The sequence below is a fragment of the Nicotiana tabacum genome, chromosome 11 (genome assembly GCF_000715075.1).
Source record: "Nicotiana tabacum cultivar K326 chromosome 11, ASM71507v2, whole genome shotgun sequence".
Taxonomy (NCBI): Eukaryota; Viridiplantae; Streptophyta; class Magnoliopsida; order Solanales; family Solanaceae; genus Nicotiana; species Nicotiana tabacum.
The window spans coordinates 14,981,821-15,053,909 of NC_134090.1; the positions used below are offsets into that span (position 1 = coordinate 14,981,821).

Sequence of the window (72,089 nt, forward strand, 5' to 3'; positions counted from 1 at the left end):
AAGTGTGTCGACGACCACGGGTACATTGATTGTAACGTAGTTCGAGATACATTTTCACAACGTTGCAATTCTTGATAAAAATAACAGTAAATGATAAAAGCGGTTAAAAGATAAAATTTGCACATAAGTTCATATTTGTATAAAATCAGATAATCAAGCCGAATATAACAGTTGAGCGACCGTGCTAGAACCACGGAACTCGGGAATGCCTAACACCTTCTCCCGGGTTAACAGAATTCCTTATCCGGATTTCTGGTACGCAGACTGTAATATAGAGTCATTCTTTTCCTCGATTCGGGATTTAAATTGGTGACTTGGGACACCCTAAATCTCCCAAGTGGCGACTCTGAAATAAATAAACCAATCACGTTTCGATTGTCCTTTAATTGGAAAAAACTCCCTTGCACCCCTCGCGGGTGCGGAAAAAGGAGGAGTGACACACTATAAAGGGCACGACCCTTCTGCACTTTTGAGGACTTCCAATTCAATACTCTTTAAGACCTTGAGTTCAACACTTACACAACACTTATTGAAAACTTTCAATTTCAATACTCCTATATTCTCAATTCAACACTCTACTCTCTTCTGAAATCTTCTGGCTGTGTGTTTGCAATTTGGATTTACTACAACTCTTCTCTTCTTATTTCCCTAAAACTGGTATGTTCTAATTTAACTTTTGGCTTCATCCCTATGTGTTTGCTTTACAGTTTCAACAATCTTGTCTACTTTGCTGTTTATGTTCTGTACTGAATATGCTGTTCTCTTTGCACCTGTTGCTGTGTGAATTCCCCATACCCTTATTCCCTTATATGTTTTGAGTTAAGGTTCGGGCATGGCAATATCCAAATTGCTGCTCATGTCTGGACCTGATCCTTTAATGGATCCTAACTCCCAAACAATGTGGCTAACAGGGTGGTTAGGGGTGTGCCAGCACTCCTAATTACTGGGTATGACCACCAGCCTGTATTGGCCTTCCCCAAAATCCCCTCTATGCACTTGCACTCTCTCTTAGATTCTAAGTTCTGCCCCTTCATATGAGCCTTGCTTTGGGACTTTGAACTCCCTCTGAACCTGGACATTTGAGGGCCGGACTTTCCACACTGCACTATAATCCAATTCTGTAATATATTTGGGTGTAAGCACTGCCCGGAGTCCACTTGAGACTCTTAGGGAACTCTGACACATCCCAAATAGGAGAAAGGCTTTGGAATTTGATCTTTGGAGTTGGTTTACTTCATGCTTCAGACAGAAGTCTGAATCAAGCTCTATTTGGTTGGGATTTTAGCTTTCTGGTGTAATTTTTACTTTCTTTTCTTCATTCTGGGCTATAATAATTTGTAATAACTCATGGGGGCTTATAGTGAAAAGGGATGGGTACTAATGTATGCATAAGGGTAGATATCATGCTCATTAGTTCTTTATTTCTGCAAATCATGGCAAGTTTTGCATTTCGACATCTTTGAAATCCTGTTTTAGGTTCTGCACTTCTACATTTCATATAGAAATCCTATTTTAGGTTCTGCACTTCTATATTTTCATATAGAAATCCTGTCTATAAACTTCTGCATGGTGACACCATTATCAAACGTTTGGGGTTCGAAGTTTTGAGGTCTGACCTCAATGGTATCCGTTCAGATCCTCTCATATCCATGATTTTGAGACCTTTCCGGCCTTGCTCCGGCACATCCAAAGCATTTCGAGCCTGGTTCTAACCTCTCCGACTCAAGATCGGACTTTTCCAAGCCTTTCTCATTCTAGGGTTTCTCTGAAACCCCAGCTACTCGAGGTTCTCTCTGATTATTTTTTAAAAATTTATGCTATGTCTGTGCTCTACTTGAGTTCTTAAACGTTTTCCCTAATTTTCTTTCAAAAATTACTTCTCTTCGATTTAGGGTTTATGAAAAAGTTTCAAAATGTCTTTCTTATTCTTCCTTTTCTTTTCTTTATGTGTATTTGTCTATACTATGTTCGTATGTTTCTTTTCTACCAAGCAAGTGTTTTTCTTCTGCTTTCTTTCTACTATACATGATTCTTCCGTGCTTTGTGTTCTACTGTGCTTCTACACCATGTTCACATGTTCATCTCGCTGTGTTTTCCTATATGTTCTTTTGTTATCCTTTTCCAGTATTTTGTGTTCTTCTACTATATGCGTCTTCTACTGAGTCTTTAAGTTTTTGTTTGCTTTTACTGAACCTTGTTTGAGTTCTCTCTACACACGTTCCCTCTACTGTTTTCCTAAGTTTATACTACCTCTTTTCTCTTTTGAACTTGTTTAGGTCCCAAGCCTTTCTTAAAATGTGTTCTCTATGCTTCAAATCAGTTCTTCATTCTATTTTCCTTGAACCTACTAGTTTATCTGTTTGTTTTCACATGAATCCCTGAAAGAAGACCTCTGAGCTTGTTTCCGTTATTTGTCTTCTTTTCTCTGTATATGACTCGAATTGAAAACCCTAGGTTTTGGGGTTTTTGGCGAGTTTCGATCTTGTGTTTGAGACTACGGTTCTATTTTGGAACTCTAGGTTTCTCAGACTCGTTTTGAGTCTTTGTACTGAACTCGAACTTCTTTGACTCTGAACTTTTCTATGCTAGGCTTTTCTAATTAGCATGACAACTCTTTCTTGATTCACATGTCTGTGCACTTTATATATGATGAATTCTTCCTTCAAAAAAGGTTTTGCCAATTTGTGATTGATTCAGAATTCCTTTTAATAAGGATCGATTGATTGTTACTGATTTTTCTTTAATTAAACCTTTCTTCACCTTTTCTGGTTGGATTCATTCATACCAAAACTCAATTTCTGATTTTTTTTACTGGCTGTTGATTGATTGTCTTTCCTTATTTGCACAAGCTGTGTTGCTATCAAACTCTTTCCTTAAATAACTTCTTTGTATTTACCCTTCTTGTGCTACTTTGGAAAAGATCTTGATCAAACTCTTTCCTTAATTATCCTTTACCCGTTTAAAATAAGAATCCCTTAATTGAAGGGGAACTTGTGTAATTGATTTATGAATTATTCTCTTACCTATTTCTACTTGCTTTCTGCACTATAAAGGGCACGACCCTTCTGCACTTTTGAGGGCTTCCAATTCAATACTCTTTAAGACCTTGAGTTCAACACTTACACAACACTTATTGAAAACTTTCAATTTCAATACTCCTATATTCTCAATTCAACACTCTACTCTCTTTTGAAATCTTCTGGCTGTGTGTTTGCAATTTGGCTTTACTACAACTCTTCTCTTCTTATTTCCCTAAAACTGGTATGTTCTAATTTAACTTTTGGCTTCATCCCTATGTGTTTGCTTTACAGTTTCAACAATCTTGTCTACTTTGCTGTTTATGTTCTGTATTGAATATGCTGTTCTCTTTGCACCTGTTGCTGTGTGAATTCCCCATACCCTTATTCCCTTATATGTTTTGAGTTAAGGTTCGGGCATGGCAATATCCAAATTGCTGCTCATGTCTGGACCTGATCCTTTAATGGATCCTAACTCCTAAACAATGTGGCTAACAGGGTGGTTAGGGGTGTGCCAGCACTCCTAATTGCTGGGTATGACCACCAGCCTGTCTTGGCCTTCCCCAAAATCCCCTCTATGCACTTTCACTCTCTCTTAGATTCTAAGTTCTGCCCCTTCCTATGAGCCTTGCTTTGGGACTTTGAACTCCCTCTGAACCTGGACATTTGAGGGCCGGACTTTCCACACTGCACTATAATCCAATTCTGCAATATATTTGGGTGTAAGCACTGCCCGGAGTCCACTTGAGACTCTTAGGGAACTCTGACACATCCCAAATAGGAGAAAGGCTTTGGAATTTGATCTTTGGAGTTGGTTTACTTCATGCTTCAGACAGAAGTCTGAATCAGGCTCTCCTTGGTTGGGATTTTAGCTTTCTGATATAATTTTTACTTTCTTTTCTTCATTCTGGGCTGTAATAATTTGTCATAACTCATGGGGGCTTATAGTGAAAAGGGAGGGGTACTCATGTATGCATAAGGGTAGATATCATGCTCATTAGGTCTTTATTTCTGCAAATCATGGCAAGTTCTGCATTTCGGCATCTTTGAAATCCTGTTTTAGGTTCTGCACTTCTACATTTTCATATAGAAATCATGTCTATAAACTTCTGCACTTTTGCATCTTAGAAATCCTGCCTATAAGTTCTGCATATATATCATATCAATAGCTTTTGCATTTCTACATCTCATATAGAGAACATGACTATAGGATTCTGCATTTTGCATATCATATAGAAAGCATGTCTATAGGGTTTCTGAATACTGTCTATCAAATAGAAAGCATGTCTATTGGGTTTCTGAATACTGCATATGTATCCATCACTAGGCAAACGATATATAGGCTTAAATAATAAAATCAGCGTTTTAGACGCCATGCCTATATGATTTCTGCATTTTCGTAAAGGTTAAAATCAGTCACACTTAGAAAGCATGCCTATAGGAATAAGCAACTAATCTGAATCCCTCAACTTGCTTATAAGTTAAAATCAGTAATACGTTGCTTAAACGCTTGCAGAACTTATGTTCCTGCTGTTAATAAATCTGCTTCAAAAATCAATATCTTTCTCTCATATTTAGATATCATGCCTATAGGTTTCACCTAAGTAAGCTGTAAGGTAAATTAGCTAATTGAATCAGACTCTGTTAATTCCAACTAGCAGGCAGGTCTGATTCCGGTTTCTTATCTGAAATGTGTAATAGACCAGTTTGCCTTCTTAACGTTTAAGTTTAATTCAGACCATAATCAGTATCTGCAAGACATGCTAAACAATCTGTCTTTAAGTGAGGAGGCTTGTCTGAGCCTTTTAAATTGTTATGTGTTTCCCATATCTGCCTTATGTGTTTTTGTTTGTCGCTTTAGAATTTTATCCTTTTAAACCATACAAAGACCAAATCTCCCTTCCCTTTAGGACTAGTAATTCCAAATGCCTCCGGACTAATAAGATTGGGGTGGGTACTAGCATGCAATAAGTAAACAAAACCATTCCGCGTTTAATACCTCAATGGGGTGGGAAAGGGTAGATATGGATATGATGACCGGTGCGCTAATACCACGTGTAACCCCTCTTCTGAGGAGTGATTACCGGGTATTGCATTGATGTGATCCATATTATTTATAAACCTAGGACCCACTTCCCTTTACTTGTTTATTTTATTACTTTCAAAATTTCAGCTTCTTTGTTTCTTCAAACTTTAACTTATTTGCAATCACAATGTGACAACCCCTCATATTTGAAACCCTTATTTGCTTATTTATTGTTTGTACTTAAGTCACAATTGTAGCATGGCCGGGAACCACACTAGTGGATCTTGAGGGGTGCCTAACACCTTCCCCTCGAGATAATTTCTAGCCCTTACCCAAACTCTGGTTTTTCTAAACAAATTCTTCCTGGTGTCCTAATGCACTTAATCATTAGGTGGAGACTCTTCAAATCAAAAAACCCAATTCCCAAAAGGGAACGAGTTGTCCTCCCAAATGTCATAAATCCAATTTCGCAAGAAAAAGGGGGCGCGACAGCCCAGGTCCCATAGTTTCCTACGGACCCTCTGGAACCGTCAAAATACGAATCTGGGTCCGTTTGCTCAAAATGTTGACCAAAGTCAAACTTAGCCTTTTAAGAAAATCCTAAGGAATCAAATGAGTATATTTCAACCCAAACTCTTCCAAATTCCGAACCAACCATTCCCGTAAGTCGTAAATTAGTTAAAACAAGTGCGGGAAGTTTTATTTAAAGGAACGGAGTTCTAAAAAGCAAAATGACCAGTTGGGTCGTTACAGGCTCAACAAAGAAATGCCTATATCACTTCCAAGACTGAACAAAACTACGATTTCGCTTTGCAAACACACGGGGCAAGTTCTAGGCATCAAATGCAATGCATAAAATAACACCCAAACCTCACACACACATGACACATGACTCGCTCAAAATTGGATTCATTAAGACACTCTAGTTAAAACAGTTAAGAAAATTTAAAATCATATAATTTAAGGTACTTCTACAAGAGAAAAAAAAACTGAGTCTAAGCGTCACAACCAAAGTACTCAATATTCTCAAGGCATAACAAAGTCAAGAGATATTTCTTCAATTCAAAACACAACACAATGGCTCATATTCCTAAAAAATAAAACTAACTACACCCGGTTCAAATAAAACCCTTGGAAAAGAATCACGACACAAAGAAAAACCAAGGAGGAATTATTACACTACCTAAAAAGAAAATTTATTTGTTTTTTTTCTTTAGACTTAAATCCCTCAAGAAAATTGTCTAATAGATCCATCGTCGGGTAAAGTCCAATCTTTTCTATTTAAAAAAAATCAATTAAACTAACATAACTAAAATAGCATAGAAAGTCACCCAAACAATCTCCTCACCCACACTTAAAATTGTGCATTGTCTCTAATGCACACCCATACATACAAGAGGGTAAAAGAAACTCTCTGGTAGGCCAAAGGCCGAAGCACAAGCATCTCATGGGGTACTCAGACTTCTCCCAAGCCTAGTTCTTAGTGCGGGTACCTCACACTTTGTTCCAACCATCTGGTTTGCAGTTGCATCCTTCCAATAGCTTTGCTTTCCATGCTCCTAGAAAATCAAAAATCGACACTACAAAAATAATATAATAAAAAATAATAATTAAAAAAAAGAAAGCAGTAAAGTTGGGTTACCTCCCGACAAGCGCTTGAGTTAACATCGCGGCACAACGTGAATCACTTTCTGCCTCCACTTAGAACTTATGAATTGGACCCCAATTTTAGATTTTGCTGTGCGATCATGCTCCTGGGGTGGTAGAACGAATCTGACTGGCCCAATAATATAATGTAGTATTCTACACTTCTTGGCCTTTGGATGAGACGTGTATTCCCTACTTTCTAACACGAAGAATTCCAGAATGTACGCATCTTGTTCCTTACTCCTTGACTCCTCAAGTGGCTCGGACAACTCTATTTTCATATTATCATTCATACATAATGTGGAAAAATACTTGGAGTGTGGACCAATGCGCTCAACTACATGAACATTAGGACTGTCTACATTTTCAACCCTAATGACAATAGAGTCAACTAAATATATATCCTCAATATCCTTGGTTGACTCTAGTATCTCTTCTACAACATTGGCATCCTTAAAATCTAGTTCGATTGATTGTTGGTGTTCTACTTTGTCCTTCTCCTCTAGCTCATCCTCGTATTTTTTAAATCCTCCAGTATACTGGCAATTTCTGTAGCTAAATCATACTCATATTAGCTACTATCCACAATGTCAACTTGTTGCTCTTTACAAGGTTCAATTAATTTATTTGCTTGAGCCTCCAAGTTGTGAATAGTTGCCCGTTGCCTTTGTACCCGCAGTTGTATCTCATCATATTGTTCCATAAGGCACTTTAGCATATCCTCGATCTCTTTCAGGTCCTCATACTTGGGTTCTTTATTCCTATTAACTTCACAAGAAAAAGAAGAACCATCAAAGTAAGGAGTTGGGGGAAGATAAGAAATGTAAGCACAACCATGAAAGTGACAATCTTGACCACCACACATATCACACACATTCCATACATAAGATTGAGTTAGTGCACATAACTCGCTCTCGAAAATATTTTGATAATTTTGCCCTGTGTGGTTTCCTCTACAATATGCATAATGAGGATCAAAAGTAGAATTACCAATATCAAAACTCTCATAATTTCAAGATTTCGTGTCTCTCAGATCAAAAATAAAAAAATTAAAATAATAAATAATCAAATGCACGAAAACAAAAATATCAGTTCAAACTTGCAACCTAGAATATGTACACCTACAGCTACACCGTTAATTCCCCGGCAACGACGCCAAAATTTGATTACGTGCAACTATGCCTTATAAAAAGGACAAAGCGGTCGTTGCAAATATAATCCAATTTACAAGTCGGAGTCGAATCCTACAGAGAACTAAGGCTTAGCTACAGTTGTTCACTATCACCAAAAATACAAGCTTGAACAATTCCTAATTTATAGATATTAAGATTCTTGTGTTTAACTAACTAACTAACAAATTAAAATAATAAATTAACACTAAAGATACTACAGGTTGGAGAAAAGATTAAGGAGGTCTAGAGTTATGATTTCCCCAATTGTCGAAATCTTTCCCGCTATGTCTTCTATAATTTCACCTAAGTATTCTCTACCGAACATGAACGCTCTGTGTGTTGTAATTCTCTCCCGAGTAATTACGATAATTTACTAGACATACTCTCTCGAGTTACGCTAGCTGGTGTGAGCATGTGATTTTTGCCCTATATGAATTACTCCTACAAAATCCCAAAGAAATAGATTTTTCTTTTAATTATTTGTCATTTTAGGAAATTTTGTGGAATTTTCTTAATTATTTGTATTTTTCTGTGCATGCTTAATTTTTATTTAAATCATGAAAATACAAAAATACTCTGCATTTGCATTTAGGATTTATTTTTACACTTTTAGGTTAATTAGTAAATTAGTTGTTGTATAAAAATGAAAAAAATCACAAAAAATGACTCACTTTGCATTTTAACCTTTTAATTTTAAATTTTATAAATTTTCTTTTAATTTAGGGGTTTGTCTAATTTTGTAAATGTTAGGATAAGTAATTAGTTTAGTTTTTGTAAATTACTTTAATTTAAGAGTTTAATTTTTGTTTTAATTAATTAAAGAACAAAAGAAGAAAAAAAATTGAAAATTGAAAACAAAAGAGGTTGAAATCAGAAAAAGGGCTACTTGGGCCAAAAATTCAATCTAGGCCAAATATTTTTTCGCACCAACCCGTTCAGATCCGGCCCAAAACCCCCGCCTTTACCTGGTCCAAACCCCCAGCCTAATCAAACGACCTCGTTTTCGACCCTCTCATCTGAGCCATCGATCTCACTCAATCAGACGGTCCGGAACTAACTATTGTTTATTATATAAGTGTCCTAACCTAGTTCATCCCCCGTTTCATCTCCTTCACTCATCGTCTCTACTCAGAGACATGAAGAACCCTAATGCCGCCCTAAAATGCCTCACCACCTCCGGTGGCGGCGCCGCCCCAAACTACCTCCAAATTAACATCACACCACCCCTTCATCCTCTCATACCAAATATACCACCCGTTTCTTTCAAATCGTCTCAGAACTCTTCGAATCTGAGATCAAAGTTTGGATTCTCGAACCCTAGCCTCCTCATATTGGCCTAGATTTGCATCTTACGATCCTTATGTATCTCCAAACCTAGAACTCCTGATAACTTTTCCAATTGTACCCTAGAAATTGTCGAGTTTGGGATTTGGAGTTAACCTAATTTTGGGGTTTGGGTTTGTAGAAGTTTTTGTTCATCAGGCGTGAAACTTGCCTTGACAGAGTATCCTTGACAAAAGGTGCTCGTTAGGGTGAGTTTCAGGCTTTGGTGGAACAATTCAAGTGGCCACATTGTTTGTCCGAGATTTGGCTAATGCTTCAGTCTTGGTCAGTCGGCCTGTTCTCTTTCTCTTCTTTTGATTAATTAGTTGCATATTTCTGCTTCTTCTTGTTTCTTTCTTCTTCTTCTTCTTTGTTAGTTCAAGTCGTTCCCCTGTTTGCATGATTAGATTTACGTCATATTAATTTATGGTGATGTTAGCATAAATAGTGTAGTTCACAGTTTCTTTAGTACTTTTAGTTTCATGTTCTGCATGTTGCTCCATTTTTATTTTTTATTTTTCTCTTTTAGAATTCTGATGCCCGGAGTTTTCTGAACTCTTTTGGTCTGATTGTTTGTGATCTATGGACCATAAATTAGGCTTCATAGTTCGGAAGCCCAAATGAAAAGGGGAGAGGTTCAAATGTGTTAGGGTCTAGCCCAGCTAGTGGTGTTTTTTGAGGGTAAATAACAAGGGATTAAAGGGTATTTGGGGGATTTTAATTGAGAGAATCTTTAAAAAACTGAATGGGAAGCTTCCAGGAAAGAGAGGGTTGGGTAGTTTCAGAAATTGGTTTTAAAATAAGGGTTTAAAATGCAAGAATGAAAAATCAAAGAAAGGGTAATTGGTAAAATCTGAAACCATTTTTAATGCCCCAGAGACTTTCTATAAAAGGCATGTTCCTTCATAGCCAAGGCAGATTTTAGAGAATTACAACACTGAAAAACTTAAAAAACGGCTGAGCTTATTTTAAACTCCAAAATACTGAAAATTACTTGCATTCTAATGTTGAAACTTTCTGGTTTTAATCTGTGATTTCCACTACTAGTCAAAATTGTTTTCGAAAACTTGAGATAACTGTGTTTCATCTGGGTCAAAATGGTTTAGAGTCTGAGTGTTGGTTGAGCTATTTTGTTGCTGATATACTGTTGTTGCCCTACTCCTAACTTCAGGCTTTTTTTCCTTTGGTTTTGTTGCTGTAATCAGGTACTCTTTAGACCTCATTGACATGTGAAATAAAAGAGATATGCAGTTGTGCTCTTGAGTTGGAAATATGTGATACATTTGTTTTCATTGAATGTCACATTTACGCTCTTAAGTCCATGTAATCAATCTAGTTTTCTTCATGTGTTTTATTTGTTCATTCCCGTTGTTAGCTTTAAATTCTATTTGTAAGTTGGATAAGTACTGCCATTTAGTCATTTGGTTTGTAAATGAGTTGAAAACCTGTGTGTATGTATGGACTGTTGGGATATGTGCAGTAGAAAGTTCAGTTGAACTAAAATATTTTTCAAATCTATTTAACCCTGTTAAAATCAGTGTGTTGATGTTGGGGATTTTTGTTTGAATTTGCTAAAGAGATATGTACAGATATGAATGAGAGCTTTCAGTTGGGATCCATATCAGTAAATGTATTCTTTTATTTGGAACCATGTAGTTTTTTGGTTAGAAGTACCGAATGCTATTAGATTTCAAATGATAAGATAGTTGTGTATGAGTTATTACAACATTAGAACTACATTTTTATCATAGAGTGTGAATTGACATAAAAAAATATATGTTTTGCCTCTGTCTCAAACTTGCAAGAGCTGCCAGTAGTCGTCTTAATCTCAAAGTCTTTGTGAAGAAATGTAATTTGCCTCAATTAATTGTAATGAATCACAACTGGACCTTTGTCGTTGGCCCAGTTGTGCCAAATGCCCCTTTGCCGATTATGCATGCATTCTGGTCTTTGTAAGAGCCCAGTCCTCCTTCGTATTACAATATGAAAGTGTTCAATAGACTATTGGGTCTGCTGCCAGGCCCAGGCTTTTCGAATAACTATAGATCTGATCTCTTTCAACACTAGCTCTTCTGATTATTAAGTTTAGTTTGAACATTAGCTTAAAAATAAATTCGAATTCCCTTAGTCTTTTAATTAATTAATTAGCCCTTTTTAAAAATTAGACTTGACGCGTGCCATATTAAGCAAGTTTTAATCTATGGTCCTCAAAAGATTAGTTTAAACATCCTTTGAAAAATAGACTTGAGGTGTGCCATTTTATGTAAATAACTCACGGCCCTCGTATAATTGTTAATAATTTCTTAAAATCGGGGCGTTCCATCAATTAAACTTTCCATGGCCCTCGCATACTTAGTTATTAATTTGAACTTTCGTAGTTGCTTTAGGCGCGTTCTATAAATTGATTTTTTTTATTTATCAACTTCGAGTGCACATTTCATGTGACTCAATTTCAATTCTTAACAATGTTAAATAGAAAGTGTCGCGAACCGCGAGTGCATTTCAGGTGGCATGGTTCAAGGCATGTGTTTAAATAACGTTGAATCTTCTAAAAATAATTGAAAGCGGTTAATAAATTAAAAATGTACCATAGATTAAAATATGTAATAAATCAGATAATAGACCAATTATAATAGTTTAAGCGACCGTGCTAGAACCACGGAATCCAGGAACGCCTAACACCTTCTCCCGGGTTAACAAAATTCCATACGCAGATTTCTGTATTCGCGGACCATAAACAGAGTCAAATCTTTCCTCGATTTGGGATTTAACCGGTGACTTGGGACACCATAAATTATCCCAAGTGGTGACTCTGATTCTTAAATAATAATCTCATTTCGATTGTCACTTTAATTGGACAAACTCCCTTATACCCTTCCGGGGGCTAAGAAAAAGGAGGTGTGACAACTGGCTTTAATTACAGCTCACTTAAATCGCACCCAAGGTTTTGTTATCCCTAATCCCACCTTTAAACCCTTGGTTATTGATTCCTCACATACGTCGGGAGTGATGTTCAACAACTACCTAAATATGCACTCTCTCCCGAATAATATATAATAAATAGGCACAGTTAATTTAGGGCCCTTCAATCAACCACAGGAATAATATAGTTGAACAAATAGAGAAAATACTATGGCTCAATTATATAAAATATAACAAGAATTTATTCTACAAAAGGTTCCATCAAAATCCTAGATAACAAATTAGCTATTCATAATAGTATATAAAACTACAATATTAAAGTCATAACCAATAATGAAAAATAGGAAGAGGAAGGAAAAACTCGTAGAAGAATTCTCTGCCTTGCTCCTATTGTGTCTCTGCCCCCTTAGGTCGAATCTGTGTCAAAAGTATGTCCAACCCCTCAAAATACCATTTTCCACGTATGTATACCAGGTAGGGTCGGGTCCAAACAATTATACCTTCTCCAATGCGAAAAGGACACTTTTCCCAGACAGGACGTGCGCGGCCGCGCTTGGACAACGCATATCCACTTTGATCGAGCGCGGCCTGAGTGCGGCCGCGCTCTTGACGCACATTTTTCACCCTGTTTTGTTAGGAATTTGGAAAAACATAAAATATGAAAGTTGTATCCCTTCGAGTTAGATTTCCAATCATATATTATGCAACCCAAATAGAGTTCTGAGCGAAAATTTATATGCATTTTACTAGACAGTATGCAATATGCCTACTCGATTCGTCGTTCGTTCTTAACTATCATCCGTCGATCCCCGAACACGATCCTGGCTTAATTCCTTGGGCTTTTACTTAGACTTCAAAGCTTCAAATCACTTTAATTCATTCCATAACATCTACATAGCTCGGAATCACTCCTACAAGGCATAAAACACACCATTAGTGCAAAACACTAGTGATTAAATCTCAAACTCAATTAAAGTGCAGTAAATTAGAGTGTAATAAGCGACTAAAATACGTAATTATAGCCGATCATCAACACCCCACACTAAAACCATTGCTCGTCCTCGAGCAATCAAACTACAATTTATATACACACGACCTTTTTTAAACAATTCTCCTAACTCATCACACTAAGAATATTTAAAATAGACTAAGCATAAAAGCGTGACATCTTCACCTCAAGATTTGACTCACAAGTACCACACATTATTCACAACTCTTCCACTTAATTTAACATAGAGATCACTGATATTACCTTTCCTTCATGAATCAAGTGTCCTCACACAACAAAAGAGAGTAGTTCCACACAATAAAATTTAAGAGCACTTATGAACTCAAGATAGAAAGAATTCACTCACTCTCAAAAATAACATTCATATGCCACAAAAAATGCACCATAGGCTTGCCCGTAGTGTAATACTCTATTAATCGAGCTCATTCAGTTTAGGATCAAGTAGGAATTTATTTGGTCGTAATGTAGGCTGCGCGACGGGTAGGATACATTTGGATATAAGAGTGACTACACCTCTCTAAGCACTTTAATACATATATTTTAACATTCAAACCCCATACTTATGTCAAACCAAACTCCACCTTCACATCAATATATATTACCCCATACTTCTTTAAGCACAATTATATCAAGAGTCACCACTTATCAAGGAATACTCTTTTTTCACAACAATACAACTATTTTTTTTTCAATTCAAGTGGCTTTTACTTGTTCAAAACAGTGCACCTTTCTTCTTATTTCATTAGTTCCACTCAAAAGCCAAACCAATCACCCCACACTTTAACTTTTACACAATTTATAAACAATTTAAGTGCTCATGAGAGGTTACATTGGTTCAAATAGATAGTTAATTCAAACAAATGGGTAAGACTTGTAATGTGGTTGCCAAAGAAACAGGATTACAGACTTAAAGGGGTTAACTACGATACATAACAATTAGGTGGGTAAAATATACATATTTGGCTCAACAAAGAAACCCCTATATCACTTCCAAGACTGAACAAAACTACTATTTTGCTTACACACGGGGCAAGTTCTAGGCATCAAATGCAATGTATAGAATACCCAAACCTCACACACACATGACACATGACTCACTCAAAATTAGATTCATCAATACACTCTAGTTAAAGCAGTTAAGCAAATTTAAAATCATACAATTTAAGGTACTTCTACAAGAGTCAAAAACTGAGCATAAGCATCACAACCAAAGTACTCAATATTCTCAAGGCATAACAAAGTCAAGAGATATTGCTTCAATTCAAAACACAACACAATGGCTCCTATTCCTAAAAAAATAAAACTAACTACACTCGGTTCAAATAAAACCCTTGGAAAAGAACCGCGACACAAAGAAAAACCAAGGAGGAATTATTACACTACCTAAAAAGAAAATCTATTTGTTTGTTTTTCTTTAGGCTTAAATCCCTTAAGAAAATTATCTAATAGATCCATCGTCGGGAAAAGTCCAATCTTTTCTATTTAAAAAAAATATTCAATTAAACTAACATAACTAAAATAGCATAGAAAGTCACCCGGACAATCTCCTAACCCCACACTTAAAATTGTGCATTGTCCCTAATGCATACCCATACATACAAGAGGGTAAAAGAAACTCCCTGGTAGGCCAAGAGCCGAAGCACTAGAATCTCATGGGGTACTCAGACTTCTCCCAGGCCTGGTCCTTCGTACGGGTACCTCACACTTTGTTCCAACCATCTGGTTTGTTGTTGCATCCTTCCAATAGCTTTTCTTTTCATGTTCCTAGAAAATCAAAAATCGACACTACAAAAATAATATAAAAAAATAGTAAAGTTGGGTTGCCTCCCGACAAGCGCTTGATTTAACGTCGTGGCACGACGTGAATCACTTTCTGCCTCCACTTCGAACTTATGAATTGGACCTCAAGTTTTGATTTTGCTCTGTGATCATGCTCCTGGGGTGGTAGAACGAATCTGACTGGCCAAATAAAATAATATAGTATTCTGCACTTCTTGGCCTTTGGATGAGATGTGTATTCCCAACTTTCTGGCACGAAAAATTCCAGAATGTAGGCATCTTGTTCCTTACTCCTTGACTCCTCAAGTGGCTCGGACGACTCTATTTTCATATCATCATCATCATCATCATCATCCATACACAATGTGGAAAAATGCTTGGAGTGTGGACCAATACGCTCAACTACATGAACATTGGGACTGTCTACATTCTCAACACTCATGACAATAGAGTCAACTAAATATGTATCCTCAATATCCCCGGTTGACTCTAGTATCTCTTCTACAACATCGGCATCCTCAAAATTTAGTTTGATTGATAGTTGGTGTTCTGCTCTGGCCTTCTCCTCTAGCTCATCCTCGTATTTTTTTTAAATCCTCCAGTATAATGACAATTTCTGCAGCCAATTCATACTCATATTGGCTATTATCCACAATGTCAACTTGTTGCGCTTTACAAGGTTTAATTAATTTATTCGTTTGAGCCTCAAAGTTGTGAATAATTTCCCCTTGCCTTTGTACCTGCAGCTGTATCTCATCATATTGTTCCATAAGGCACTTTAGCATATCCTCGATCTCTTTCAGGTCCTCATACCTGGGTTCTTTGTTCCTATTAACTTCACAAGAAAAAGAAGAACCATCAAAGTAAGGGGTTGGGGGAAGATAAGAAATGTAAGCACAACCATGAAAGTGACCAATTGACCACCAGACATATCACACAAATTCCACACATAAGATTGAGTTGGTGCACATAACTCGCTCTCGGGAATATTTTGATAATTTTGCCCTGCGTGGTTTCCTCCACAATATGCATAACGAGGATCAAAAGTACAAATACCAACATCAAAACTCTCATAATTCCAAGATGCCATGTCTCTCAAATCAAAATAAAAAAATTAAAAATAAATAAATAATCAAATACACGAAAACAAAAATAATAGTTCAAACTTGCAACCTAGAAATATGTACACCTACAGCTACACCGTTAGTTCCCCGGTAACGACGCCAAAATTTGATCACGCCCAACTATGCCTTATAAAAAGGACAAAGCGGTCATTGCAAATATAATCCGGTTTACAAGTCGGAGTCGAATCCCACAGGGAACTAAAGCTTAGCTACAGTTGTTCACTATCACCAAGAATATAAGCTTGAAAAATTCCTAACTTATAGATATTAAGATTCTTGTGTTTAACTAACTAACTAACAAATTAAAATAATAAATTAACACTAAAGATACTACAGGTTGGAGAAAAGATTAAGGAGGTCTAGAGTTATGATTTCCCCAATTATCGGAATCCTTCCTGCTATGTCTTCTATGATTTCGCCTAAGTATTCTCTACCGATCATGAGCGCTCTGCGTGTTGTAATTCTCTCCTGAGTAATTATGACAATTTACTAGACATACTCTCCCAAGTTACGCTAGCTAGCTTTAATTACAGCTCACTTAGATCGCACCCAAGGTTTCGTTATCCCTAATCCCAACTTTAAACCCTTGGTTATTGATTCCTTACATACGTCGGGAGTGATGTTGTTCAACAACTACCTAAATATGCACTCTCTCCTGAGTAATACATACTAAATAGGCATAGCTAATTGAGGGCCCTTCAATCAACCACAAGAATAATATAGTTGAACAAATAGAGAAAATACTACGGCTCAATTATATAAAAACATAACAAAAATTTATCCTACAAAAGGTTCCATCAAAACCCTAGGTAACAAATTAGCTATTCATAATAGTATGTAAAACTACAATACTAAAAGTCATAACCAACAATGAAAAATAGGAAGAGGAAGGAAAAACTCGTAGAAGAATTCCCCGTCTTGCTCCTATTGTGTCTTTGCCTCCTTAGGTCGAATCTGTGTCAAAAGTATGTCCAACTCCACAAAATACCATTTTTCCATGTATATATACCAAGTAGGGTCGGGACCAAACAATTATACCTTCTCCAATGCGAAAAAGGACACTTTTCCCGGATAGGACGTGCGCGGCCGCGCTCAGACCGCGCATATCCACTTTGATTCTGCCTGACGAGTGCGGCTTGAGCGCGGCCGCGCTCTTGACGCGCTATTTTCACCCTGTTATGTTAGGAATTTGGAAAAAAACATAAAACATGAAAGTTGTAGCCTTTTGAGTTAGCTTTACAACCATATATTGTGGAGCCCAAATGGAGTTCTGAGCAAAAAGTTATATGCATTTTACTAGACAGTGTGCAATATGCCTACTCGATTCGTCGTTCGTTCTTAACTATCATCCATCGATCCCCAAACACGATCCCAACTTAATTCCTTGAGCTTTTACTCAGACTTCAAAGCTCTAAATCACTTGAATTCATTCCATAACATCTACATAGCTTGGAATCACTCCAACAAGGCATAAAACACACCATTAGTGCAAAACACTACCAATTAAAGCTCAAACTTAATTAAAGTGTAGTAAATTAGAGTGTAATAAGCGACTAAAATACGTAATTATAGCCTATCATCACTCCCGCTATGCGCGGGGTCCGGGGAAGAGCCAGACCACAAAGGTCTATCGTACACAGCCTTACCCTGCATTTCTTCAAGAGACTATTTCCACGGCTCGAACCCGTGACCTCCTGGTCATATGGCAACAACTTTACCAGTTACGGCAAGGCTCCCCTTCTTCAATTTCAATTTAAAAGTGAAAAATTAGATAACAACCAAAACAAATATAAATTTTGGGGCCAAAATGCAAGTGTTTGCATAGTATTGGGTTGAGAGTGTAGAATACAGAAACGAGGCGAATAAAATATCAAAGGCACCCAAAATAATAGAAAAAATCAAAGTTGGTGCACTGGATCCGAAAAGCAAATAGTAGCAAACTCAACTACTGAAAAGCAGAGAGTTCAGTCCCAGTAACTGTTATTCAAATGTCTGCAGCTTTACTTTCATACGCTCCACTCTCTCCCATTTCCGCTCCTTCCGAGTCCACTCGGTTCCTTCTTCCAACTCATCACAAGAGGCTGCGACTGAGTTCTCTGACTCGGTACCGACCCGGTCTCAAATTGGGAACTTCTCGTCCTTTAACTCTTCGGTGCTCCTCAACTATGCACCAATCTTCAACCCCTTCTTCATGTTCTCAGGTTCGTAACTTGTAGAAATATTACTTATGAAGAGTTTCATACGGTGTTTTATTAATAATGTAGAATTGTATTACTCCCTCCTTCTCATATTAACCGTAGTGGTTACTAAAAATACTTGTCTCAAATTATAAGTTAAATACAAAATTGATTATTTTTTTTTCTTTTTTAACCTTAGTAATAATTGTTCTTGAAGAGGGATATAAATCATAAATAGAATAAATATTATATCTTAAAGACATAAATAAGGGTAAAATAGTCCAATCTCTTTCCTAATATTTCTTAAGGGCGCATTATATGAGACAGAGGGAGTAGTAATGACAAGTTTTAAACTTGAATCTAAAGTTATACTCCCTCTGTCCTATTTTATGCGGTTGTGTTTGACCGGGCACAGAGTTTAAGAAGGAAAGAAAGATAGCGATACACATTCTGCAACTATAAATCATCTCATTAAGGATAAAGTGAGAACTTTAAAATTAATTTTTTTCTAAATATAGACTAAAAAGGAAAGTTTGCCGCGTAAATTGGATGTTGAATCGTACAAGTCGTTAGTGCTTAATTTTCATAATTTCAGGATAGTCTATTCTATAGCAGAGCATTTTGGGTTAGCAGATCAATAATTGCATGGAATGTGGGTGCTGGAGAGGGTGAATGCTACTTATATGCTAGTAGAAATGCTGCATTATGTGTTGCTGATGGTGAAATTCAAGGTTTGTACTCTAGGTAGCTCCTGGGTGCTCTATTTGATGATAATTAGATTTGATCCTAATCTTGATTTTCTGTACATAACAGGCCATGATGTGAAAATCAAACTTGAACAGACAAATTATGGACTTTCACAGCAGGTGAGCAACGCTGAGTCCTGAATTCCTGAAGGGATTTTTCAGTTGTTGGAAAATATTTTCTTCTGATCAATGCAAAGATGGAGAAATTTATGTGTGTTCTTTTGTTTCCTTATAATCTTTTATTGATTTAGGTAGTTGAAAAATTTCCTCATATTCGAGATTATACAGCATTTGAAGTCCCTGCAACTATGAACTGCCAAAGTTTAGTCAAGTGCCAATTAGCTGTTGCTATCTTCAATTGTAAGTAGTTCCCCTGTTTTTTCCTATCTATCACTTGAGGGAATTTGAGACGGCGCTTACTAAGAACCACTGCTCCATGTTTCTCTTGAATCGTAATGATACTTTTCCTGTAAATGCATTACAGTGTATAGCCCTCCGTGCACCCATGGTGGTTCCGAATTGATTTATACGAGCATTTCCTGTCCATGTACTTAAGAAAGTGTCCCCTTTGTCTATCTTATTCATATCTTGTGGTAGAACTCATATTTGATGAACTTGAGTTTCAGGTTGTGTCGTTTTCTCATATTTCAGGGAATATAATTCATCTGCTGGTGATTAAATGAACATACTGCTATTCCAAATTTTCAGTGGCAAACATAAATATTTGAGCAGTCATTTGCTGCTATAAGTTTCTTTGCTGTTCCTTGATTTGTTTGTGTCGGGTTTAGACTTCCATACCTTTTTATTCTCTAGGTTAGCTGATTTAACAGCTCCACTATCTGGATTAGTGTATCAAACATTCTATGTAAGCATGTCTAATTTGTGGTAAAAATGGGTTTATGTTGTTTGTAGCTGATGGAAGATGTGCAAGTGCTACTGGATTGCAGTTACCTGGTATTCTTGATGAGTTATTCTCCTATACCGGGCCCCTCGGTGCTGTTTTTGATACTGAAGCTGTCTCTCTCTACCTTTGGGCACCAACTGCTCAAGTGTGTTCTGTTCTTTTGTCTCATAGGTTTTCCTGCTTTGATTATGGTTTTGTTTGTAATGTATATTATTTAGTGAGACTGAGGGATGAATGTGTTACTTAGCTAACGTGCTGTTTCCGGTTGTACACCTACCAAAACAGGTGGTGCGAGCTCTCATTTATAAGAGTCCATCAGAGACTGACCCAGTAGAAATTGTTCAGCTCAAGGAGCTAAAAGGCGTTTGGAGTGCTAAGGGGCCAAGACATTGGGAGGGTTGCTACTATGTTTATGAAGTGTCTGTTTACCATCATAGCACCTTGCGGATTGAGAAATGTGTGAGCAATGATCCGTATGCCAGAGGGTATGCTGGTCTGTTTTAATCACTTGCTTTCAACGAAATTGATTTTACTGATTGTAACTTATTGCTGCCATAGTGCATTTATTATTGTGACTGTTGTCTGTTCTCTACATTGACCTTGTTGCTTTTGTATGGGCAGTCTCTCTGCTGATGGCAAACGGACATTATTAGTTAATCTTGTTTCTGATGATGTAAAACCTGAAGGATGGGATAATCTACAAGATGAGAAACCAGATCTTCTTTCCTTTTCCGATATCAGCCTATATGAGCTGCATGTTAGAGATTTCAGGTGAGAAGTAATCTTGGTAATGTTGAAGTCTTATTGGAAACGCTTACTGAATACTTGTAAACATTCGTTCCTTTACGAGAATAATGAGTTGTAACTGTAGAATAATTAGTAAAGGGTCGTTGAAAACCAGTAGCCCTAACATGTTTCAAAAAATTCACTTTACTGAGAAGAAATTTATAATGCACATAAGATCAAAATGCATTTTGTTGAGCACTATGTAGTTTTTGAATAACTTATCTTTTCCTATGATTTTCGCTTTGCCAGTGCCAATGACCCTACTGTGCCTCATGAATTTCAGGGTGGTTATCTTGCCTTCACATTGCAGGTAGCTTTACTTTTCTATTTGATTCGTCTAATATGGGTGTAAAGTCTTTGCGGCCATATTTTCTAGCCTTTAACCGGTAGGTGCATTGGGCAATGGTATTTATTGTCTTCATTTGCTTCTTATCCCTTAATGAGTTTTGAGCTGTGTAGAAGGAAAAGTTGCACTGTACTCCTATTCATAGGTATCTTAGAATATGTACAAAGTATGTTTATGACATCGAATTTAATTCGAGATGACAGGAAAAAGATTGCTATAATATTGTACCTGATAAATGCTATCTCGCGAAAATGACATTTAAAGGTTTACTTAAGATTTGTCCCATTGTGTGTAAGTTGGTGGAAACCACATAGTTGTGATGATGCACACTGAGAATTGTTAATGGTGACGATGACAGTTAACATTTGATCACATTCTAATGAGGGAGTAGTGAGCAAGACGTATGTAGCTGCAGGTAGTTTCTGGTATCATATCTGGACTAGAAGTTGGACTTTAGGAATAAATGCATAACTACATATGAATATCACGAAAGTCACATATCTCTATTTTATTAAATACATGATAATTTGTATTTGAAGATGCATGTTCATGTGCATATTTTTGTCTGCTTTTGAGATGGTGGTTGCTAGTGTGCATGGTGTAGTGTGTGATGTGATAGAGGGGAAGACTATTGAGGTACGTCTATTTGATAAGTATTTAGGGAGCTGGGAAAGGCAGCCAATGAAGGACGGTAGCTAGGCATGCACAGGATTTAAATTGGTACACTGATTTGACCTTTAAAAGGTAGTGAATTAATGATGGCGTGTTTGATGTTTGAAGTGAGGATGCACACATACAGAGGCAGATATACTTCTCGAAAGGGGGCTACTTCTCTCATTTTTGTTTGTAACTTTCCTGTCAAACTTTCCATGAAAAATGATTGAGTCCTCGCCTTCACGAGCTGACAAGCAAGCATATTAACTCCTTCATTCTCTTATTGCGCCAGCAGGCCTGAGTGAACACGGTACCCGAATATTATTAGGGAGTTATTGGTAAGAGATATACATCTAAAATTGTTGCTTCCTAACTCTAATGTGCTTTTTGTGACAAGCTGTTAATGACAATGTTACCTACTTATGTGCAAGAATTATGCACAAAAGTTACTCTTTCACCAGAGCCTGAACCTTGCTACCTGTTGCCTTATAAGTCGGTGTCAAAGGTTGTACTTTTTAGGAAAGAAAACGTGGAGAGTTCTTTAAACCAACAGTCCCTGTAAGTGTCTCATTTGAGGTTTCACCGCCTGGCTTATCATATAGTTTGGCCTCAATTTGGTTGCCCATCGGTGCATTTTTTTAACCAGTCTGGCCTTACCTTGCAACTCAAACAAGAGTTACACGTTCATTCTGTTCCTTCATTTCGTGCTTTATGCAGTATGCTTTATAGCAGCATTTCTTTTTCAATTTTTTAGAGTTTCCTTTGCGACCAGGTTCTAAGTTCTGTATTAGCTATTTGATTTTGTGCTTGTCATACAAGCTTTTGAGTAATGGGTAATGACAACATCTAATCCATGAACCCATAGTTGACACAACTGCACAATGCATTTGGAAATATTTGTTTGAACATAAGCGCAGGACTTAGGTGCCATTGAATATGTCTCATGAGCATGTTGCCCTGATCTCGTTTTGCTTGAAGGACTCAGCTGGTGTCAAACACTTAAAAAGATTATCAAGTGCTGGTATCACTCATGTCCATCTGCTGCCAACCTTTCAATTTGCCGGTGTTGAAGATGAGAAACATAAATGGAAGCATGTAGGTAAAGCACTTGAACTTTGTTTCAGTTGAGAGGGGGCTCCCCATTAAGGTTTTAGTATTTCCATTGTTCTCCTTTATTTTCAGCGCAGATGCTAAATCGAAGCCTAAGGTGGTAATCTGAAAATAAAGCAATAAAAGACCAAACGAGGCATTTACTTCCCTCAGACTGGATCTGCTATTCTGTCACCTGCTGCTATGGCAGGGTGGATAATTAACTAAACAATAACATATTCAAACTAGTTTAATGCCACTTCTCTTCTAGATTTTATTGGAAGGTTGTTAATTGCCTTTTTGGGTTTGCCTCTGGATCTCATTCATTCATATTTGTTGCCTGGTCTCTCATGTGTTGTCTTTATCAGATATCGAGAAGCTCAACTCTTTTCCACCAGATTCTGAGGAGCAGCAGGCCCTTATCACAGCCATCCAAAATGAAGATGGGTATAATTGGGGGTGAGATTCTGGGCTTAGAGTTTCAATTTGTATCTATGCTGATTGTAGTTTCCTGGCTCAGTGTTCTGAAAATTGAATTGTCGGCTGTCTAAGAAAAGGTATAATCCTGTTATTTGGGGAGTTCCAAAGGGAAGCTACGCTAGTAATGCAAATGGTCCTTGTCGTATCATTGAGTTTCGGAAAATGGTGCAGGTATATCTTCTTGTCCTTTTATCTAAAGATCAAATTTTGGTTGCATTCTTAAGTTTGTACTAAATAGACCATCGACCTTTCTGTTTATACTGAAGAGACCATCGACCTCTATTGTCCAACTCACTGGTGCCACTCTAAGGCTTTATTGGTTTACAGGCACTTAATCGTATTGGTCTACGTGTTGTATTGGATGTTGTTTACAATCATATTAATGCAAGTGGTCACTTTGATGACTTCTCTGTTCTAGACAAGGTGAGGAATTGTTGTGTTCCACCTCATCATTAAACTTTATGGTTATAGCTTTACATTAAACTTGCGTTCCTTATGCCTACTTTTTATTGGCTCTGCTATCAACAGATTGTTCCAGGTTACTATCTAAGAAGAAATGCTGATGGTGGTATTGAACATAGCACATGCGTAAACAATACTGCCAGTGAGCATTTCATGGTTGAGCGCTTAATTCTTGACGACCTCAAGTGCTGGGCAGTTCATTTTAAGGTATATTTCCATGCACCCTTGGATGCATCTGCTATGAAATGAGAATGCTATGCAAACACTTGAACCAAGACTGAAAGCGTTAGTGGGTTATGAATCAGTCATCAAGGATCTTACCCAAACGGTGACCGGCTACATAAGCACTTTGGGCGTAGGTTTCTCGATCAATTGTGATAAAGACATCGTAGAGCTCGTCTCCCTTCTGTTTTAAGGTTTCGTCTTGTTTTGTTTGGTGGACTATCTGTTTAACAGTTGCATAGTTCGTATTTTAGGGACACCGTGAACGTAGCAACTCGAATTTGCTGTTTTAGTATTTTATGAGATCCACAATTTTTATGTTAACTTTTTGAGATTGGCTTTCAAAAGAAAAAGGAGATAGTCAAATGTAGTTTTTATCAAAGGCTTTTTGAAATTCAAAAATCGGATGAGTGATGGATGTGGATTACTAAGCGATTAGTTAGACAACTGGATCTTCCAGCAGATGAAACCTCTGTAAGCTCCAGACCGATTAAATTTGTTGGGAAGTCTGAAGCTAGGAACTTTTACATAGAATGTCATTATCCGACTGTGATCTTAAAACCTCTGAACTACTTTGCCATTATGAGCATGAGAATAGAAGCACCTTTAGATTTGTTGCTAATAGGAGGTTAGAATGATGAGAAGCATTTTGCTTGATTCAAATTTTTGGTGTATGTGGAATGAAAGAAATCGTAGATGTGTTGATGGGATCTCAACTCCTTGTCATGTACTTAAAGCCAAATGCTTACTGAATTTGTTTGGTTGGCTCAATCAGGCCCGTCTCTAGCTGTGAAATCTTTTTGGATTGTGTCTGCTCCTTAAGCTATATATTAGTTTTTGTATATGAGCAGACACCATCAAGCTGTAATTGTAATTTTTGTTAAGCATCTTCTTGATGCTTATTAATGATAATCCCCTCCCTTCATCAAAAAAGAATGATAAGAAGCTTTAGTTTTGAAGTCCGGCCTTGAAATATTATTCAGGATATATGTCACTAATGAGTCCCCAAACCTGGTAAGGCAACTCAGAGAATGTCTATGACATGTGACTTTAGTTACTAATCTAAAGCAAGCAAAAGTACTTGAATTGGAGTGGAAATTTAGAAACCGTGCAATCATAATCCCAGAAGAAACTGCTGTTTTTTATGCTGCCTATGATTTCAAGTAGGACGTGAGGCTATTAAATGATGTATTTTCTCAGTGAGATAAAATGTTCTTCTGATAAAGGATTACTAATGAACCTTATCCAGTTATCAATTAGCACAATAAGACACTTGCTAGTGCTAAATGGAATAATGGTTCCTTGATTTTCTTGTGGTTGATTTAACTGCCTACTAAGCAATCTGAAATGACATCTCAACTTTAATTGTTGTAAACTATCAGAAACAATATGTAATAAATGAGTAAAAAATACCCCAAAGGCTGTGTTGAAGACTTGTAATAAATGAGTAAAAAGTACCACCCTCTAACAGATAAAACTTTTAGATGAGATGGTTTATACATTTAAAATAGTATTAGAGTGGACAGAGCCACAAAGGTCCTGAATTCGAGTCCTACCACTACCTAAACAAAATATTTCCACGCGTTTGACCCAAGAAAAGGATCCCACGCGTGAATGGATGTATTGAAGACCTAAAGTAAATAAAAAAAAGTGTATCTCTCTAACAGATAGAGCTTTTAGATGAGACGGTTCTTAAATTTAACAGGCTCACTATCAATTCTTATTGCTCAAACATCATACTAAACCATGCTTTATGTACTTGATGTCAGATGGCTGAACATGGAAAATGCCTAAAGTCTAAACAGTTGTTAAGTGATTTCCTCAAGGAACATTGAAGCTTATGTTTGACACTAGTATGAGACAAACCAACTTATAACTAATAAAATCAGTTACCTTTATCTTATGCTTATTTCACACAATTGATAACACATATCCCCTTTCTTGCTGGCTATGCATTCCTATTCGTCTCTGAGAGAGCATATATATGTGCTTGATAACTGTGGAGCTTACCTCTTTCAGGAATATCCTCAGAATTAATTGTGTTAACCATGTTCGTCTTCTACAGATTGATGGATTTCGCTTTGACCTGATGGGTCATATAATGAAGCGTACAATGGTAAGCATTCAAAGCTGCTTTTTTGCAAGATAGGAAATTTCTGTCTCCATTTGGTCCATTTGAAATGACGAGTTCTGACATATTTGTTTGGAAACATGTTGGGTTTATATAAACCTTTGTTGGTGGAAGAATAGGATAGAGGAAAAGATTTTGTTTCGAAGAGCAATAGTGGGTCTTGTGATACGTTACATTATGTAAAATGCATTAAATTTTATATTTAAGGAAATGTAGAATATTTTGGGACAATATAGAAAAGGAAGTATGGCAAGAACTTTGTGATGGAGGTAGTAATTTATACTTGTCTATTTTGTTTGCCATTTGCTAATTTTTGGTGTTGTAGTTAATTTTGTAAGTCATTTTAGGTCTCTGTCTTGCATCTTTCTGATGATCTGTGGATTTATTGGACCATTGGCTAAGGTCTGCGTACATCCTACCCTCCCCAGACCTCACTAGTGGGATTCTACTGGGTTGTTGTTGGCTAATTTTGGAAGCCTTTTTACTTTGATCCATGTTTAAACTTAACAGATGAAAATTTTATGATTATAGAAGATGCAATGAAAAGTAGTGAAAAATAAGGCCCTCAAGTAAGGTGTGTTGAAAAAAAAAACAATTTTTTTCTGCGGTATTTTCTATCATGTTTGTCTTGTAGGCACGACTTATACTGTTTTTGCTGCAGTTATCCTGTCTAACCCAACTTAGACTACCTCAGGATATTTGGGTATGATCTTAGGCAACATTACAAGAGGCTGTTTCCTTTTAATTCTTAAAGAGCATATTCTCTTTTCTTCTTGTTTATGGGTTTTGATTTGTTTGCCAAAATGTTTTACATTATGCAGTTTTGTGATTAATCCATTTCCAATTGACATTGTTATACGGAAATTATGATGTCACATAACAATGTTGACATGCACAAGCTGACATGATCATTCTGGTTGTAGGCATGTCTGCTAACTGAAGGTCATCTGAGTAGGGCAACAGCTTTTTTGTGCATTCCGTAGTTTGTAAAACTACATAAAAAAATGGATTAGTTAATTCTGCTCCTTGTGTATTCGAATTTGTGATTAATTGGCTCTTTCAAATTAGTGGTACTCAAAGCTAGGTGTGCTAACAATATGATATTCGTGTCTTTTAATGCAGGTGAAGGCAAAGTCATTGCTCAATAGCTTGTCGAAAGATAAAAATGGCGTAGATGGACCAAGTATTTATATGTAAGGACTGTTACCATTAATTATCTATCCTAATTTTTGTAATCCTGATTACTAAAGATGTCATTTTCGGTAGTTGTTTTATCTTGTCCCTACAAGGTTACATCTTCTATGCCTGTAACCATTATTAAAGCATGATCCTTTGTGTACTTTTAGTTGTTCTTGAACTTTACATTGATTCTCTGTTTCCTTTTTATAAGTTGATTCTTAATGACATTTTCATTTCAGATATGGTGAAGGATGGGATTTTGGTGAAGTGGCAAACAACGGACGTGGGATAAATGCATCGCAATTCAACCTTTTTGGATCTGGAATTGGGAGGTGCTACTTCTGAGTTTATTTCCAATTTCCCTGTCTAAAGAAGATGATTTTCTATTCCTTGTGTGTCTGCATGATTTTGCTCTTTGTTTGAGCCAATAATAAATTGCAAAGTGAAGCTCTAGCATCGATGCGGGTGCAACAACATTTTTGGAGATTCCTAGCAGCATAGCTGGATGGTACTTTGAACATTTGTGCAATAAAGCATAAATTATCTTTCCAATGATTGCTGGTGTAACGGTGTCAATTCCAATGTGCTGGCTTTAATGCTTGCAAGAGCTCTTAGGCGTAAACGGGAATATTTCCGTGCCCCTACTCGATGTATCTCATGAAGTTATGCTTTACTTAAAGTATGTTATTCATGTTTGTTCTTGATTCACGACCAGCTTCAATGATCGCATTCGGGATGCTCTGCTGGGTGGATCACCTTTTGGTCATCCTCTACACCAAGGTTTTGTAACTGGCCTTTATTTGGAGGTAATGGTAAACTTTTAGTCATTTGGAAGTATAATGCTTGTGATAAATTTCTGCCATGTGTCTATTTTGAGTTTTAAATAATCCATTCATAATACGGATAGTTATTGTATATCTACAACACCGTCTCAATAACTTTTACGTGCTGCTCTTCAGCCTAATGGTCATGATCTTGGTGATAAAGCCAATGTAGAACGTATGCTTGCTGTGTCGAAGGATCACATTCAGGTACTCAGCCCTATTCCAGTAGCATGGCATTTTAGCATTTACCCCATAATGGCCAAAGAAATTTGCATGAAAGACAATTCGCTCTTATTATTTACACCCTTTGTTCCAGTAAAATATTTACCCTTTCCGTTTTAGTCCGTGTAAGAAAAATATTCACAAAGGTAGCTTTTGAACACATTATACTGCACAAAATATTTAAAAGAAGTATTAAGTAATTTTCTGAATACAACTTTCTTTTGCTATCTATAAAAGCAAAAAAGTAAGCTTACAGTCATGAAATCAAGTCATTCAATTTGAAACTGTGGGAACAATGTAATCTAAGTTATTAATCTATTGCTTAGTAAGATTCATGGTAGCTTCTTTTTCACGTTTTAAAACTAAAATAACTAAAGCCAAAACCTTTTCGAAGAAATCTACTCCATATAGTACAATATATTCCAATGCGTGTGACATGACTTGTCTTGATATCTTGTGTCAGTAAGACAATGATATGGGTGCTTCAGACAGATCTTTCAAAATGCACTAAAACTCGCAAAAAATTAGAGGTACATATACTGGATACATAACCGTCCTATAGTAGAAAGCGTTTACGAACTTAACGTCCTAATGATCCTTGATGTCTTGTTTGAGTGAGGCAATGATACGGGCGCTTCAAGTAGATCTTTCAAAATGCACTAAAAACTCGTGAAAAAATGAAGGTACATATACTAGATACTTAACCACACTCATATAAAGCTTTTACAAATAGAATGATTTGGCTGGGTTTAAGAGAGAGACAGAGAGAGAGAGCATGAGATATTCAAGTTAATGTAACATAGGTCACAGTTGAAGGACCCCTTTTTGTTACGATGGGTTGGATTGGCCAAGTATTGCCAGTAAGTCAGGCGTAGAATTAGTTCAATTTCCAGACCTAAAATTTGGATATATAAAGAGGTAAAGGCTATATGTTGCAATTTCCCCCCTTTTTGAAATGATGAGATAGTAATTTCAATATCCTAGTTAGACGTCACTCTGTTTCACTATCAAGAAGGGAAATTGGACAATTATTTTAAGAGAAAATGGAAAAATCCAGAAACGTTCAACGTAATTGTGTATTTACTTACAAAATCATCAAAAATGATAGGCGATGTATGTGTATTTTAATCATGCTATAATACTGTCATGATTCTGAACCTTCTATATATACTTTTTTTTGCGAGGACTACAATGAGATCATGACTTAAATATTTCTTCAGCTCTTCTTTGTCTAAACGAGCATGTTTGCTTTTCAGGTTGGAATGGCTGCAAACTTAAAGGATTTTGTGCTAACCAACTGTGATGGTGAAGAGGTATCCATAGATTCGATTGCCATTTACGTTGCATCATATTTACATCGCGATGATACTGCAAATCATTACAATTGAAGTTATGAGATAATTATTGCTATTCATTTCTAACGACTTAATGCAATTAAGAAGCTCGATACTTTTGTACCAATTGTTCCTTTGATTGGATCATTAGCCAATAAACCAAAGAAAACTTTTTAAACTAAATAAATGTATGTATTAACTACTTTCTATGTCCCAAATATAACAACAACAACAACAACTACGCTTCAGTCCCAAACAAAGTTGGAGTAGGCTATATGAATCCTCGCTTTTTTCTTTGAGCTCAACTCATATCATCATTATGCCAAAATAAAATAAGGGTAGTACTGAAAATAAGTGTTATATATATATATAGTAATAACATTAAAAGTCTCTAACAAATTTAAATCTTATTCCTAACTAGTAAGTATCACCTATATGACTCTTTTTCTTTCATTGTTCCTCGTCTTTAGTTAAGTCTGCATTGATTCCAAGGATTTGTAGGTATATCGAGACAACTTCCTTCCATGTGATTTTAGGTTTACCTCGTCCTCTTTTAACACTTTCACTCACTATAATTTCACACCTACGGACCGGTGTCCGTGTAGGGCGACGCAAGACATGACCAAACCATCTCAAGTGAGATTCTCTGATTTTTATCCTCATACTTGCTACTTGCACATTCTGGTGATTGTGGTCATTTTTAATCTTATCTAATTTTGTATGACCACACATCCATCTTAGCATTTGCATCTCTGCAACACTCATCTTGTGGATATGTTGGACTTTAGCAGGCAGCAACCCTACATTCACTACCATATAACATTGCCAGTTTTCTAGCTATTCTTTATAACTTACCTTTCATTTTGGTAGGCATCCTTCTATCACATAACACCCTGGTAGCACTTCTCCACTACAACCATCCGGTTTTAATCCTACGGGTAACATCTTCATCTATCATTCCATTGTCTTGAAAGAATGAACCTTAATATCTAAATTGTTGGCATTTTGGCACTACAATCCCATCTAGTCCCACCTCAACTTCGTTCTTCTCATGCTGACTAAACTTGCAGTGTATTCAGTATTACTTCTACTTATCTAAATGCTGGGTAAGGTTGCGTACAATAGACCCGACCCCGGACCCCACGCATAGCGGGAGCTTAGTGCACCGGGCTACCCTTTTTTTTTCCTACTTATCCAAAAGCCCCAAATAGATAATCATATTTAGCTTCTTTAGGTTCGATCTGACCAAAATATCCATGTGAAATTGCATTTGCTTGAATCTTCTTTTGTATATAAAACTCCAGAGTTTTAGAAACTAAACGAAAAATACTACCAGTTGCAAGAATTTTACATGTGAAATATTCAAACGATGCATTTAGATTAATACTAGTTTTTGGGTACTTGTACCCCCTAATGAGTATTAGACTTTAAAAATAACATAAATATAATTAAAAATTTATTTTTAGTTATAAAAAAATTTAATTGCAAATTCTAAAATAATGAATGTTGATCTTGCTTAGCAAATTTCATAAAAGAAGAAACCTTATAAGTTCTTGGATACCTTAGATGCTAAGGTTTCTTTTATTTTAGATAACCCGTAAATATAGTAGCAAAGAAGCCAATACAAAAGAACTGCGCAAAGCAGACATTTCAATTTAATTGCAAAAAAAATATAAAAAATGCAATTGACTATTACAAGAATGTCATAATCATAAGAATACAAGCTTTCGTGAAGCTAATTTTAAACAAAATTTTTAAGAAATAAAAGAACAAAATGATTAAGGAATACACATCAATTTAACATAAATTTATATTTTTGTATGTTAGAGATATTTATTCAGTACCTGAAGAGAAATTAACCACTTGCACTCAACTGCTTCACTCGCGGCATCCTTAACTCTAGTAGGCAAAATTTTGACCTCTATCTCACACCTGCAACAAAAATCATAAAATAGGGTTTAAGATATCAATATTTTAAATTAATCCAAATCAGAAAATTTAAAATTATGAGTGATGAACGTACATCTATAAAAAGACAAAGTGGAGATAATGAAGTTTCTTTCGTAGAATAAAAAGTAAAGTTACATCAGTAGAATTCAAATACGAAAAATATAAATTTTTGAGAACAACTTACATAGAGAAAAAGATGGAGATAAGCTTTTGCCAATAAAAGGTAAAGCTACGATATGAAAGGTTATGAAGATTAGTCAATTAAGAAGGTGTCTTTCTAAATTTTTAAACGGAAGAATAAATATGAGTGTTCTTGTAATTTAGTGTGATTTAAAGAGCATAATAAAAGTGGAATGTCATAAGCCAAAACTAACTCTGTGGCTAATATATGCTTAATAAACCTTGCATATATTGAATGGATAATTAGTTAATAAGTAATAATTTGCATTCAGTAGATGAATTTGGCTCGTATTAAATTAGCCAAATGAATTTAGCCTATTACTTGAGTTATTCAATGCAACTCCTTACATTCTCCAAAATTTTTTGAAACTTTATTAGTATGTGTAATTCCATTTTTGCACAATCTTTTTTACTTTAGTAGTATTTGCTTGAAGGGTAAAGAATGACATTTAACTATTATAGGACAATTTGGTAATTCAACTTTCACTTTGGGTTTTCCTACTTATAATATAGTATGATGATATAATATAGTATGATGATATAATATAGTATGATGATCTGGTCTAAATAAACTCATTAGTGGAGGCAAGAGGGAACTATCTTTTTTGAGACTTATGAGGTACAACAACTGGAGTGGCTATTGAAATCAAATACTAAGCTTTCTATCAAATATCATTTCGACAGCAAGCTAGTATTAGGGATAACGAATTTGCTAATATGCTGCCATACTGAATGCGAAGATTTAATCTGATTAAAAGAAAAGGAGTGGCCCCTCTATTTGCTGGTATAAACTGGTTCCACTTGGAAAATGCTTATAGTTTATCTTTTAGAATGTTGACATAACTTGACACTGGAGATGGTACGTTGAATACTGTTTGCTCTTCTTGCCTAGGTGAAAGGATCTGAAGTGTTTTTGCATGATAGGAAGCCAGTTGGATATGCTTCTTCTCCCATTGAAACAGTAAGGATCTATACATCTATTGCATTCCATATCTTATGCCTCCTTTATTATGTAACCATGCAATCGCTATCACAACCTTGTTTCCTTAATAGTTTTGATTATATGCAGGTTAACTATGTGTCTGCTCATGACAATGAGACACTGTTCGACATCATTAGTCTTAAGGTATATTCTTCTCTTGCAATATGCCACCTTTTTTTCATTTTTTGATAACCAAGAAATCCTCGAGGACCAGTAGAACACGGTTTGAAACTCGATGGATAATATGCACCTATACATCACATTGTTTTCTTTCCGGTATAAATTAGTCGCTTCACTTTGATAGACTCCAAAGGACATTTCTGTGGAGGAGAGATGCAGGATGAACCACTTAGCGACCAGTGTAATAGCTCTGTCTCAGGTCAGACTCAGTTTGTCCTTCGAAGAATTTATGCGTCTTATAATTTAACTTTTGCCTACTTTCTACCGTTTTGCCATTCTTTCTGTCAATGATAATATGAGTTGCAACTCATAAGCTTTACTAGTTAACTTTGTATAATTTAAAATACTGTTTTACTATTGCGATTTGCATGATAAATTAATAATAATACATATTTATCGTGCTAGCTTATAAGGTTGAGTGGTTATGATATTTCTCTTCGTTACTGATACTTGCTAACCTTTGACAGGGAATACCTTTTTTCCACTCTGGAGATGAAATGCTGCGCTCAAAATCAATAGACCGTGATTCTTACAACTCCGGTGATTGGTTCAACAGGTCCGCCACCTCTCCCTGTTACAAGTTATTTTCTTCAGCAAGCGTCTTTTGTTAATTTAGAATCTTAGATGACTACTATCTCTGCTCTGCAGGCATTGTCATCTATTCTGGTTCTAAATCTTACTTTTCCTACTTTTTTTAGTCATGGTTTCCCTTATAAATGTTCTTATGTTACACTGAATGCTTGTATAATGTGATTTTTCAGGCTGGATTTTAGCTACAACTCTAACAACTGGGGTGTTGGTCTCCCTCCGAAAGAGAAGAATGAATGGAACTGGCCACTGTGAGTGATTTCAGTGCTATCATTCCAGCTTTATATTTCTCCCGTAAGAAAAAGAAAGATTTGGGGGCCAGGTGGTGGTTGGGGTGAGGGAAGGTGCATGTTGCATCTAGATCTTTGGTTGAAGTTCTGATACATACAATCAAGATGGTTTTCCAATTGGTGACCCGACTAATAGTCTGTCCTATTATTTTTCATATTCAGAATCAAACCCAGACTAGCAGATCCATCCTACAAGCCTCAGAAAAGTCATATCCTTGCAGCTGTTGAAAATTTTTCGAACCTTATGCAAATAAGATACTCCTCACCACTCTTCCGGCTAAGGACGGCCAATTCTATCCAGGTTAGAATGTAAATACTTATCCATATGTAAATATTTTGTCTCCTTTTTCTTCAATTCTGTGCAATTACTTTAGAGTTTGATGGTCACAAATTGACGTCTTTCACCAGGAAAGAGTACGATTTCATAATACTGGTCCGTCATGGATTCCTGGTCTTATAGTAATGAGCATTGAAGATGGCCATCCGGGAGTTCCAGGGCTTTCTCAATTGGATCCAATGTGGGTAAATTTAATCCAGCTTTAGTCCTTCTACTGCTGCTTTATCTGTTGATACCTGAATCATAAAATTGAATGACAATATTTTTTCTTCATTTTACCAGTTATTCCTATATAGTTGTCATCATTAATCCCGACCCGACTGATGTCTCATTTGCCAATCCTGCACTAAGAGCAAGATCTCTTCAATTGCATCCAATACAGGTAATCATTTGTTTCAAGTTGCATACTGTTACATGCATAGCTGAATATGCCTTATTTTTTAGTGTGCTTCCAAAAACACAAATTATATCCTCTGTGGAGAGTTTATAAATGGACTTTGCTTCATTAAACTAACCTTTAAACTAATGTTCTATTATTTTCACCATAACTAATATAAACAAGTTAAATTAATATCTAAAATTTCGTATTTGATCTGACAAAGTTATATAAAACAGGATGAAGTGAGTATTATGTCTATTTTTCCGGCAGTAGCTTTTTCCACCAGCATTAAGAAAGAGATACTGTACTTGAGTATGTAGGTATAAAAAGGAAAAATTAAACATCTTTGATATTGTTGGGTTGGATTTGGGCCTTTACTGCAGGTGTCTTACGTTTGTTTTCACTATATTTAACTTGTGCAAAAGATTAGAAGAACCAACGCTAGAAGTAGTCGAAGGAAGCCAATAAAAGTATTAATGCAATCTCATTTCCTGCATGACTTGCTACTTGTATGACGGTCAAGATGTTCATTTTACTTTTGCATCTCCAGATGAACTCAACTGATGATGTTGTTAAGAACTCAACATATGATGCATCCTCGGGTTGCTTTAATGTGCCTGCCAGGACAACTTCTGTGTTTGTTGAACCTCGGTAGAATTTGTTTTTTTTCATCATGAAAAGGAGAACCTGGTTCAGTGAGTTAAGCTTGTACAAAAAGCCTTCTGCTTATCCAAACTTGTACATGAATTGTACTTGTTATGTTCAGTTCTAGAAAATGGCCACGGAGGATCAAGAAATAAATAATAGGCTTATGGTTGGACATATATATATACAATATAGGATCCGGGAGCAATGGAAGGGAGAGAGGTTCAGTTAGAAGAAATATACCACAAAAATGATCCCATTTTTCTGATTATTTAACAGGGAAGTAACCAGAAAGATGATTTGTCTATTAAGTTGATGATCAGAGAGAATTGCTATGTCAAATATTTATGTAATACTAGTGTCTTAAATAAAATATTTGTTTTTCTAGTTGTTTAAGTACCTTTTTTGGTATCAAATTTTAATAGATTTTACGATTTTTGCCCTATTTTGCTTGTTTAATCTGTCATCACGCACTAATGAGCTGAGTCTTGCTGGTAGAGGAGAACTTGCAGGCTGCTATTGATCAATGAATTTCATAATTCTGAAAGAGAATAAATAATGACTTGAAAAAGTTGACTTCGTTGTCTTTCTTTAATGTTATAAAGCATTACTCTAAGTCTCTAATCAAGCAAGAAAAACCAAATTTATTTGGGGAAGTTTCTGATCCCAACTTGTAATATGTCTTAATTCTAAACAGGACTACATCGACTCGTTAAAATTATTCCTCATTAAAATTAAGTGACTCTACATGTACAGAGCACTCTCCAGATCCAATTAAGACAAGACATTATTTGTACACTGACATAGTCAATTGTTTATAACTTTTTTTTAAGGGTATTGTGATTGTTGGTTTTTTTTCTTGTGTGTGTGCGGCGAGGTAGTAGTTTATGTATTGATTCTCTTAGGTTCTCAATAAACACACTGATTATTTTATTTGCGACATGGTTGTTGCTTGGTCTCAAAATTGCGACAAACATGTCATTCTTGAGTTGCTCAGAAGCATCCAACCCCACTCCTCGAAAAAGAAAAATAAAGAGTTGTTTCAAAACAAACGGATGACCAGTGAAGTAAACAGAATGTGGCAAGTTGTAGTAATGGTATTAATCAGCAAACTAATCAGTTTAGGTTGGTAGTATCCCGTATTATTCGTACTTGGTCAACAATCCATTTTAATTAATGTATTGAACTATACAATCATCTCATCCAAAAGTCTGAAGATATGATAATTTTATGTCTTTTTCTCTAATTAATGTATTTAATTATTTGTATCATATTCAGTGCATTCAAGATTTGAATTTTATGGGTTCAACCTTTAAGGTTCTTAGCATTGAACCCATTGCGTATTTAAAGTTATGGGTTCATATTTATTATTTTTTTTATAATTTTAATGAATTTTTATACATAAATTTATGCTCCGCATCGAAAGTATTGATTAAGTTGAACCCGGTAGATATATATTGCATCCGCCTCTGATTCAGTGGTATTTACAAATCAATCAAAGGATCGAAAAGATTTTCTATTCTGCTAAGATTTATAATCTTGGGACAATGTGGACTATGACAAGGGGTTGGTTTAAGAACATGAAATGAACTTTGCCTGTCTTAGGGCAATCTCCTTACGTGCAATGCAATACACAAACCTAAATAAAATCTTTCATGCAAGTTACTTGCCTTCCTTAACCCTTTTGCCCAACTATTTTTTATTGGCAGAATAGTCAACAAATTGCCACTTGGAATATGCATGCACTTTCACAAATTCCTATTCCAAGATTACAAATAAAGAAGTGAAAAGACAGCAAATACACTATTGTTTCAGACTTGATGTTTCCAACTTGGAGTTTCTTGATTAGCTAATGAGAGTTATTTCTCACTTTTAAACTGTTAAGTTCTGCAAAATTTACGGGACTTATATTACATAGATGATATATAGATGTAAAGTGAGCATATATCGAGAATAAACGTGGACAAAATTGAGAACTATGTAGTCTAAGGTTTAAATAGCAGCGGAGTCAAATACACTATGTGATTTGTTTCTATCTGTTCAACCCTTGGTAGATAAAGTTCTCCGGTACCCGTGCAAGTGAGAGAGCATGCATCTCGTAGAATTAGTTGAGATGCTTACAAGCTGGCCCGGACACCATGATTATAAAAAAATTATGTCCAAACCCTTATACCTCTGCTGTTATTGCGAGATATATTTGTGTTTATAGAAAAGTATTTACAAGACTAAACTTTGAAAATGGTGATACAAGGTAAAAAGCGTTTATGTTTAGCGACCTAAAATCTACATATTATATATATAAAATTAGTGGCTCTTTAATCTTACAATTGTGACCCGTATCCTGGGTGGGGGGGGGGGGGGACAAAAGAAAGAAGACTGACATTTTTATACGTTAATGATAGTTTATTCTAAAGTGTGGTTAGATAAGTATACTTTTTCGTCGATGTTAACTCAATTTCATCCATACAGTTGTCCTCAATCCAAAATCCAATTCAAAAATCAATGGATTTATAAAACAATTGATTCAGAATGGCTAGCTAGCTATTAGTTATTATCATGTAAATTAATTGATCATTGTCAAGAGGCGTATGCTTGAGATATGGGCTAGTACGTATTTAAAAGGTATCACTTGTTAAACAAAAGCTTCATTAGAAAAAGCCCCCAGCGGTTAGCTCGATTGCAAAGGTTGAGTGACTTATATCACAACTCTGATATTTAAATGGAGAAGAATAAATGGATAACTCAAAGGATCAGACTTTAGACGAATTTCTCGATCATAAAAAAAATTCATTAGAAAAATAAAAAAGTGTGTATATATATCAATATTGTGAGAAGTGTAGAGTGGCAAAGAATTAATAAGAAAATGCATGTGAGGATCCAAGATTTATGGAAGTGTGGATGTACAGTACATGCATACCATAGGTGTCATGTATCACCTGTTAACTAATTACTGTAAGTGCATTATTGCTATTCACGTTTTTAAGGAAAAAGAGAAACAATGAGAGATCCTGTAAAGGGTACCTTAATTAATTAATGTGGCAAATGCAGTCACTTTTTACTGGTCTTTCGGATCTTTATTCCTCATTTACTTCATATGAATTGTGCGTATGCGGAAGCCGAGTCAAGATTTAAAGTTTATGGGTTCTGAATTTACCATCAAATTCATAGTTCATTTTAGTATAATTTAATATTCATAGATATTTAAATTTGTATTTCCTAATGCAAATGAAGGGTCTAAGCAAAAGTTACGTACTTAATACTCTGGCGCTCCCCTTTTTTTTTTCCACCCAGTGTCCGATACCCGTATTGGGACCTGACTAAATCAAGATTCGTATCGGAAAGTCCCATATTGGAGGGTAAAGTGCTTCCTAACAAGGAAACTTCATACCGAGGGCTCGATCCTGAAACCTCTAGTTAAGGATGAATGAGTATTTATCACTCCACCACAAACCTAGCGATTCCCTTTGTGTGTGTAATAGAGAGAGAACCCATGAAAGCTAATTAGTAAGAAATAAAAAATATTCTTAAAGACTTTGCTAGCTGGTGATGACAACTAATCCATGACAACTGCCTTCCTTAAAGTGGTTATACTTTCTCTCTCACTTGAGATCCAATCGAAAAACAAAATGAAAAACAAATTTATTGTTTAAATCTTACCTTACATATAGTAGGAACTAGGAACATGAAGCTAATAAAGCTGGCATTATAGAAAAAAATATAGTAAGTGAGAAATTTTACTAATCCCCCACTTAATTAATGATTGTTATAAACTTGAGAAATATTTAAAGTATGTGAATAATTTGTATAGCAATTAAAAAAATAAAAGAATATAATTGGTGGTGACTCCCAAGTCCCATCTACAATTTTTTCACCATGTCAATGCATGTATTAAAAAAAAAAAAGAACATGTACCATTTTCAATAATGACAATCAACCAGCTGTTGCCTTTGTGTTTGTTCTTGATCTTGTTGATTTAAGGATACAACTGGAAATTTTGGATCAATATGATCATCTGAGACTGGAATATTAAGGTCTAAAGACAACCCATCTCTTGGTTTCTTCACAATATTATTACCAAATTCTTGATCTATAGAAGTTGCAGGACTTAAATTGCTCAAATGCAAGGGTGAATTTACGTTAACGCCCCCGCGATGTCGTCTCATATGACCTCCTAAAGCTTGTCCTGATGTAAATTCAGCACCACAATATGAGCATTCATGAATCCTAGGAGAAGAAAACTTGTTGTTGGAAGAATTAGGCAATGTTTTTGTAACATTCTTGTTGTTTTTGTACAATGTTGTTGTTGATGGTGAGAGTTCTTGATAATCATCTTCATCTGAGAAATCGAAATATGATGACTTCTTGTTTGATAATTCAGTGGTTAGTATTGTCTTTGGTTTCTTGTGACTTGCTCTGTGTCCACCCAAGGCTTGAAATGATGGGAATGTACGATTGCATGTCTTGCATTCGTACACATATATTCCTGCCTTGGTACCATTTGCTGAGTTTGTGGACGTCTCGATGTACCTTTTGCTGTTGAATTTGATTTGGTACAACCTTAAATCATCGTTGAAAAAATCGACTTTATTGTCAGGTGGCAACGTAAACCTAAGAGGACGGGGATGATCATCGCTTAATTTGGACATGAGGATGAGAGACTTGGCGGTTTCCTCCTCCTCATCGGTGAACGTGTTGATGAATATCTCGGCCGAGTTGGCCGAGAAGGGATTTGAATAGTTGTTATTGTTGTTGTTGGTGTTGTTGTTATAGGCCACATCTTCTCCATTACCACTATCATCTTTGATATTATTGTTGTTGTTTTTGCAAGCGACTACACCTTCTCCATTACCGCTGCCATCTTCTATATTATTGTTGTTGTTATTCTTACATGCGATACTCTTTCCATTGTCTCTACCATCTTCGATATTATTATTGTTGTTTTTGCAAGCGACTACACCTTCTCCATTACCGCTATCATCTTCTATATTATTGTTGTAGGCGATATCTTCTCTATTATCCCTACCATCTTCGACATTATTATTGTTGTTGTTGTTGTTGTTATTACAGGGGACGCCTGAAAGACGAAGACGTTTGGTGCGTTTGCCCTTAACGATGCGGAAGAGGTCCTTATTAGGGCAACCTACGTCCACTTCCTCAAGAGCATCCATAGTCTTCCTTCATCCACCATCAAATGCCTCAAACATCCCCTAACACACAAAATCAATGTGAAATAAAAGAAAGAAAAGGACAAAAAGGGAGAAATTTAGAGGAATAAGAGAAACAAAGAGGAAAAATAGGGGGAAAAACACAAAGAGAGGGAGCTTTAATGGTAGGAGATAAGTTGCTAATGAAATATATATCTGTAAATATAGTAAATGAGAAAGGTAGTCAAAGGAGTGAGAAACCACCACTAGAAATTGACAGTAATACTAAGGTTATATATATAGTCTTCTCTCTATTATTTGGAGGATAAAACTAATTATAAAAAGGTTTCAAGAAAGTAGATAAATGAGAGATAAATGGGGAGAATTGGATGGAGAGAACTCAAGGTAGGACAATGACCATTGTAATTCAAGATGTGGACATAACTAAATTTTGATTAATGGTGGACATATATAGCTAAATTTGATTATTAACTAAATTAGCTTCTCATTTAATTCAAGTTATTTTAAATATTTTAATTTAAATCAAGAATATTTTATTGGAAAAAAGGGATTTAAAATAGATTCACACGCGTAATGTTAAATGAAGGGTAAAGTGTTTCCTATATTAGAATTTTTTCCATTCTGGAGGTTCGAACCTGAAACCTTTAGATAAAGATGAAAAGAATTTTATCCATCACACTGTAATCCTTAGTGATAAAGTTAATTGTCACCAACCAAAGGTGAAACTCACGTTGCGTTGCTGGCTCATTTGATAGTAATAATGATTATAATTTAGAAAGAAATTAAGTTGGATAGAGTGTGTCAAATGACAGGAGTTAGACTTGGATCAGCAGTGAAGCATGGAGAAAGGCAGAGTTGCCTTGTATGTGTGACCACGTCTGTATAGCACATGTGAGATCAGTCGAAAATATCGATTCATCTTTTTTAAAAGTATTTATAAGGTGACAACCTAAGTCTAGGGGCGGAGCTAGTGTTTAGCTACAGGTTTGATAGAACCTAGAGCCCGTTTGGACATAAGAATTTTTTTTTTCCAAAAAGGTTTTCATTTTTTTCGAAATCAGTATTTAGTCATAAAATTTTCAATTTTCACATGAAGATGCATTTTGAAAATTTTCGAAAATTTGAAAAACTCCAAAAAGCTGTTTTTCAAAATTTTTACTCAAATCACTCACAAAACTTTAAAAACAACCCAAAATTCTATTCATGTCCAAACACAACTCTAAGTTTCAAATACCATTTTCACTTGAAATTTTTTTTTACCTTATTTTGAAATTTTACAATTCTTATGTCCAAACACCCACCTAATATCATTGATTAAAATTTTGTATTTGCGTTAGAAAAATCACTTAATATTTATAAAAATGTATCCATAATCTAAGAAGTTGCTTTTCTAAAATTCAAAATTAATAAACTTTAAATTCTAAATCCGCATCTGATCAAATTTTGAACCTAAGTTTTGGTTATGACTTATTATATCGTTTGCATGTCTTAGCATGATGAGATGTGGCGTATTTGTTTGTAAAGTTAGTTGTATGTGGTGTTGCGAAGTTTTTAGTCAAAATTATCTCTTATCTTTGGGGTAAGTTAAACTTTGTCCTCTAGATATAATCCTGAGCACTATTTGTCCTCTAAGTTTACAAAACCTGCACACATATAGTCCAAGTAACTTAAAACACTAACTCCCGTTAGAGAACTAACAGATACACTGACCTGCACAAGAGGCTTTTAAGTAAAAGAAATTTTGTCTTCACAAGTCACAGTCAGTTGATTTCTATTTTCCTTCTGTATACGGTCGAGATCGCATGCCTTCGATCTATATACTTGAGAGGTCGTCTGAAGTCCAAGTTCGGGTAAGACCAAGTTCGAGCTCGAGGACCAGACCCGAGTTCAAAGGCGAAGCTCGATGCATACCGAGGTCGAGTGTGCTCGACCCCGAAATAGTACCGTTATGGATTTGTACTAGAACGAGTTGGATTCCTGCCACATTCCCAACGTCATAGCGCAAATTCCGGAATATGATTGTACGATTCCGTACTAGGCAGTTAAACAGTTGTACCAAGAATATTCCTTACTGTAAATAGAAATATTCCTTATTTAGGGTTTCCCTATTATATAAAGGGGACCCCAATCATTTGTAACATCATCTAATCATTGAGTAAAGAATATAATCACTATCTTTTTGTCTACTAGTCATCAGCAATGTCCTTTAGCTCTATTGTCTTTACTTTATTCTTATTACTTAATTGTTCTTACTACCCTAAGCCACCTCGACGTCACTAAATTCGAGGTCACTGCTGCTAAGTGACATTGATTTGATTCACTTCTATCTTTCTTTTATATTCCATATTTCTTGATTATTAACTGGTATTGAACTAAATCACATATTTTTAAAATCACTAATCAAATTTAATTGTTACTCGTATTTTCGAGAAAAACAGTTGGCTTCCACCGTGGGGCTAAATATAATAGTAATTATTTCTTTACTGATTTTTATTACACACGTTGCTTTTACACTTTTTCTTGTCAAAGATTTTTTGATTCTCATATGTCTAGCTCACAAAACGCACCCATTCATGACAACGAAGATCTTGGGGAAAACAGAAACGTAGGAGTCGGTGTACCACCGATAAACCCAGGGTAAGTACCAAATGTGGAACCTGTTGATGTTAGTTCTCACATTGCTTTGAATGCAGATCTAGGCGCGGACCCCGAAGAAGCCCGGTCCGGTGGCCAAAAAACACAATGAATGGAAGAAGGAGGAGTCAACCTCCAAGTGATATTTGAGATGCTGCAAGCTCAGTAAATCGCCATCGCTCAACTCCAGAATCAGAATAGAACCCTGAACACAGCAGAACCAGTAAACACTCGGCATGCTGAACAGACACTAGAGAGGCCTGATGAAAGTGGCTTGGGGACTGATCAAGGCCAACACTGTACTACTATAAAGTATCAAGAGAGGTCGAAGCAGCTTTTACCTGAAAAGATCGAGATCGATTTCCACAGGGAGCTAGATATTGGAGTTGACTTTCTATCTAAATGGGAATTGTGTAATTGTTCCTAATTGCACTTCTAAACATTGTTGGTTTTGATTTTACTTCTAATTTTATATTACCACGATGCTAAATTAGGCTAAGTAAAGCTAAGATTAAACTATTGCAAGTTGTTCAAATAGATAAAAGGCACTAGGGTAGTGGCTTTCTCCTAGGTGGTCAATTGACGGATTCTTGAGTCCAAGGCTAGATTGTCACATTTGGGGAGTATGATATAACCATTGCACGATTCTACTCACTCTATACCTCTCGGTAGTTCGAGTATTTTACCCGAATTGACTTTCTCAAGACCAATTGGGTATGCAAATTTGTGCAAGCAATTGAGGTTCAAGTCGGGTATTACTATCTCTAGGTTTAACCTTTTAATTGGGGCTGTCAATCTCTTGAATATGCCCCAATTCCTTGTTGGACCAATTTCATGGACTTAGGCTCTCTTTCTCAAGAAGAGCCAAAGTCTACTAGGCATAAACTAGTATTTGCAACCACTAATTCAACATTAAAACCCTAAATTAGTCCAAATATCAAACACCCATAGACAATCAAGCATCAAAATACAAGACCCATCAATTACCCACACTAGGTTGAGCCATAACCCTAGCTAATGGGTCTAGCTACTCATAATTATAGAATAAAATAAAGAAATAGATGAAGAAAAACCCATAATAATTAATTACTAGAGAAAACTTGAAGATTCAATGTTGAAACTAAGCTAAAATTACTCAAAATGGTAAAAGAGAAGAAGTCACGGGCGCAGCTCTGTCCCAAAATCTATCTAAAAATGGGAAAAGAAACTATTTATACTAGGCTGAAAATTCTGGATAAAAATGCCCTTGCGGGGCTAGTGCGAACCGCACAAAATCGAGTGCGGCCGCACTAAGACTCTTGACTTGACTAATCTGCTCTCTTAAGCTGGCCACCGCGGACCGCACAAAATGCACCGCAACCGCGGTGGCTTCTACTGCGGTCCGCACAAAATGGACCGCGGACCGCATTGGGCATAATCCTCCAATTGTCACCTCTCTGAACTTTGGCTCTGCGGACTGTACGAAATCGAGTCCGGCCGCAATGAAATCAATGCGGTCCGCACAAAATCCTTTGCAGCTGCATTGCTTGGCTGACTGAGAAGCATACTCTCTGATCTTTATCTTTGCGGACCGCACAAAATGGTGTGCGGCCGCACTGGCCATGTTTGACTGAGCTTGGTCTTGGTCTTGGTACTTGTGCATGTTTCACTCCTTTTTGAGCTGGTTTTTGACAACTTGTCATCTTGTTGATCAAACCCTGCAATCAAGTACAACTTGTGAGCTTTTGGGACTATTTTGTACACATTTCTAATCAAAACTTAAGCAACAAGGAGTGTAAAATGCATCATAATCTCTAGTTATCAACTCCCCCAAACTTAAGCTTTTGCTTGTCCTCAAGCAAACAAAATAAGACCCACCCTTTAAGAGTCAATTCAAGAAAATTTAGCCGACCTAAAGTGACCTCATCTAGCATCAATTGGACTAACAATTGCCCTCAATTCAAATGAATCATTAACAACATTCACTCTTTAAAACACCATAGATTTAGTGTGACACATGAGCATCAATAGTTTACTCAATACATCAAAGAGGATCTTTCTATTACTTTGGTCGATGTGGAACCCAAACTCACATATCCCCAACTCTCCCTAAGCAAACCTCACCTTTAAGATAGTGACACTCAGAACAAGGTTAATGGAACTACACTCATCTCTCTCAAAGGAAAGTCACAAGTTCGGCTCTAAGTACCATATGCTTGCCCCTTATGTGAGTCACCACTAATGTAAGTTTCATTCAACTCAAGATCATATAGGGATTTTGTGGAGACATAATGAAGGCTTTTGGTTCAGGGTAGGAAATGTTTGGTCTAAGTAGGTTCCATCTTCCCTTTAGCACTTCTTTTGCTTCATTTTTGCACGCATTCACTTGATTCTTTAAGGCATTTCACTTCTTTCTAAGGGGTCAGAGAGATACACTGTCACTCTTTCTTGTTCATTTCAAACCTTTTCTCCTTTCTCAACTTTCTACACCTTTCATTCTTTACTTTTATTGAACCCCTTTGTTCCTTTCTACATTGAACATTCTTTTTGTCCTTTTGATTTTCTTTCTTTTTCATTGCCTTTCCTTTTCCTCATTTTGTACCTTTTTACCACTTTGTTGCAATCCTCGTCTCTTCCCCCAAACTTAGACTTTTGCCATGTGCTAAGGAAATATCGGGTGCCAAGAGAGGATATCTTAAGAACGGGTAAAGGCTTGTATCGTGATTCTTGAAAGAAAAAGGTCTAAGGCTCAAAAGGATTGACTTGGAATTTTATCATTGGTAGGCTATGGGAGTGTTCAAGATATCATTTGGATCAAGGAGAGCCTATAATTATATCTCAAGTCAAATTACACTTAGGATTTCACCTAGACAAACATTCAGGGCAAGTTCTAGACCAATGGCTTGGGACTTGGACTTGCAATTTCAAATTCTCACCATACAAGCTATGGGATTGCTTAAAGACATAAAGTCGGGGGCCCACAATAACCTTAGATAAGATTTGAGCACACAATGGTCCCGAAAAATCACTTGATGATTATCGGCCAACACAAGAGTCTCAAGGTCACAACTTTCACCATCCTATACACAACGATTTATTTTTTACCATAAGATCAAAGGCAAATGTGTTAGGCCCAAGTGAAGATTTGCTTGAGTCACCCTTACCAACTAACTACTAAAAAGCAAAAAGAAAAAACAGACTCAAACCCTTAAGAATGTTTTTATGCCATCCATCATCAGGAAGAGCCACCCGGTTCACACAAATTCCACCTTTGGAAAGAACCGCGGCATTAAGAAAACCAAAGGCTTATTACAAAAACTCAAAACAAGAAGCTACGAATATAAAATAAGAAGCTAAGAAAAAGAAAAAATGCAGAAAGTAAACTAAATATGTACAAGAGGGGATTTAATCGAATATACAATATGGGAGATGAATATATACAATGAAACTTAATTTTTATATACAGACCTAAGGTAAAAAGTACAAAATATGTAATGAAATGCTGAAATTATATACATACCAAAGATAAAAAAAGAAAGAAAGAAATCATAAAATCTGTCATATATATACAGTCATCCAAATCCAAATAGGGCCTACCCCCTCAAATGAAAGCTGACATTGTCCTCAATGCCAACTAAGCAAAATAAGCACAAAAATAGAGGAAAGAGGAAAAAGAAACTCCCTATGGGCCGTCCGTCTACATGGGATCCTCTGTGGTCCCTAGGTCCCCTATATGCTCGGGAGCCTATGACTGGCTCCCTTTGGTCTGTGGCTCTGCTGGGACCTGGGCTTGGACTGGCTCCTAGGCTGCATCCTGAGGCTAACTGGAGGAAGTCTCTAGTGGGTCTGCCAACTGGATAACTGCATCATCAGACTGGGGGATCACCCTCTTCCTCTTGGGAGGCCTCTGAGACTCCTGCTCTGGCTGGGGCTCGACTGCTGGTCATGGGTCATGTAATAGCAAATCTAAAGGCAGGTGATCCGCCTTCAATCTCTCAACCTCAACCCGCAACTCCCTCACCGACTCTTTGGAAGCCCCAGTCTTCCTCATCTTATTTACCTCCCTAGCAAGCTCCTTGAGAGCCTTTCCATGTGAATCAACAGTATCCGTGAGCAATTTCTGATTCTCAAGGATCTTCTTCTGGTTGTCCAGAAGATCCTTGAGAGTGTCCTCAATGGACTGTGGGACCTGTGGAGAATGAGATGCTGACTGAGCTGCCATAGTAGTAGATAATACAGACAACTTAGAAGTAGCTTTTTGCATCTAGTTGTTGATGCTGGTAAGGGCCTAGCTCAAACGGTGGGCAGTCAATGGATAGGCAGTGGTGGAAGGTATCTCTGGATCTACTGAAATGGATGGGCCTGGGGCCATGTCTGCTGAAGTGGAGGGAGGATGTAGAGTAGTCACTACCATTACTGGCTCTTCAGACTGGCTAGTTAAAGTCGTAGATTTTCCCTTGAAGTGCTTGCCCTTAGGGTTGTCATCACCGTGTATGCTATACCACGAGAAAGGTGCCTTTGCCTTCACTTTCACGTCAAATCTGCGCTTCTCCACATTTTGGTCCTTCAGGTACATGTTCAAGAAGTTGGGCAATGGGTAAAACCTGTCACCCTCATTCACTACCCGTGTAATGACCCGGGACATCACATTCCTGACATTGATCGGGTACCCCGCCATGATGTATGCTACTAAGATTGCCTGGTGAATTGGAAGTGAGTTGTCATGGGTGGTAGGATCTAGCTTGCTACACACACATGTCTCTCACCCCTTCGCCTCTAAGTTCAATGTCATCCTCAATATCTTCACCCCCGTAGTCAACCACTCGGGGTGAAGCCCAAATAGTCATTGATGGTCTTGCCATCAAACTTCACTTTCAGATTCCGCACTTTGGTGACCGTGGTACCCTTTTTGATGTGGGCCACGTTGGTGTAGAATTCTTTCACCAAATGCTCATTGGCGTCATCCACCTGCCCTGTGAAGTAGTCCGATCCAGCTCTTTCTCTGAATTGCCTCAGCAAATTGGGATTGTGAGGCAAAAGATCCTGGGTGATAATTTTTCTCTCAGGTATCAACCTCTTTTCTGGACACCACTCTCTAAATTTGTAGTAGGCAATCTCACTGACGAACCTGTCCTCCCATGCCTCCGGGTTCCTAGTCCGCTCTACCCCACCAACTTGGGGCTCACCCCTTCCTGCTTCTTCCCCTTTTTCTGCTATTGCACCCTCTCCAGATAATGAAGCTATATGAGAGGTGGAGTACTCATCCCCACTGCCTTCAACTGAGCCTTTAGACGACTCAGAAGATATATGAACTGAGGCTTAGGTAGTGGGGGATGCTGGAGGTGTATCTCTCAATCGGTTCCACTCTGGCCAGTCATGAACAAACTCTGGCACGGAATCTGAAGATTCCTCCCGGGAGGGCTCATACTCACTCCCGACTGGTCAATGGCCTTGTCTAAAACTTTTATAATCTTCCTTGTGTTTTTTTTATGTTTTGACGGGCTTGTGGGGTTAATTTTATCATTGCTTGCTTCCCACCCCGGGAGGACTCTCCTCTTCTTATTTGTTTACCACCTTTTCCTCTTGATCTCACCATTGTCTGCAAACAACATTCATTCTTGCTTTGTTAGTATCAATAGGAACAATGAATTTCAAAGTTGCAGAAAAAGAAAGTTGCAGATAGTTTTATTGCAGAGTACGGATCGCACAAAATGTAGTGCGCCCGCAAAGAGTCCATTACGGACCGCACAAAATCCATTGTGGTCCACATAGAGGTGGGGTTCAAACTACCTACTCTCTGAATCTATGCACCGCAGACCGCACAAAATGGCAATGCGGTCCGCATTGAGGCACCATGGACCGCACAAAATCCAATGCGGCCCCGGTCCTCAAATGATCAGCTTTCAGGACTTTGTCATTGCGGTCCGCACAAAATACCATTGCAGACCGCACAGGGGCACCGCGGACCGCACAAAATCCACCGCGGTCCGCACTGAATGCCCAACAGTAACACCAAACTAGGTTCCTGATTTGTTCAATTTTAGTCCAATTTTACACCTATTGATGAGTCCCTAAGTGTTGGTTCAGTGTTTTAACTACCTAGTCCTACTTTAAACAAATATTGACTAACCTAAGCTACAAAATTGAAAGAAATACAGATAGGTAGAGAAAAAGAACTAAGAAAAATAAAATTCAAAGAAAATAAATACATTAAACAACTAAGAAGAAGTTAATGTTACCAGAAAATAGATGAAATGCTAAGTAATGAACTTGAGCAGTTAGAAACGTGCACATTAGAGAGATGAACAGTGAATTTTTTTTGTGTTCTGAGAGTAGAAAGTTCGAAAAGTTCAAAAGGAGGGCCTCAGGTCCTATTTATAGAAAAAGGTCCTAGGTCCCAGCTTACCTACCCACCGCGGACCGCACAAAATGGCACCGCGGTCCGCGGTGCTCGAAACCAAAGGGCACTGACAAATTGACTACTGTGGACCGCACAAAATGCAATGCAGCCGCAGTGGATCACCGCGGAACTCACAAAATGCAGTGCGACCGCGGTGGTAAACTTCAGAGAACCCCAACTTTTGTCAAAGCACCAGTGCGGTCCACATTGATTTCTTGCCCCCTCACAAGGGTCTTTGCAGCCACGCAAAATGAGTGCAGTCCACATTGACAACTTCAGAGAGTGGTCATTTTCCAACTTTTTCCTGCACTGCATCAACACAATCCTACAACATCTCACAAGCAGTCAGTCCAACATAAATCCTACACTACAATGAAAATCAAAGAAAAACAAAAAAAAACACATGGGTTGCCTCCCAAGAAGCGCCTGATTTAATGCCGCGGCACGACGCAGGTTACCATTAAATCATTTGAGGTGAAGAAGTGCCACCACGTGGCTGTCATCAATGTTTTCCAAGTAGTGCTTCACCTTGTGCCCATTCACTCTAAAAACTTTCCTATTTTTGTTCTTCAAGTCAAATGCACCAAACGGGGTCACAAATACCACTTCAAAAGGTCCACTCCATTTTGACTTAAGCTTTCTCGGAAACAGACGTAACCGAGAGTTGAACAGAGAACCAAATCACCCACTTTGAACTCCTTGCTACGAGCATATTTATCATGAAGGTACTTCATCTTGTCCTTGTATAAGGATGAACTGGAGTAGGCATGGAATCAGAATTCATCAAGTTCATTAAGATGCTCCACACGAAGATTTGCTGCCACATCCCATTCAAGATTCAGCTTCCTCAAAGCCCACATGGACTTGTGCTCTAACTCAACCGGTAGATGGCAAGTTTTCCCAAACACCAACTGATATGGAGACATACCAATCAGAGTCTTGTAAGCAGTCTTATAAGCCCATAGAGCATCATCCAACTTCTTTGACCAATTGGTCCTATTTGCATTGACCGTCTTTGACAATATACTCTTGATTTCCCTATTTGAGACTTCAACTTGGCCACTTGCTTGAGGATGATAGGGAGAAGAAACTTTGTGGTTGACACCATACTTTGCAAGCAAAGTGTCAAAAGTTCTATCACGAAAATGAGACCCCCATCACTTATGATTGCACGAGGAGTGCCAAACCTTGTAAAAATGCTCTTCTTGAGAAATGCAACAACACTCCGTGCCTCATTATTGGGTAAAGCCACGGCCTCGACCCACTTTGAAACATAGTCAACCGCCACAAGAATGTATGTGTTCCCACACGAGCTAACAAATGGGCTCATAAAATCAATGCCACATACATCAAAAATATCAACCTCGAGAATGGTATTGAGAGGCATCTCATCATTATTCGAAATTTCACCCGCTTTTTGACATTCATCACACCTCTTCACAAGTTCACTTGCATCTTTGTACAAAGTTAGCCAATAAAACCCAAAACTAAAAACTTTGGAAGTCGTCCTCGTCCCCCCATGATGGCTACCATAGGGAGAGGAATGACAAGCCTCCAAGATACTCAATTGCTCTTCCTCTGGGACACACCTTCGAATCACACCATCTGTGCAAATCTTGAACAAGTACTGCTCATCCCAATAGAAATCCAAACTATCCTATTTGAGCTTCTTCCTTTGGTTAGAAGAGAGCTCACACTCCACTCAGCCCTCATCTTCATTGACATCAAGATTCAACAATACGGCCTCTAGAGGGTCCTCCACATTGATCATTGCACTGGTATCATCAACTATCACTGCCGTGACAATGTCCACTAGAGAGCACACCTTGGAACTGTTGGGCTGCTTCATTGACTTGCACACATGGAAGACCACTTTTTCATTACCCATCCGGAAGGTGAGTGCCCCTGCTTCCACATCAACTAAGGCTTTCCCAGTAGCGAGGAAAAGTCTCCCCAAAATGATTGGAACTTCATAATCCATCTTGCAATCCAAGATCACAAAATCAGCTGGCAAGATAAACTTGTCCACCCGAACAAGCACATCATCAATAATACCCAATGGTCTCTTCATCGTTCTATCCGCCATTTGCAATGTCATGGAAGTCGGCCTCGGTTTCCCAATACCCAAAGTCTTGAAAACTAAGTAGGGCATCAAGTTGATACTACCCCCAAATCACATAGAGCCTTAGCAAAGTACATATTCCCAATAGTGCAAAAAATGGTGAAAGCACAGGGATCTTCAAGCTTCGGGGCCATTGAATGACTATTGCACTAACTTGGTGGGTCATCTTTATAGTTTCACAATCCATGGTCGTTTCTTTGTCACCAAGTCCTTCATGAATTTAGCATAGCCCAACATTTGTTCAAGAGCCTCCACCAAAGGCACATTGATGGATAAGCTCTTCATCATGTCAATGAAAATTTTAAACTGATTCTCATTTTTCTACTTCACGATCCTTTGAGGATAAGGTGGAGGTGGCCTTGGCAAAGGAGCATTGGCTTTAGGTACAATCGGTTCCGGTATGTCTATTACGTGTTCCCTAGAAGGGTTCACGTCATTTTGAGAGTTTCCACCTCGGCATCTTGAATATCGATGCTCACTTCTTCATTCACATTCTCATTAATCACATTTTCAACCACCAAAGGAATTTCATCTTCTTGCAACTCAACTTCATCATTCAAAATTTGCTTTTGTTTGGAGGCATTCACATCATCGCCTCGTCCACTCCTTGTAGTTACCGCCATAACATGATTGTTCCCATCCTTCGGGTTTACTACCATATCACTTGGTAGAGCACCCTTAGGGTGAGTATTCAAGGACTGTGAGATTTGGCCTAACTGAACCTCCAAATTTCTAATTGAAGTATTGTGGGAAGAAAACTGAGCATCGAAATCCGCACTCTTTTTCATCATCTGTTCGAACATCATTTCAATTCTCCACATATCATTGTTGGAAGAACTAGGGCCTTGGGATGGAAATGGGTGCGGATTGTTTGGTTGTTGGTACATTGGGGGCCTTTGAAAGCCTTGCCCCCGGGTTCCTTGATTTTCATTGTTTCACCCACCTTGATTGTTGTTACTACCCCAGTTGTTGTTGTTCCCATTCCAATTACCCGGATTGTTCTAATTGTTGTTCTGATTGCCCCAGTTGGAGTTTTGGTTGTTGTTCCCCCAATTACCATTGCCTTGTTATTGTTGATTGCCCCAATTACCTTGGGGTCTCCATCGTTGTTGGTTGGAAGAATTGCCCTTTTGGCCTTGATAATTGTTCACATATTGTACCTCTTCATTTTGCCCATCATAACTATAATCTTGGAATCCACCACAATCATTGTCAAATTTCTCCAAATTCCCTTGGTTATGTTGACCTCTTTGTCTTCTTTTGTTGACTAGCATGTTGACACCCTCCATGGCATTCACTTGGCGAGGATTTTGAACTTGTTGCAATTGTGCCTTTGTTAGTTGGTTCATTGTAGTTGTCAACTCAGTTATAGCCTGCCCATGATCATGTAACTCCTTGTGCAAATGAGTGACCGTGGGGTCACCCTGGGGCACATTGGCTCTACTTTGCCGAGCAGAAGAAGTGTCAACCATCTCGTCAAGAATGCCACAAGCCTCATCATAAGACAGCTTCATGAAGTTGCCCCCAACAAGTTGGTTCACTATGCATTGGTTTGTCGTGTTAATGCCCCGGTAGAAAGTCTGTTGGATCATCGCCTCAGTCATATCATTGTTGGAGCATTCCATTACCGTTGTTCTATAACGCTCCCAAATCTCATGCAATGGTTCAGTGGACTCCTGCTTGAAAGCCAAGATCTCATCTCTCAATGCTTCCATATGCCCCGGTGAGAATTTTTTTGCAATGAACTTGTCTGCCAACTTATCCCAAGTAGTGATGGAATAGTTGGGAAGTCGCTCAAGCCAATCCAATGCCTTCCCTCTAAGTGAAAATGGGAAGAGTCTCAACCGAAGTGCATCCTCTGACACATTAGTTTGCTTGCTCCCCCAACATTTATCCACGAACCCCTTGAGATGTTTGTAAGCATTTTGATTGGCAGCGCCCATGAAATACCCACGCTGCTCCAGCAATGTTAGTATCATATTGGTCATTTGAAAATTGTCTGCCCGAATCCGGGGTGGGACAATTGCACTTGCATAGACTTGGTTTGGAAGCACTCGAGGAACCACTCTTGGAGGTAGCAAGGGAGGGTCTGGAATATTATCATTGGCTTGGCAGCCTCTCCTTTGTCCTTGAGGAACAATAGGTACCTCATCATCAACACTGTCATCTACATCCTCCCCTGGCGGGAGATCTCCAAGAGGTGCGTTGTTTAAGTTTGCTGCCATTTTGTACCTGAAGTTGTGACACACACAGATTAGTAACACAGAAGGAAAGAAGAACAATACACAAAACTATTTAGATAGATAGCCAAAACCGTTAGCTCCTCGGCAACGACACTAAAAAGTGATCGAGGCCAACCCTGTACTACTATGAAGTAGCAAGAGAGGTCGAAGCAACTTTTACCAAGAAGGTCGGGATCGATTTCCACAGGGAGCTAGATATTGGAGTTGAGTTTCTATCTAAATGGGAATTGTGTAATTGTTCCTAATTGCACTTCTAAATATTGTTGGTTTTGATTTTACTTCTAATTTTATAGTACCACGATGCTAAATTAGGCTAAGTAAAGCTAATATTAAACTATTGCAAGTTGTTCAAATAGATAAAAGGCACTAGGGTAGTGACTTTCTCCTAGGTGGTCAATTGACGGATTCTTGAGTCTAAGGCTAGATTGTCACATTTGGGGAGTATGATATAACCATTGCACGATTCTATTCACTCTATACCTCTCGGTAGTTCGAGTGATTTTGTCCGAATTGACTTTCTCAAGACCAATTGGGTATGCAAATTTGTGCAAGCAATTGAGGTTCAGGTCGGGTAATACTATCTCTAGGTTTAACCCTTTAATTAAGTCTATCAATCTCTTGAATATGCCCCAATTCCTTGTTGGACAAATTTCATGGACTTAGGCTCTCTTTCTCAAGAAGAGCCAAAGTCTACTAGGCATAAACTAGTGTTTGCAACCACTAATTCAACATTAAAACCCTAAGCTAGTCCAAATATCAAACACCCATAGGCAATCAAGCATCAAAACACAAGACCCATCAATTACCCACACTAGGGTTGAGCCACAACCCTAGCCAATGGGTCTATCTACTCATAATTATAGAAGAAAACAAAGAAATAGATGAAGAAAAACCCATAATAATTAATTACTAGATAAAACTTGAAGATTCAATGTTGAAACTAAGCTAAAATTACTCAAGATGGTAAAAGAGAAGAAGTCACGAGCACAGCTCTGTCCCAAAATCTATCAGATGACCTAATAATGGGGAAAGAAACTATTTATACTAGGCTGAAAATTCTGGACAAAAATACCCTTGTGGGGCTAGTGCGGACCGCACAAAATGCACCGCGGCCGCAGTGGCTTCTACTACGGTCCGCACAAAATGGACTGCGGATTGCATTGGACATAATCCTCCAATTGTCACCTCTCTGAACTTTGGCTCTGCAGACCGCACGAAATTGAGTGCGGCCACAATGACATCAATGTGGTCCGCACAAAATCCTTTGCGGCCGCATTGCTTGGCTGACTGAGAAGCATACTCTCTGATCTTCATATTTGTGGACCGCATAAAATGGTGTGTGGCCGCACCGAAGACAATGATAAGAAGGTGGAAACTTATAACTCTCAGGTAGACCAGATACCGGGGGCACCTCCAGTTTTGAAAGGTCTAGACGCCAAAAAGTTCATACAAAAACCTTTCCCCCCAAGTGCGGCTCCAATGCCCATTCCCAAGAAGTTCCGCATGCCCAATATATCAAAATATAATGGGACAACCGACCCTAACGAGCACATAACTTCATACACTTATGGGATTAAAGGAAATGACTTGAATGATGAGGAAATCGAGTCAGTATTGTTGAAGAAATTCAAGGAAACACTATTAAAGGGAGCCATGATTTGGTATCACAACTTAGCTTCTATTTCTATTGACTCATTTGCTATGTTAGCAGATGCCTTTGTGAAAGCACACACTGGAGCCATAAAGGTGGCCACGAGAAAATCGGACGTCTTTAAAATAAAGAAAAGAAATGATGAGATGCTAAGGGAGTTCGTGTCTCGGTTTCAAATGGAAAGAATAGAATTACCACCTGTCTTCGATGATTGGGCAGTACAGGCCTTTATGCAGGGTTTGAATGAAAGGAGCTCGATTGCCTCTTGATAATTGAAGCAGACTTGGTCGAATATCTAGTCGCGACATGGTCGGATGTGCACAATCACTACTAGTCAAAGATCAGGGTCGAGGACGACCAGTTGGGAGCCCTTTCGGGTTCAGTCCATCCTAATAGATTCGTAGCCAAGACCCTGAGGGACACAGACCGGGAATCGAGATTCTATAAAGAGCGGTATCGGCTATATGTCGAACGAAGGAATAGCGGCCCGAGCCACAACACTCCTCGGAACGATCGAAGAAATGATCGAGGCCAAAGTTCTTGGGGACTTATGAGTAAGAGCGGGTTTGATAAGCACACCGACCCTGCTAAGACCCCTCTATTATTGGAGTACAACTTCAGCATTGATGCATCAGGGATCGTCTCAGCTATTGGGAGAATCAAAGATACCAAGTGGCCTAGGCCAATACAGATCGATCCTTCTCAAAGGAACCTGAACTTGATGTGCAAATATCATGGCACACATGGTCATAGAATAGATGATTGCATGCAGCTAAAGGAAGAAGTGGCTCGACTATTCGATGAGGGCCACCTTCGATAATTCCTACGTGATCGGGCTAAGAATCACTTCAAGGAGAGAGATGCAAGGAAAAATGAACAAGAAGAACCACAACATATAATCCACATGATCATTGGTGGAGTCGATGTCCCTCAATGGTCGGTGTTCAAGCGCACCAAAGTATCAATCACAAGAGAAAAACAAACTTGGAGCTATATGCCCGAGGACGTCTTATCATTCTGTGACGAGAAAGTAGAAGGCATATCTCAGCCTCACAGCAATGCCCTGGTAATCTCTATCCTTTTGAATGAGATTCAAGTTAAACATGTTTTAGTGGATCCAGGTAGCTCGGCAAACATAATCAGATCAAGGGTCATGGAACAACTCGACCTACTAGATCAGATTGTACCTGCATCCTAGGTCCTGAATGGCTTCAACATGGCAAGCTAAACAACAAAGGGAGAAATTATCTTGCCAGTAAACGTAGCCAGGACCATACAGGATATGAAGTTCCATGTCATCAAAGGTGATATGAGGTATAACGCGCTCGTCGGGAGACCATGGATATACCAACATGAGGGCAGTGCCTTCAACTCTTCACCAGATGATGAAGTTCCCAATAGAGGAAGGAGTGAAAATAGTATACGGAGAGCAGCATGCTGCAAAGGAGATATTTGCAATCAAGGCGATGGTGTTGATACCAGAGCCTTCGATCTCGAAGAAATTGAGCATCGGGGGTACACAGGCGGCCAAATAGCAATTACCACCTCCAGCCTCGATGGAATCGGAACAACAGGTAATCGAAGACAAAAATAAGGATTTCCATACTCCCCGAACCTTCGCCGTTCCCGAAGAATCCGATGCTACCAAATCAACTATCGAGGAGCTGGAGTAGGTCATTTTGATCGAGTATATGCCCGAGAAAAAGGTATACCTGGGGACGGGATTGACTCCCGAACTTAGGAAAAAGTACATTCAATTTCTTATTGATAATATGGATTTCTTTGCTTGGTCCCATTTAGATATTACAGGGATTCCACCACACATCGGCTAAGCACTGATCCCAGGTTCAAACCGGTGAAGCAAAAAAGGAGGCCTCAGTATGAGGTAAAGCATGCTTTCATAAAGGACGAGGTAACCAAACTCCTTAAAATAGGATCTATTCGGGAGGTAAAGTACCCCGAGTGGCTAGCTAACGTAGTTGTAGTTCCTAAAAAGGGAGACAAACTTAGAATGTGCGTAGATTATAAAGACTTGAACAAGGCATGTCCGAAATATTCTTTCCCACTGCCCAACATCGATCGTATGATCTATGCCACGATCGGCCATGAGATCTTGACTTTTCTCGATGCCTACTCCGGGTACAATCAGATTTAGATGAACCCGGGGGACTAGGAAAAGACTTCATTTATTACAAAATTTGGGACTTATTGTTATAATGTAATGCCCTTCGGGCTAAAAAATGCAGGAGCTACATACCAACGCCTAGTTAACAAAATATTTGAAGAACAAATAGGTAAAACAATGGAAGTTTACATTGATGATATGTTGGTTAAGTCCCTGTGCGTAGAGGACCATTTGACTTATTTGCAGGAAACGTTCAAAATCTTGAAAAAATACAACTTGAAGCTCAACCCGTAAAAATGTGCCTTCGGAGTCGGCTCGGATAAGTTCCTTGACTTCATGGTGTTGAATAGGGGCATTGAAATTAACCACGATAAGATCAAGGCTATCGAGGACATCACGGTCGTGGATAATGTGAAGGTCGTGCAAAGGTTAACAGGTCAAATAGCTGCTCTGGGCCGATTCATCTCGAGCTCATCGGATCGGAGTCATCAGTTCTTTTCCTTGCTCAAAAAGAAAAAGGATTTTGCATGGACCTCAGAATGTCAAAAAGCCTTAGAAGAATTAAAGCGATATCTGTCGAGCCCACCTTTGCTTCACACCTCGAAGGTAGATGAAAAACTTTATCTATACTTGGCAGTATCCAAGATAGCGGTAAGTGGGGTGCTAGTTCGAGAATAACAAGGTACGCAATTTCCTATTTATTACGTAAGTCTAACTCTAGGAGATGTTGAAACTAGGTACCCTCACTTAGAAAAATTAGCACTTGAATTGATAACTGCATCTTGAAAGTTAAAACCATATTTTCAATGCCATCCTATATGTGTACTAACCACCTACCCACTTCGAAATGCTTTGCATAAGTCCGAGCTATTGGGCCGATTGGCCAAATGGGCCATCAAACTTAGCGGGTACGATATCGAGTATCAACCCCGAACGGCCATCAAGTCTCAAATCCTAGCTGACTTCGTGGCCAATTTTACGCCGACCCTCGTGCCCGAAGTGGAGAGAGAACTACTGCTATGCTCGGGTACAACATCGGGGGTATGGACGTTTTTACAACGTGAAGGGGTCCGGGCTCGACATTGTTTTAAAGCCACCCACGCGTGATACCATTAGGCAATCTATCAAGACTTCTAGATTAACTAACAATAAAGCCGAGTATGAGGCCATGATTGTAGGTCTCGAGCTAGCCAAAAGCTTGCGAGCAGAAGTCATCGAAGTCAAGTGTGATTCTCTATTGGTGGTAAATCAGGTAAACAAGAGTTTTGAGGTTCGAGAGGATATAATGCAGCGGTACCTGGATAAGCTACAAGCAACTTTGCACCGCTTCAAGGAGTGGACTCTGGATCACGTACCTTAAGAACAAAATAGTGAGGCCGATGCACTTGCTAATCTAGGATCTTAGGTGGAAGAAGATGACATCGTCCCAGGGAGTGTCGTCCAACTATCAAAGTCTGTGGATGAAGAGGGCCATGGCGAGATAAATTCAACAAGTCTAACATGGGACTGGAGGAACAAGTATATCGACTATTTGAAGAATGGAAAGCTCCCATCGGGCCACAAAGAATCGAGGGCCCTACGAGCCAAGGCTGCTAGGTTTGCATTAGATAAAGATGGAACGTTGTACTGAAGAACATTAGATGGACCATTGGCGGTGTGCTTGGGGCCAGGGGACACCGATTATGTTCTACGAGAAATACACGAAGGCACTTGTGGGAACCATTCTGGTGCCGAATCTTTGGTCCGCAAAATTATCAGAGCAGGATACTATTAGGACAACATGGAAAAAGATACTAAGGAATTTGTCAAAAAAATGTGATAAGTGTCAACGATTTGCACCAATGATCCATCAACCCGGAGAATAACTCCATTCAGTTTTATCCCTGTGGCCTTTCATGAAATAGGGAATGGATATAGTCGGCCCTCTACCAACGCCCCAAGTAAAGCTAAAATCATTTTGATTATGACTGATTATTTTTCTAAGTGGGTGGAAGCATAGGCCTTCGAGAAGGTCCGAGAAAAAGAAGTCATTGACTTTATCTGGGACTACATCGTATGTCAATTTGGGATACCCGCCGAGATTGTGTGTGACAACGGAAAGCAATTCATCAGTAGCAAGGTAATGGAGTTCCTCGAAGCGTATAAAATAAAGAGAATTTTATCGACACCGTACCACCCAACTGGAAACGGACAAGCCGAGTCAACAAACAAAACTATCATTCAGAACTTGAAGAAAAGGTTAGATGATGCAAAGGGAAAATGGAGAGAAGTTTTACCTGAGGTCCTTTAGGCATATGGGACAACATCGAAGTCTAGCACGGGGGCCACCCCGTTTTCTCTAGTATATGGTTCCAAGGGGCTCATCCCCATCGAGGTCAGGGAACCTAGCACTAGATTTTGACATGCATCGGAGGAGTCAAACCACTAGGCCATGAATGCTAGCCTTGAATTGTTAGATGAAAAGCGAGAGGTGGCGCTTGTTCGGATGGCCGCGTAGAAGAAAAGGATCGAAAAATACTACAATAGAAGGACCAACCTTCGACATTTTGGAATCGGGGACTTAGTCCTACGGAAAGTCACCCTCAATACTTGAGACCCAAATAAGGGAAACTAGGCCCGAATTGTAAAGGACCGTACCGAGTCCTCGGGGTTGTCGGTAAAGGATCTTACAAACTTAGCACAATGGAAGGTCAACAACTGCCAAACAATTGGAACATATCATTGCTCAAATACTACTGCTAAGGCATACGGTCTCGAAGGCATCGTTTTCTACATGAAGGCCTTAGGTTTTAAAGCATGCATTGCACTCTTTTTCCCTTAGATCGGATTTTGTCCCAAATGGTTTTACCGGCAAGGTTTTTAACGAGGCAACAACTATGTACTACCTAAGGAAAACTCAACAGTATCCAAGGCTTCTTTTCAATCAACCTCGAATACTGGGGGGACATCACCCTCGGATGGTTATATTTTAAGGAAAATGCTTCGCGCCTAAGAGGGCCTCGATAGGAAAACTTTGTAATGGGTCAAACGGTCAGATGAACCATGTCCGTATAGAATAGTTGAGCCCCGACAACAAAACATGTACGCATGTATCAATTACTTGAAGAAGCATTCTGTTAATATCAAAAACACTTTGTATCTCAAAGAATTCTACTATTATACGAGCTCTACACCTATAATCCTACGGGAAATGGCTCAAGAGCCAAAGCATAAAAGCACCCTCGAATACTTGGGGACTGTCATCAACAGTCAGTACATCCGAGTCATCGAAAACTCAGACTTGTAAGACCTCAAATAGGCATCCCCTCGAAAAAAAGGCCAAGGACAATATACTCGGGGACTAACTTTTTCGAACAAGTTCGGAATATTATCAAGAAATAAGTCCAAGTGACAAACTCGAAGGCTACGGCCATACTAAAGACTATGGCCAAAATAATGCTGTTCGGAGACGTCCGACTTACGCTATAAACTAAAGGCCTTCAAACATTGAAAAATCGGTTAAATCAGGATACCTTTAGCAAAAGTAAACTATAAAGGGCTTCGATAAATTCAGCCCTCCGAAAAATCTAAGGGCTTCGATAAATTTAGACCTCGAATAATCCAAAGGCTTTGATAATATTAGCCTTTAGGAAAACCTCAAGAGGTATTTGATTGTGCTTACCCAAAAAAAATTCTAATAAGGTTCTGATACGTCAAACCTTTGAAAAACCCAACGGGTACGAAAACACATGCTAAGGCATAATTAAATTTTCACTAAGTCTTTTAGCCGAAATGAGGGAAAAATTATATAGCCATTTTAGAGGCCGAGACTGCCCAACTTAAAGAGCCTAAGGTCCAATTTTAAAAGAGCCTAAGGGCCGATATATAAGTGTCACGACCCTAAACCAACTCAGTCGTGATGGCGCCTATTGTGAAACTAGGCCAGCCGACACAACTTCCGAATAAACCATTTTTCCAATAAAAGTTGTTTTTAAACCATTTAAAAACAATAATTCTCATAAATTTTTTTTAAAGAAAAGTGCGGAATAATTACACAAACCCGACATCGGGGTGTCACTAGTCATGAGTATCTACCAAGGTCCAAATACAATAAGGGTTTAAAAATATACTAAATATAGTAATGAAAATGAGAGGAAGGAAAGCAGTGCTGCGAATGTCATGCAGCCACCTTGCTAAGTCCGACGACTCCGCATCTGAGCAATCAACACCCGCAACCGGGTTCCGAAATACATGAATCTGCACACGAGGTGCAGGGAATAATGTGAGTACTCCAACCCAGTAAGCAATAAGAGTAAATAAAGACTGAGCAGTAAGAAATGATGAATCCATATTATGATAAACTCAGTAAGCACAATAGGCTTTCAAATCAGAATACGAGTCAATCGTCTCATTTAAAATCCATCTTTTGGAAAAATTATTTGAAAATGCTTTCCAACAGTTTTAGTAGGGGTTCAATACCATTTATAATAAAAGAGATGAAAACCATAATCGGCCCCTCGGGCAAAACATAGTTCGTATACAACCCCTCGGGCAAAACAAGAATCAGAAACACCTCATAACATAAAATCTCAGTGGAAATAACAAAGCCAAATCAGTGATCGAATTTCGAACATCTCATATATGTATACAGCCCCGCGGGCAAGCCTCTCAGCCACTCGAGACTCAACTCTCATCAATTAGCACTCACACTCAATAAGTACCATATAGTAACCGTTGTGGCGTGCAGCCCGATCCATATATATAGTCGACTGCGCTCACTAGGGGTGTGCAGACTCCGGAGGGGCTCCTACAGCCCAAGCGCTATCTCGCTGCGGCGTGCAGCCCGATCCATATACATACATACATATATATATGTGTGTGTGTGTGTGTGTGTGTGTGTATATTGCTGCGGCATGCAGCCCGATCCATAAATATATAATCCTTACAACCAGGCCCTCAGCCTCTCTCTGTCATTAACCTCACCATCAGACCCTTGGTCTATCTCAGTCATTAACCTCGCAATCAGACCATCGATCTATCTCAGTCAATACCCTCACAATCAGACCCTCGGTCTATCTTAGTCATCAACCTCACAATCACTCGGACCATCAGTAAAACAAGGAACTCAGCCCAAACAGTTTTTAAATTTTAAGAATTAAAGTGATAAAAACCAGGTTTAAACAATAAACAAGTAAATCATGACTGAAGATATACTTTCAAAATAAATAGAGTGAGGAAAGATAGTAAAAATGCCCCTAAGGGTCTCAACAGGTCGGCACAAGGCCCCAAACATGGCATACAACCCAAAATATAATATCAATCTTTATAATATGGAATATCATAAGATTTCAAATCAAATACATGACTTAACAATCGTACAGGACAGACCAAGTCACAATCCCCAATGCTGCACGCCTCCACGTTCGTCATCTAGCATGTGTGTCACCTCAAGTAGCACAATGATGTGAAATCCGGGATTTCAAACCCTCAGGACAGCATTTACAATCATTACTTACCTCGATCTGGTTCAAACTCTAGCCCGCAATGCCTTTTCCCTCACAAATCGACCTCTGGATGCTCCAAATCTAGCCACAATCAGTATATAACCATTAGAATATGCTAAGGGAATAAAGCCCACTCGAAAATATTCAATTTACATCAAAAATCCCAAAATTGCTCAAACCGGCCCCGGGCCCACATCTCAGAATTCGATAAAAGTCACATCAATAGAATCCTCATCTTCTCACGAGTCTATACATACCAAGAACATCAAAATCGGACCTCAAATGGCCCCTCGAATCCCAAATTCTAGGTCTCCAATTACAAGCCCTAGTTCTTCAATACTAGGCTTAAATACCATGATTAATTAGGTAGAATTCATAGAAGAAACGAGTATAAAGTCCATAAATCTTACCTCCAAGTGATTCCCCTTGAATCCCTCTTCAATCCTCTTTAAAAAGCTCCAAAAACGACCAAAATAGTGGAAATAAACCTTAAAATCGCGGACAAGACGACTATTTAAACATTCTGCCCAGGCCTGAAATCCTTCTTCGCGAACACGGTCAAAGCATCGCATTCGTAAAGCACAAAATAACTGACCAGAATTTCCCCTTTGCGATCGCGACCTGCCCATCGCGAACGCGATGCTTCCTCAGACTAAACCTTCGTGATCGCGTTACACCACTCGCGAACGTGATGAATAAAAATGCCTCAAGTCCAACTGACCAAATTACTCTACGCGAACGCGGTCCACTCTACGCGAATGCGATGACCAAACATCCAGCCCTTTGCAAACGCGTAACCTTCCTCGCGAACACGAAGGCCATTTCTCTGCAACATTGATCGGCAATTTTCTGCAATTCCAAACAACATGCAATGGTCCGATTGACCACCCGAAACTCACTCGAGGCCCTCGGGACCTCAACCAAACATGCCAACATATCCCATAACCTCATTCAAACATGTTCCAACCTTCGGAACGCTCAAATCAACAATAAAACACTAAAATTAAATCGGATTCAAGCCTAAGAATTTCAAGAACTTCCAAATTATGCTTTTGATCAAAAACCCAACCAAACCACGTACGAATGACCTGAAATTTTGCACACACGTCAAAATTGACACAACGGAGCTACTGCAACTTTCAAAATTCCATTCCGACCCCTATATCGAAATTTCACCTATCAACCGAAAAATGACAAAATCTCAATTTTGCCAATTCAAGCCTAAACCTTCAACGGACTTCCAAAATGCATTCTGATCACGCTCTTAAGTCCCAAATCACCTAACGGAGCTAAAAAATCTTAAAAATTCTGATCCGAGATCATATACCAACAAGTCAAATCTTGGTCAAACTTTTTAAATTTCAAGCTTTAAACTGAGAACTGTTCTTCCAAATTCATTCTGATTACCCTGAAAACCAAAACCAACAATTTACATAAGTTATAATCCATCACACGGGGCAAGTCATGCCCAAGAACTGACGAGCAAAGTACAAAAACTCAAAAAGACCGGTCGGGTCATTACAATAAGAACCTAAGGGCCAGCTTAAAAGAGCTTAAGGGGTCCAAAAGCATATAGGAGTCTGAGACCTCATTTTCAGTCAACTTGGACCCAAGAGTCCCATTGTTCTGAGCTCGCATCAAATTTATTTAAGCTTAGATCGAGGACCATCTAAAACCTTAAGGGATATTATATTGAGCAATAAAAACCTAAGGGTTTATTACGTTACGAGTCTGAACCGATACTCGAGTTGAGTATTTGAATCATCGAAATTTTCCACAAACGGAAACAAAATAAAAATTAACACAAATCGAGGATAGAACAAAAAGATACTTTATACTCATAAGGGAGCATCATTTTCAAAAACTGCTTCTTTAGTGGCTCTATATTCGGGAGTCTCCTCTCCCTCGGGAACATCTTCTTCACCTTCATCATCCCTGGAACCACTTGCTACATCTTCATCATCGGAGGAAACAAGAAACCTAGCATCGGTTTCCCGCGCCTTTGGCTCGGCTATCTCCTCGGCAAGGTTGAACCCTCGGGCATGGTTTCTTCGAGAGTCTCCCTTCGGGCCTGGCACTTAGCCAATTCATTGCTCTATTTTCCCCTGTCGGAGGCCTCCCTCAACTTAGTTTGAACGGACGTGGCTTTCCTCAAGTATATGGCAATGGATTTATCATCCGCAACCTTCATCTTCTCAGCTTCAGCCTTAACCTGTACAACTTCGGCTCAGGCTCTAGCTAGCTCAGCCTCTAACTCCTCAATTTTCCTAGCCTGAGCCAGACCCTTTGCTTCAATGCTTCGGAGATGAGTTTCAGCCGATGCCAGTCGGGCTGTAGCAGCTTTCTTATCGGTAGCAAACTGATCCATGTACTTCTTCCACTAATGAAAATCAGCTCTAACTTGATCAACTTCACCCCGGAGCTGCCCAATCATCTCTAGCTTTTGCTGTAGCTGAGATATCGAAGTGTTAGCCTCCGAAGTAGGGCCAAGAAGGTCGAACTCTGTTAAAATCACATTTACCTGCTCATCTAGCTCGGACTCGCTTTTTTGAGCTTTGGCCAATGCGGTCCGGAGATTCTTAAGCTCTTCTTCCTTTTGGCTGCAGAGGAGCCTGAGGACTTTCTCTTCGCTCGAGCAAAGAAAGGGAGTGACCTGTTGTCGCGGCCCCGAGCACTTCACTCGGGGCGTTCTCATTAGCATCGGTGGTCTCAGCATTTACCCCCTCTGGTATAGTTGTTCAAGACGGAGGGACGATCTCAACCTCCAGGGACAGGGGGGCCTTGCCCTATTCTTCCTTCGGGGTCCCCTCACTACAGGATGAGGTTTCCAGTTTAGAAGGCTTGGCGACCTCGATTGGTTTCCTGGTTCGAGTCACCAACCCCGACTCTTCACCATCATTTTCTTCATCATCCAGGGAATCATGGGCCGAATCTGCGCCCGTTTGAGCAAATCTTTTCCGCAACCTTCGAGCAGGGGTTTTCTTGTCTTGAGGGTCTTCGGTCTTCGAAACCCTTTTTCTTTTGTTGTCCTTCTCAGACTTCGAATTTGAAGGCTTGGTATTTTCCCTGGGCGGAGCCGGCCTCATCTCGGATGCATCACCAAGGCCTGCGCAAGTGAACGTTAGTAAGTTGACGCCAACAATATACGAAGAGTGTTTAAAACTTAGGAAATGCACTCACCATGGTTCTTGGACTCCCACTGGCCTATCGATAGTTTGCGGCACTTACGCTCATCATAGGAAGAGGTGGCGGCTAACTTCCGGGCACAATCCTCGAGGTTAGGCACCGCTTGAGGCACCCAGGCATCGGCTGCCGAAAGAAGGGTAAAGGTGTTATGAAATGTGAAAGCAGAATGTGAATAGATATTGGGAATACGAACTCCACTAACGATTAAAGTTTCACCTCTCCGGGAATGGAATTTTATCCCCGGGGATGATATCCGAAGTTCTTACTCTAACAAACCGGCTCATCCAACCCCGATCTTTGGTTTCGTCAGTAATGGCAAAGAAGGTTTTTGTTGTTTGGAGCTGCAACTTGATAAGCCCTCGAAATAACTGGGGTCGATACAATCAAATCAGGTGGCTAAGGGTGAATTCCAACCCCTCGGCCTTTCGGAAAAAGACCACAGCATGATCACGATACGCCAGAAAGAGGGGTGAATCTGACTGAAGGTGACTTCATACGTTTTGTAGAAGTCGATCACCACCGGATCGAGAGGACCCAGTGTGAAGCGATAAGTGTAAACACTTAGAAATTCCTCCACGTGAGTGGTAATGCTTTCCTCGGGGCTCGGGATCTGAATCTCGACATCATCTCCCTAGCCACAGTCCCTCCTCTCATCATTGATGAGCTTCTTCGATATCAAACTAATATATCGAGATGCATGCTCGCCTCGGCCTGGGAAATCAGAGGGATTCTCAACACTAAAGTCCTTCTTAATTATGCAAGAACCGGGGGTGATTTTCTTAAGAGTTGGCGGCACCGCCGATTTGGCCGGTCGGGAGGCAGAAGAGGATGATGTTTTATCCTTTTTGGGGATAGTCTTGGAAGTTTTAGCCATGATTGTAAGCTAAAGAATAAGGGTTGCACAGGGATGTGGTGTTTCTTATAAGAGCTTGGCATTTTTCGGCGCTTAAAGAAGCGGTGAAAACGGGTAATTAGAGAAAGAGATGAAGAGGGGAATAATGTAAAGAAAGAGTAAAGTTCTTCACTCAGAGGAATCGCCTCATATTTATAGATGGGCAACGACGGTTTAGCGACACTAGTGGCCGACCAATACTGGCATGCATTCAATATTTTAGGAAAATGGGCCGACGGGACGTTTCGGTCACTTCGAACGCTTGCATCACAGAAATGACATCATCATAAGAGGTTCGAGAAAATCGGGGTTCAAATCATTTCTTATCATCTTATTCTAAGAAACGCGGAGACTATCTGTATAAGGTCGAGATCGCATGCCTTCGATCTATATACTTGAGAGGTCATCCGAAGTCCAAGTCCTGGTAAGACCAAGTTCGAGCTCAAGGGACTAGACCCGAGTTCGAAGACGGAGCATGATGCATACCAAGGTCGAGTGTGCTCGACCTCGAAAAAGTACCGTTATGGATTTGTACCAAAACGAGTTGGATTCCTGCCACATCCCCAAAGTCATGGCATAAATCCCGGAATATAATTGTATTATTCGGTACTAGGCGTCTAGACAACTGTACCAAGAATATTCCTTACTTTAAATAGAAATATTCCTTATTTAGGGCTCCCCTATTATATAAAGGGGACCCCAATCATTTGTAAGGGGATCTCATCATCATTAAGAAAAGAATATACTCACTACCTTTTTGTCCACTGTTCATCAGCATTGTCCTTTAACTCCATTGTTCTTACTTTATTTTAACACTTAATTGTTCTTACTGCCCTAAGCCACTTCGAGGTCACTGCTGCTAAGTGACATTGGTTTTGATTCACTTCTATGTTTCATTTCTATTCCATATTTATTGATTATTAATTAGTATTGAACTAAATTACATATCTTTAAAACCACTAATCAAATTTAATTGTTACTCGTATTTTCGAGAAAAACACCTTCAAAAACCCAATTCTTTCACCAGAAAACCCAATTCTTTGTGTTTTAAGTTATTTGGACTATATGTGCGCGGGTTTGCAAACTTAGAGGATGAACTGTGTTTAGGGTTATATTTAGAGAACAAAGTTTAATTTACCCTCAAAGATAAGGGATAATTCTGACTAAAAACTGTAGTGTTGCGAGTATTTTGATAGGGTGTGTGTTTTGTAATATATAAGTATCCACCGTCCTTCAACCAAAACTCTGACCCTTTTTTCTTACCAAAAATAAAAAGTTTAATTTTTCAATATACTGACAGTAGAAAATTAAATAAAGTAAGTAATCTTTTACAGTATGTTAAGTTATATACTGATAGTGCAAAAATTTAATTACTTTATCAAGAAATATAAATGAAATTCAAGACAAAATGATAGTTATTAAACTTTGAACTTGGGGTGCTTTGTAAAGGCAAGTGCAAATGTGACAATTTAGAATAATGCTTTACTTTGCTGAATTACGACTCTTATATCATCTCCATGGCTGAGCATTCTATGTATTATATGGATAACCCCAAAATTCAAAAAGAAAAAATTCTGATAATAGTGTAAAAAATTCTTTATACTGTTGTGTGTATGTATAACTTAAATATATTATAAGGAAAATGCAACAAAAAAAATTGAATAACATACAAAATAAGGAAAAACAAAGAAGATGAAAGGCTAGTTTGCATGTCATGACTTATAAGCACCAGCATTACTTGAGGTCCCATCTCATATGATCAAAACCACAAAGATAGTCACAATAATATGAACCCTGTCAACATAGTTAAAAACCAACATAAATTAAAGGAAAGAAATATAAATATGAAAAATTAGAATGGAAATAAAAAAGTTGTAAATGTCTCAATAGATGAATAAATCATCATTGCCTTTTTATAGTAGTAATAGTAGCAGCAGACGTTGGGGACGCTGGTACTGGTACTGGATTTGGACTTGGTGGTGGTGTTGGAGGGGGCGCTTGCACGTTCCCTGTAATTTCCGCACAAAAAAATCAAATCAAATAAAACCATATTTTTCTTGCACAACTATATTTTGATTTTTCCAAAGAAAATAAGATAAAATTTATTTAAGGAAAGAAAATAACATAGGAACTAACCACAATAAAGTAGATTTTTTGGGGGAAGATATTCTTTTGCAGGATTAGGATCAGAGTCATAAATTCTGATATAAAGCTCTTGTCCTAAGAACCAATGTTTCAAATTCTGTGACCTTAAATTCCACATCACTGGATTGTCTAAATAGTACTCCGACACTGCAGAGTGTAACCTCATCCTAGAACAACCAAGCAACTTTCCGCTCTATGCACCGAGCATCCATTACCAACAACAACTCAAGACATTCCTTGATTCTCATACACCTATGAAGCATGATATAACCTTTGTCAAAATTTTCCTCTACTCGAGCCATCCTCGGTCTCAATCTCCATAAGCCATAACTAATTCGCCAGTACGTCTCAAACTGGAACCAACATAGCACATAACCGTGCAATCAACCAATCAATAGCAGACTCCCCCACTTGGCTCGAAGCCATAGATCAAAACTCACTCAATAACTCATAACGTATATACTCTATTGCTTCCATAATACCATTGTGAGATTAAACTCGATCCTTCATAAACCCGTGAAACACAGACCATCTGGTACTTTAACTCTTATGCAAATCTCGCATTCACTCTCGTAGCAGTTAAACCCACTCTCTTAAGCGACCCAAATTTAAATTGCAACACATATATTTCACTTGTAAATGAGATCTTGTAAGAGACAACATAAGGATCACACAAGCTCAGAACACTCCGCAGGAGATAACCCACCTGCTTTGCCTCAAACTGGCATTTCTGTATACCTTCCATTGTCATAAATGTTACGCAGACACTTAATATTCCTGAGTCTGAACTCATATCGCAACATGAAATTTACTTCATTTCCAACTAGGACACATGAAAAGATTCTTCACACACCCATAACTCGGGGATATCCTCAATCAAGATGGAAATCAAGCACCTAATAGTTCTTTTATCCTCCAGCAGACCTTTCTTGTCGCTTCCAAATCGTATGGATACATCTCGCAGCCATAACATACTCATTACATAGCCATTCAGCCATCACTTCTATCAATATGGCACTACCGAATGTATAAGTTCAAAAATACTTGCTCCCACAATCAGCACCTCGGTGCACAAGCTATAGGTAAAAATCTAGCCTCGAGTCCTCCAGACTGGCCCAACATCAACACATAGAGATCACATCTCGCCCCTTGCTCAGGAAATCACAAGCCATCGATGCACATCTGATACCGAGTGCTCATGCGCGCATACGAATGCGAGGAAGGAATTCAAAGAGTTACTTTTCAAGTTGAATCAAGGACGCACGATAAGAATTCAAGAATGTGAAATTTTTTCCTAAAGGTTCTGTAGCCTCCCGAGGATAAATACAGACATCTCTGTACCTATACGCGAGACTCTACTAAATCTGCTCATGACTCGTGAGACCTATATAACCTAGGCTCTGATACCAACTTGTCACGGCTCTAAACCGACCCGGTCGTGATAGCGCCTATCGTGAAACTAGGTCAGCCGACACAACTTCTGAATCAGCCATTTTTCCAATAAAAGTTATTTTATACCATTTAAAAACAATAATTCTCATAATAAAATGTTAAAGAAAAGTGTGGAATAATTACACGAGCCCGACATCAGGGTATCACTAGTCATGAGCATCTACCAAGGTCCGAGTACAACAAGAGTCTAAAAATATACTAAATACAGTAGTGAAAATGAGAGGAAGGAAAGCACTGTTGCAAACATCGTGCAGCCACCTTGCTAACTCCGACGACTCCGCCTCTGAACAATCAACACCTGCTATCGGATTTCAAAATACCTGAATCTACACACGAGGTGCAAGGAGTAATGTGAGTACTCCAACCCAGTAAGTAATAAGAGTAAATAAAGATTGATCAGTAAGAAACGATGAATCCACATTATGATAAACTCAGTAAGCACAATAGGCTTTCAAATCAGAATACGAGTCAATCGTCTCATTTAAAATCCAGCTTTGGGTAAAAATTATTTGAAAATGCTTTCCAACAGTTTTAGTAGGGGTTCAATACCATTTGTAATAAAAGAGATGAAAACCATAATCGGCCCCTCGGGTAAAACATAGTTCGTATACAGCCCCTCGAGCAAAACAGGAATCACAAACACCACATAACATAAAATCTCAGTGGAAATAATAAAGCCAAATTAATGATCGAATTCCGAACATCTCATAAAAACTCCAGCTTAAATGAAAGTTGTTTAAAATCATTTGTTCAACATTTTCAACAGAGGCTCAGTATAAAGAGGAATGGAAACAACAATTACATAAAAACAAGCCCATCGGGCAAAGCATCACTCATATATGTATACAGCCCCTCGGGCAAAGCCTCTCAGCCACTCGAAACTCAACTCTCATAATTCAGCTCTCACACTCAGCACTCACACTCAATAAGTACCATATAGTAACCGTTGTAGCGTGCAGCCCGATCCATATATCGCTGCGGCGTGCAGCCCGATCCCATATATCGTTACGGCGTGCAGCCCGATCCATATATATATATATATATATATATATTGCTGCAGCGTACAACCCGATCCATAAATATAAAATCCTCACAACCAGGCCCTCGACCTCTCTTCGTCATTAACCTCACTATCAGACATTCGGTCTATCTCAGTCATTAACCTCACAATCAGACCCTCTGTCTATCTCAGTCAATACCCTCACAATCAGACCCTCGGTCTATCTCAGTCATCAACCTCACAATCACTCGGACCATCAGTAAAACAAGGAACTCAGCCCAAACAGTTTTTACATTTTAAGAATTAAAGTGATAAAAACCAGGTTTAAACAATAAACAAGTAAATCATAACTGAGGATATGCTTTCAAAATAAATAGAGTGAGGAAATATAGTAAAAATGCCCCTAAGGGTCTCAACAGGTCAGCACAAGGCCCCAAACATGGCTTACAACCCAAAATATAATATCAATCTCTAAAATATGGAATATCATAAGATTTCAAATCAAA

General features: G+C 38.4%; 2 protein-coding genes across 3 annotated transcripts; one reads left to right on the plus strand and one right to left on the minus strand.

Annotated features, from left to right (window-relative positions):
* Positions 1-17,909: 17,909 nt before the first annotated feature.
* On the plus strand, positions 17,910-35,502 carry LOC107769155 (pullulanase 1, chloroplastic). 2 transcript variants are annotated; one of them, XM_016588330.2, is made up of 28 exons: positions 17,910-18,220; positions 18,792-18,927; positions 19,010-19,062; positions 19,194-19,302; positions 19,855-19,991; positions 20,132-20,331; positions 20,468-20,617; positions 20,882-20,942; positions 22,611-22,731; positions 23,090-23,180; positions 23,279-23,372; positions 23,529-23,624; positions 23,730-23,870; positions 25,951-26,001; positions 27,139-27,209; positions 27,435-27,527; positions 27,911-28,001; positions 28,155-28,226; positions 29,498-29,554; positions 32,598-32,666; positions 32,775-32,831; positions 32,992-33,066; positions 33,335-33,423; positions 33,629-33,706; positions 33,908-34,046; positions 34,154-34,263; positions 34,365-34,464; positions 35,012-35,502. In XM_016588330.2, the coding sequence occupies exons 1-28, from the start codon at positions 18,008-18,010 to the stop codon at positions 35,114-35,116; spliced, it is 2,859 nt and encodes a 952-aa protein (XP_016443816.1). In that variant the 5' UTR covers positions 17,910-18,007; the 3' UTR covers positions 35,117-35,502. The 2 variants fall into 2 exon arrangements, with proteins under 2 accessions (XP_016443816.1, XP_016443817.1); XM_016588331.2 differs by lacking the exon at positions 35,012-35,502 and adding an exon at positions 34,845-34,986.
* A 3,221-nt stretch (positions 35,503-38,723) lies between these two features.
* On the minus strand, positions 38,724-40,554 carry LOC107769158 (uncharacterized). The gene has a single exon (XM_016588335.2). It carries the CDS (start codon positions 40,272-40,274, stop codon positions 39,024-39,026), a length of 1,251 nt encoding a protein of 416 aa, XP_016443821.2. The 5' UTR covers positions 40,275-40,554; the 3' UTR covers positions 38,724-39,023.
* Positions 40,555-72,089: the final 31,535 nt, after the last annotated feature.

What these genes read in the sequence shown, in the direction of transcription:
- LOC107769155 (XM_016588330.2), top strand. Translation starts at nt 18,008, where the DNA reads ATGTCTGCAGCTTTACTTTCATACGCTCCACTCTCTCCCATTTCCGCT. An exon ending in ACTTCTCTGTTCTAGACAAG is followed by an intron (nt 23,625 to 23,729) that starts GTGAGGAATTGT and finishes TGCTATCAACAG; the next exon opens with ATTGTTCCAGGTTACTATCT. An exon ending in GATGGACCAAGTATTTATAT is followed by an intron (nt 27,210 to 27,434) that starts GTAAGGACTGTT and finishes TTTTCATTTCAG; the next exon opens with ATATGGTGAAGGATGGGATT.
- LOC107769158 (XM_016588335.2), bottom strand. Translation starts at nt 40,274, where the DNA reads ATGGATGCTCTTGAGGAAGTGGACGTAGGTTGCCCTAATAAGGACCTC.